The sequence below is a fragment of the Triticum dicoccoides genome, chromosome 3B, assembly GCF_002162155.2.
Source record: "Triticum dicoccoides isolate Atlit2015 ecotype Zavitan chromosome 3B, WEW_v2.0, whole genome shotgun sequence".
Classification (NCBI taxonomy): Eukaryota; Viridiplantae; Streptophyta; class Magnoliopsida; order Poales; family Poaceae; genus Triticum; species Triticum dicoccoides.
This window is the reverse complement of record NC_041385.1, coordinates 752,182,211-752,254,299: the sequence shown is the minus strand read 5'-3', so window position 1 is coordinate 752,254,299 and position 72,089 is coordinate 752,182,211.

Here is a 72,089-nt window from a genome sequence, read left to right as displayed (position 1 = left end):
TCTCAAAAACTGAGGGAAATACTTACGCTACTATTGTTGCATCACCCTTTCCTCTTCAAGGAAAACCAACGCAAGCTCAGACCTAGCAATCGCGGTCGGCACGCTACCTCTACATCTACCTTCGGGATTAGTTTTAGACCTGAATAATTGTTATTTGGTGCCAACATTGAGCATGAACATTATATTTGGATCTTGTTTGATGCGAGGCGGTTATTCATTTAAATCTGAGAATAATGGTTGTTCTATTTATATGAGTAATATCTTTTATGGTCATGCACCCTTGAAGAGTGGTCTATTTATATTGAATCTCGATAGTAGTGATACACATATTCATAATATTGAAGCCAAAAGGTGCAGAGTTGATAATGATAGTGCAACTTATTTGTGGCACTGCCGTTTAGGTCATATTGGTGTAAAGCGCATGAAGAAACTTCATTCTCATCGACTTTTGGAATCACTTGATTATGAATCACTTGGTATTTGTGAACCATGCCGCATGGGCAAGATGACTAAAACACCGTTGTCGGTGTCAAAACCGGCGGATCTCGGGTAGGGGGTCCCGAACTGTGCGTCTAGGCGGATGGTAACAGGAGACGAGGGACACGATGTTTTTACCCAGGTTCGGGCCCTCTCGATGGAGGTAAAACCCTACTCCTGCTTGATTAATATTGATGATATGGATAGTACAAGAGTGGATCTACCATGAGATCAAAGAGGCTAAACCCTAGAAGCTAGCCTATGGTATGATTGTCGTTCGTCCTACGGACTAAAACCCTCCGGTTTATATAGACACCGGAGAGGGCTAGGGTTACACAGAGTCGGTTACAATGGGAGGAGATCTATACATCCGTATCGCCAAGCTTGCCTTTCACGCCAAGGAAAGTCCCATCCGGACACGGGACGAAGTCTTCAATCTTTTATCTTCATAGTCCAGGAGTCCATCCAAAGGTCATAGTCCGGCTATCCGGACACCCCCTAATCCGGGACTCCCTTAGTAGCCCCTGAACCAGGCTTCAATGACGATGAGTCCGACGTGCAAATTTGTCTTCGGCATTGCAAGGTGGGTTCTTCTCTAAATTCTATATACCTGTCGAATAGTGTCCGACTTCTGGTGCATGTTTTGCTCCTTGGCTTCTGTGCCCAATAATGGCCATCTTCCACGTGTCAAACGAATGCGAAAAGCCAGGGTGTTTTTTATTTACCCCCCTAGCTGCGTGAATGAGCGGCCCATAAAAAGAAACGGCGATTTAGATCCAAATCACACCATCTTCCCTCCGCGAGTATTCATCGGAGCGCATTCGACAGAGATCCATTCCATCATGGCCAGTCGACGCAGCTCCTCCTCTCCCCCCCCCCCAGCCCTCAGCCTGGAGATTGGGAGAGATGCTCCGTCCCGCACAGCGAGCTAGTGGCGCTCCAAGCCAAGGGGTTACTCCCCCCAGCCTACATGGTCCCGGTTCGAGCCGGGCTCGCCACCTATAATGGTGGAGAGCAAGCGGAGAGCGTCCCCAATCCCTCCAAAGGAGAGCAGGTATGCCTTGTCCCTTATTTGATAAGAGGGCTCGCATTTCCAATTCATCTGTTTCTTCGGGGGCTCCTGGAGTTCTACGGCCTCCAGTTGCACAACCTTACGCTTGCCTCCATATTGCATATTGCGGGCTTCGTAGCCCTTTGCGAGCTGTTTTTGGGCATCGAGGCTCATTTCGCGCTGTGGAAGAAGCTGTTCTGCCTTGTGCTCCGTTCTCAGGAGGGGTCGATATATCAAGTGGGCGGAGCCGAGCTATGGCGCATCGCCGGGACCGGATATCTGTCCGGAACCCCGAAGAAGGTGTCCCAAGACTGGCCTTCAGAATGGTTTTATATAGAAGATGTTCCCCTACCGGACCCTATTCGGATCGGCCTCCCCGAGTTCGATAATACTCCTTTGAAGAAGCGCCTAAGCTGGCGTCCACGGAGCCCTCAGAAGGAAAATGATAGGGACGGCCTTTACCTGATGAGCCGGATAAGGTTGTTAGCTCATTCCGGACTGACCATGATCGAGGTAATGGCCACATGCATTATGCGGGGGGTGCAGCCACTTCAGTATAGAGGCCACCCCATGTGGGATTTCAACGGGGAGGACGACGCCACCCGGTGCTGCCATAAGGGGCCGGAATCAGCTGCCGCTCTAATAAAGATCTTGTCTGCTTTGTACAAGGGAGAAGAGGAGGAATTCCTCCAAGCTGGGTAAGCGGACACTTTCAATCGCCCATATGTTTTATATCCCCATAGTTAAGTATTCAGCCTAGCAATCTTAACGCAGGAGCTACACCAGGCTATAAAGGAGATAAACAACCCTCCTCCACAACCCGAGGACCCGGAACGGTCCTTCGACCCGGACTCCCAAGAGGACCCGGACTTATCTGTGGAGCTGATCGATGGGGTGTTTCATCAATTGAGCAAGGACAACGCCTTAGTGGCCATTATGGCCGATTATCCCGGACTACTTCCCACCTCACACGTAACCGAGACCGAAGTCCCAGTACCTTTAAGATGATCCATCCGTGCTTATTTTTGATCTCCGAATACCAATGACGTTTTTACAGGGGAAGTCCTTGAGGCGGAGGGCCGAGCCTGCGGTGGCTAACCAACAAGGGGCATCAAGGCCCAGCAGGCTAAAAAGAAGTGCGGTCCAGATTGAGACACCGACGCAATGGTATGGTGTGCCAATGTATTCCCAGGTTTTATGCCCTCAAGGTATACTAACGCTTGTGCTCTCTTCAGGAAAAAGAGCGCTCGCCAGACTACATCCGGAGAGGTTGCCAAACGCGCCTCCACTGGCCAAGCTCCAAGGCCGGGTCCGGAAGCGGAGGCGAGCACGAGGCACGCACCGGGCGCTCCTCCGACAGAGGATGCGGACGGGCTGTCTGCCACCAATTCCGAGGTGGAGAGTGCCATGAACCACAGGCGTCGCCGGACATGTCACATCCCCAGTTCAGGCCTTGCTTGTTTTTGCTTTAGCATCCATGCATCATGTTTAAATTTTTTATGAAACTTGAAATGGGGGCTGATAAACCCTAGCAGCTAATGAATTCAACTAGGGTCAAAATAAAATCTTTTTCAATAAACCCAAAATGCCCTTTGGAAATGTTCATGATTTCTGGTAAAGGTGAAAACCTCTGCCAAAAATGATGCACATATTTTTAGGCCATTCTGGATTTTTGAATTAAATCATTACTTATTTGCATTTGGGCATTTAAATACTATAAAATATTTTAAATGCTCAAATAATCCTAAACTGAAATGTTTACTGTAGGATATATTTCTAACAGTGGTCATGAGCAGTTGCATGATTTTTGGGATTGATTTAGTATTTTTAATAAAGCCACAAAGCTGCAGAAAAATAGAAAATAGGAAAAGAGAGATAGAGAGAGAAGTACCTGGCGCTCACCTCGTAGCCTACCTGGCCAGCCCAGCCCACTGGCCCAGTGCCAGTCATCGCCTACCTCTGCCAGTAGGCAGAGGAGGGACACCGCGACGCCGCTGAGCTCGCCACGCCACCTCCCTGCCTGCCTGGCTCCTCCCCGGTGCTCCTAGACGATGCCACGGAGACGCCACGCACCCCTTGGGCCCTCTCACTCTCTCCCGAATGCTCTCCCCTCCTCTGCTCTCTCTCCCTCTCGCAACCGAGCGCTGCCGTCGACGAGGTTCACCACCACCGTGCCCACGGCCGTCACATATCTCCCCTGAGCTGTCCAGAAGAACCGCCTAGGTCCCCTCGTCCTCTCCACCGACTTGTACGATGCTGGAGGCCCTAGAACGCCGCCATCGCCGTCGTCTTCACCTCCGGCCGCCCGAGATCGTCGCCGCCGTTCTGCCCGCGCTGGACCATCCCCGAGCTCGCCGTCTGCACCGTTGCAACCGCCGTAAGCCTATCCCTCGAACCCCCCTCTCCGTTGTTCCGTTTTCACGCTGTAGCTCCTACTTCACTGACGACCGAAGCCGCCGTCCGCCATGGCCGGTGAGATCCTCGCTCCTGAGCACCTCCGCCCGGTCCAGTGGCACCAGCGTGCTCCTGGAGCTCCCAGCAATCCACCCTGCCGCTTAGCTCGCCCGTCAGCCAAGCGCAGCGCCTCGCCCGTGCTTAGCCAAACTCCAGCCGCCGCCGCGAGCTTAGTTCCGGCTATCTCCGGCCACCCTAGCTCCATCTGTCGCCACCTCTGGATGCGCGACACCTTAAGCTCCCCGTAGACGCAAACCACGCGCAAAACCGAGCCCCGTAGCAGTTTTCCGGCGAGTTTCCGCCGCGGTTTGAGGTCGCCGCCGGCAAGGCGCCGGCGACTACCGACGTGGCCTTGATTAGGGCCTAATCACACCGCTAACCAACCCTCTGGGCCACTGATGCATGGGCCCCACTCCCTAATTAATCCTAGTTTTGTTTCTGTTTAGGTTAGTTTAAAAACCCAGCGGGACCCACATGCCTGAGTTGACTGCGCTGACGTGGCCGTTGACTGGGCCCACACTTCAGCGAGCCTAACGAGCACCGTGACACTGACCAGTGGGACCCCCTGGTCAGGTTTGACCAGGGGCAGCCCTGTTGACTCTGCTGACGTCACAATGACGCAATGCTGACGCAGTAAATGTTTCTGGATTTAAAATAATTCAAGAAATTCCAGAAAATGATCTAAACTTCTAAAATTCATAGAAATTCAACCATAACTCCAAATTAAATAATTTATATATGAAAAATGATCAGAAAAATCCAATATATCCATCTGTACCATTTTCATGCATGTTAGAACAACGTATAGCTGCTGCTTAGCAAAAATCATATAAATGGCATTTGAATTTCACATATGGAGTTTGGATTTGAACTTAGGGTTCAAACCAACTTCATTTAACTTTGTTGCTAGCTGCATTAGCTCAAAACACCAGCATGTTGCCATGTCATGATCATGCATCATAATGTGCATTGCATTGATTGTGTTTCCTCTCTGTTGCCGGTAATTGTTCCCTCTCGATAGACGTGGTTCCAACGATGAGTTCGATGACACCGATGAAGAACTATACTATCTTCAGAAGTGCCAGGCAAGCAAAACCCCCTTGTTCATTCTGATACAATCCCACTCTCTCGCTCCTGCTCTCTTTTACTGCATTAGGACAACAATGATTCATCTGTTACTTGCTGCGGTAGCTGAACCCCTTTAGCCTTTGCATGACCTGTCATTGCCACAGTAAATAGATGAAACCCACTAGCATGAGTAGGAGTTGTTTGAGCCCTGTTGTGCCTACTCATTCATGCTTGTTTGTCATGCCTGCTACTGCTTAGAGTTGAGTCAGGTCTGATTCATCGGGAATGAATCGGAGGTGTGTGAACATGTCCTACTGTTGAGAGCTAAGTGTGTGAACATGATTTGGTAAAGGTAGCGGTGAGAGGCCATGTAGGAGTACATGGTGGGTTGTCTCATTGCAGCCGTCCTCAAAAACTAAGTTCTTTGTTTGTGATCCATGAACAGCTACTACCACACATTGGGATCCTTAATTGACTCTCTCGACTTATTAATCAACTTGATCTCTGTCCAGGAGTTGCAACTAGTTTCTGGTGTTTGTAGGTAGTGTTAGTAGTCTACCAAGTGGCACCCGGTACAGGTGGGCTTGGGACAGACTAGGCACTGTGGCACGCTGTACCAAGTGGCACCCGGATGGTGGGCTTGGGAACCCTGCTCACATCGTTTGGGGCCGTGAGCGACACCCGGCCGGATCTCCTTGCGGATGGAACCCGAATACGCGATAAACCTAGACGAGAGACTTGTGTGGTTAGTCAGGTCGTGGCCAACACCCTCGCTGGGCTTCCGCTTGAAGGTTGCCGAGTACATGTTGTGTAAATGGCGGTAAGTGGTGAGAGCGTGTGTGAAGAAGTACACCCCTGCAGGGTTAATATGATCTATTCGAATAGCCGTGTCCGCGGAAAAGGACTTCTAGGTTGCCTGTACAGTTCATAGACAAGTGAAAGTGGATACTCTAAAATACGCAAGATAAGCGTGAGTGCTATGGATGGCGCCCTCGTAGGGAGACGGGAGCGGATCCATAGAGGTGTATTGATATGGTGAATATGTGGAGTCGTATGCGCCACCTCAAAAGAGTTACTTGTAGTCGTAGTTCAGGATAGCCACCGAGTCAAAGCTGGCTTGCTGCAGTTAAACCCCACCATCCCCTTTTTTGATAATGATGCATATGTAGTTAGTTCTGATGTAAGTCTTGCTGGGTACATTTGTACTCACGTTGCTTAATTTATGTTTTTGCAGAGAGACTTCAGTCTCGCTAGTAGTACCGCGTGGACTTCGACGTTTAGCTTGTTACCTCAGCTACGATCTTGTGCCCTCGGCAGGATCTGATAGACAGTCAGGCTTCTCAGCCTTTTTCATTTGTAGATGTCTGTACTCAGACATGTTAAGCTTCCGTTTGTGCTTTGACTTGTATGCTCTGAATGTTGGGTCAAGAGACCATGTTTGTAATATCTCGCTCCTTGGAGCCTATTGAATAAATACTTGAGTTGTAGATTCATGTTGTGATGCCATGTTGTATTTGCACATATCGAGCATATTGTGTGTATGTTATTGAAATGCTTGGTATGTGTGGGATCTGACTATCTAGTTGTTTATCCTTAGTAGCCTCTCTTACCGGGAAATGTCTCCTAGTGTTTCCACTGAGCCATGGTAGCTTGCTACTGCTCCGGAACACTTAGGCTGGCCGGCATGTGTCCTTCTTCGTTCCTATGTCTGTCCCTTCGGGGAAATGTCACGCGATGAATACCGGAGTCCTGTTAGCCCACTACAGCCCAGTTCACCGGAGTCCTGCTAGCCCAGTGCTACAGCCTGGATTCACTCGCTGATGACCGACACGTTCGATGCTGGGTCATGGATGCCTGTCCCTGTAAGTTTGTGCCACTTTGGGTTTACGACTAGCCATGTCAGCCCGGGCTCCTTATCATATGGATGCTAGCGACACTATCATATACGTGTGCCAAAAGGCGCAAATGGTCCCGGGCAAAAGTAAGGCGACACCCGTGGGGATACCGTGTGTGAGGCCGAAAAGTGATATGAGGTGTTACATGCTAGATCGATGTGGCATTGAATCGGGGTCCTGACAGCTTGGTATCAGAGCCTGACTGCCTATAGGTTTACCAAGCCAAACTGGTCGAAGTTGAGTCTAGAAATTCTTTAGTTATATAAGGGAATTGATTGTGGGTTGGAATGTAAGGCTCTTTTTACTCCTTATACCTCATGCCCTTCTGATCTGAGTCATCTTATCTTTCCTGCGGGGTTAAGGAACTAGGCTATCTTTTCTTTCTATTAGGATCACGTGTTACTAATCCGTAGAATTATAGGATTAATGGATTTAAGCCTCTGTTCAGTTCCTACTACTTCCGTATGATAACTGTTGATCCCGAAACCTTGATATTGTGCTTCTGAGTGGCTATGCCACCATTTTTGTAGCATGTCTCAAACATTTTGAGCATTTACAGCCGTTATGCTGTCCGAATCATCCTAGGTTTCTAAATAATCTGACGCAATTGCAAAATCCTTCCCTCTGTTTTCGATGACCCTTCTGGCCAGGTTAACCACACCAAACACTGAGTTGAGGTATTCTATTACCTCGACATATATGTTGGAGTTATTATTATGACCCTAGGTGTCCTAGGGGGATCATCTAGTAATCTAGCCATGATTTGTGTCCCAGTGTGATGATTCTAGCCTTTATTCTCGAAAGCATCCCGTGATGCCACCTAGTAGTAGGTATTCTACTCCTTGGGTTTTGAACCCGAGATTCACCCTACTTACCTCGTGTTGATAGTGTTTGCTAGTTCCTTTAGGATATTAGTAACCTTGCGATAGTCCTCGAGGTCCGTGGTATATCATTCTTCCAATACCATGAACCATTATGGTAGAAGTTCTTTGAACCAAAAGATCGCAACCAGAATGCTCTTGATGAGTCCTCCATTCATAGTTGTGAATCTGCCAGTCCTTCCTCTTCAGCATGGGTTATCCGGAAGAAATATGCTGAATTTGTTCGGCATACTAATCCATGCATCCACAACTCAGAAAAACATATGCTCCTTTGGGTTGTCCCTCTTTAGTTGTTTTCTGGGCCTTGTCTATCAATTGATAGTCAGGAGTGATTATGCATTCGTCAATGCCTATTACTCTTGTGGTCCGTCGAGCCATTCTATTCCGGAATGACTAGGAGAAACAAACTCCAGTACCTCATCCATGTCTAGGATTGGGTCAAAGCAGTTGTATTCCGCAGATCAAAATGCCAATCCAGCTTGTGCTCTGCTCTACCTTGAAGTATTACCTTCTTTATGTCAAGAGTATCATGGGAATTGCACACCCTCTTATGAATTCTTGATGCAGTGATATTTCTCGCCATCATTATTCACTCCTCGGTCCCCGTGTTGTTGCAACCGGAATCCCGACATGTGAACTATGATGTGTGAAATCAATCCTGCTAGAAACCTTGTTGCTTGGTAGTTAAAGGACAATAATTTCATTCTTAGTGTGTTGGTTCTTGAATCATCATTCTAAGATAGATCGTGCTACCTAGTCCTTATTTCCGGTGCACCTTTTGATCAATGAGTTGGGGCTATGCCAATCCCTTGCTTATTTGATCATCTCGTCTTGCCCTAAAAAGCAAGATTGTTCTCGAGCTTAGAAGCATACCGGTGGTTCGTGATTTTCCGATTATCTTCTCGGAAGTATCACCAGGTTGTCACCTGACTGCTATGTTGAGCTCATGACCAAGTTGGTTTTCGAAACCACCCTTTCTCCAAGAATCCGTGTTGGATACCCCTGAGCTAGTTGGTTAAGCTAAACGACAACTTGGAGAGTTGGAAGATAAAAGCTTACCTAACTTAGTTCATTTCAAAGGGATATCCCGGTGTTGGTGTGTTTTGAAGAAAGATGATATCTTCATTGGTTGATCCTCGTGATCAATTGTTGGATCTATTATCTTACCCAAACCTTTGATTTGAGTATGGGCTATCGTCAAATCAAATCAGAACCAACGATATTCGTAATGTTGTCTTACTCGTGGTTGTTCCTCAAGCATACACCATTATATCTTTCGGGTCTGACCAATGCTATCACCTTGTTCACATAATTGTGGAATTCCACTAATATGGAAACCTGGATGAATTGTTGTTGATCCCATCAGCAGCATTTTGTCTCCTCCATGATTCATGTTGAACATCAACCTAGTGTTGGAAACTTTGTAAACAATGCCTTCGTGTTCCGTTCATGAAGCTTGTGCTTGGATGGAAGAAGAGACTTCCTCTAATTCACGTGCACTTGATGTAAGTTGCCGCCGTAGATCTGAGAAAGATTATTTTTGCTTTTAGGGAATCGTTCCAAGTTGGTCATGCACATGTGTGAAGTACTCTATGGTTTGGTAGGTTGGCCGCCTCCATTCTATATGGGTTTCCTAGCACACCAAGCCACTGATTGAGTTGTTCAAAGATAAAGGAGTCTGTCCAAGGTGAACTCTTTGGATTTCCACGCGTGGAGACTTCGATGTCATTGATGATGGTTCCCTATCAGAACTCGGTAGTGTTTTATTGTAAGACTGCCATGTGATCATGTTTTGTCTGGGACAACGTTTTCACATGTTTGTAGCAGAACCAGCTCATGTTTTGGAGCTTACTATCGTAGTTCATTTCCCGAGAATCTCGCAACGTCATCTCGTCGATTTGTGTTGCAAACTTTCAAAAAAAATTCCTAGACTCGAATAGTCTGGAATATCCTGACACCAACCAGATCTGAATCTCAGGCAGATATGATGGTTGGAACATTTCCCAAGAACTATTATATTGGACTCTCTGTAACCCAGTAAAGTGGATGTCGTGGCCAACACACCCAGCCGGAAGACCTATAATTGTAGTATCTTGACTGAAGAAGTTGGCCACCTTCCCATAAGGATTTTGTAGGATTTACTTTCGTAGTTATTCCTTATGATTTTTGTGTTCCCGAAGTCCGACCTTTACTTGATGTCCTAGATATCAACCCAGTTTAATAAATGGGTTGCGCTGGCACATCAAGGAGAACATTAGAAGCGGAGTGCTAAATGTCTCTTGGTCGATCATCCAGATTCTGTTTCCTTGGCCTTGCTAAGGTGAAATCTGAGAAGGTTATCTTCCTTTGCATCTGCATCTCTTCTACCGGTATTCATCATGGTAGTACGTTGTGTTGCCAGGATCCTTGTCCCGGATATTGGTAAAACCTTGATGAATATGGAAATGCTCAAGTTCTTGAGAGCACGCACAAGCGCTAGGTGTTATCATCGGCACTAACTGGGCTTGCTCTCAGTTTCCTCGGTTATGCTATAACTCCTCAAACAGTGGACTCACTCTCTACTATTGAGCTTCTCCCCAGTTACTAAAATCATCCCTTGTGTTGTTTTCAACAAGGTAATCCACATCATCCATTCCAATCCGGGTATGCCATTCTACCGAACCCCTCCAAACGATCGCTCGAGAATTGCCTTAGGCTGGTATAAAGAGTTTCAATGATATTTGAATCAAAGGTAATTCTTTTTGCCACTTAAGGGGATATTTCTACGAGCCACCTTTCCCTAAGGTGCCCCGTTATGGTATCATGGCAATTATTTCATCGCAATCTTGAAACCATTCACCATCTCCTCAAGCGTGGAATTGTTACCTACCAAATCGAACCTTCGTCATCCGTTCCACTCCATTCCTCTAGATGTATGCTTCGTACCTTAGCTCGAGAGATGTTGCTATGACTCACTCTGTGAGTTGATCCTAAGTTGATTGATCTTCGAGAAGATCGATTCTTCTGGAGTTGTCCCTTTCCTCTCGTTGTCATGTTAGATGGAGATCTCAGGGCAAGACGTCGAGACAAAGATGGTGATCAAATCAACATTCTTATGAAGGGCAACCTGGATCGTGAAGATTGTGTTAGGTTGCATTCCCCTTCATCTTACCCTACGCTTGAATCTTGGGTCGAGATTCTTGTTTAGTGGGGGTGAGTTGTCACATCCCCAGTTCAGGCCTTGCTTGTTTTTGCTTTAGCATCCATGCATCATGTTTAAATTTTTTTTATGAAACTTGAAATGGGGGCTGATAAACCCTAGAAGCTAATGAATTCAACTAGGGTCAAAATAAAATCTTTTTCAATAAACCCAAAATGCCCTCTGGAAATGTTCATGATTTCTGGTAAAGGTGAAAACCTCTGCCAAAAATGATGCACATATTTTTAGGCCATTCTGGATTTTTGAATTAAATCATTACTTATTTGCATTTGGGCATTTAAATACTATAAAATATTTTAAATGCTCAAATAATCCCAAACTGAAATGTTTACTGTAGGATATATTTCTAATAGTGGTCATGAGCAGTTGCATGATTTTTGGGATTGATTTAGTATTTTTAATAAAGCCACAAAGCTGCAGAAAAATAGAAAACGGGAAAAGAGAAATAGAGAGAGAAGTACCTGGCGCTCACCTCGCAGCCTACCTTGCCAGCCCAGCCCACTGGCCCGGTGCCAGTCATCGCCTACCTCTGCCAGTAGGCAGAGGAGGGACACCGCGACGCCGCTGAGCTCGCCACGCCACCTCCCTGCCTGCCTGGCTCCTCCCCGGTGCTCCTAGACGATGCCACGGAGACGCCACGCACCCCCCGGGCCCTCTCACTCTCTCCCGAATGCTCTCCCCTCCTTTGCTCTCTCTCCCTCTCGCAACCGAGCGCTGCCGTCGATGCCGTTCACCACCACCGCGCCCACCAGCGTCGCATATCTCCCCTGAGCTGTCCAGAAGAACCGCCTCGGTCCCCTCGTCCTCTCCACCGAGCTGTACGACGTCGGAGGCCCTGGAACGCCGCCATCGCCGTCGTCTTCACCTCCGGCCGCCTGAGATCGTCGCCGCTGTTCTGCCCGCGCTGGACCTTCCCCGAGCTCGCCGTCTGCACCGCTGCAACCGCCGTAAGCCTCTCCCTCGAACCCCCCTCTCCGTTGTTCCGTTTTCACGCCGTAGCTCCTACTTCACTGACGACCGAAGCCGTCGTCCGCCATGGCCGGTGAGGTCCTCGCTCCTGAGCACCTCCGCCCGGTCCAGTGGCACCAGCGTGCTCCTGGAGCTCCCAGCAATCCGCCCCGCCGCTTAGCTCGCCCGTCAGCCAAGCGCACCGCCTCGCCCGTGCTAAGCCGAACTCCGGCCGCCGCCGCGAGCTCCGTTCCGGCTATCTCCGGCCACCCTAGCTCCATCCGTCGCCACCTCTAGATGCGAGACACCTTCAGCTCCCCGTAGACGCAAACCACGCGCAAAACCGAGCCCCGTAGCAGTTTTCAGGGGAGTTTCCGCCGCGCTTTGAGGTCGCCGCCGGCAAGGCGCCGGCGACTGCCGACGTGGCCGTGATTAGGGCCTAATCACACCGCTAACCAACCCCCTGGGCCATTGACGCATGGGCCCCACTCCCTAATTAATCCTAGTTTTGTTTCTGTTTAGGTTAGTTTAAAAACCCAGCGGGACCCACATGCCTGAGTTGACCGTGCTGACGTGGCCGTTGACTGGGCCCACACGTCAGCGACCCTAACGAGCACCGTGACACTGACCAGTGGGACCCCCTGGTCAGGTTTGACCAGGGGCAGCCCTGTTGACTCTGCTGACGTCACAATAACGCAATGCTGACACAGTAATTGTTTCTGGATTTAAAATAATTCAAGAAATTCCAGAAAATGATCTAAACTTCTAAAATTCATAGAAATTCAACCGTAACTCCAAATTAAATAATTTATATATGAAAAATGATCAGAAAAATCCAATCTATCCATCTGTACCATTTTCATGCATGTTAGAACAACTTATAGCTGCTGTTTAGCAAAAATCATATAAATGGCATTTGAATTTCACATATGGAGTTTGGATTTGAACATAGGGTTCAAACCAACTTCATTTAACTTTGTTGCTAGCTGCATTAGCTCAAAACACCAGCATGTTGCCATGTCATGATCATGCATCATAATGTGCATTGCATTGATTGTGTTTCCTCTCTGTTGCCGGTAATTGTTCCCTCTCGATAGACGTGGTTCCGATGATGAGTTCGATGACATCGATGAAGAACTATACTATCTTCAGAAGTGCCAGGCAAGCAAAACCCCCTTGTTCATTATGATACAATCCCACTCTCTCGCTCCTGCGCTCTTTTACTACATTAGGACAACAATGATTCATCTGTTACTTGCTGCGGTAGCTGAACCCCTTTATCCTTTGCATGACCTGTCATTGCCACAGTAAATAGATGAAACTCACTAGCATGAGTAGGAGTTGTTTGAGCCCTGTTGTGCCTACTCATTCATGCTTATTTGTCATGCCTGCTACTGCTTAGAGTTGAGTCAGGTATGATTCATCGGGAATGAATCGAAGGTGTGTGAACATGTCCTACTGTTGAGAGCTAAGTGTGTGAACATGATTTGGTAAAGGTAGCGGTGAGAGGCCATGTAGGAGTACATGGTCGGTTGTCTCATTGCAGCCGTCCTCAGGAACTGAGTTCTTTGTTTGTGATCCATGAACAGCTACTACCACACATTGGGATCCTTAATTGACTCTCTCGACTTATTAATCAACTTGATCTCTATCCAGGAGTTGCAACTACTTTCTAGTGTTTGTAGGTAGTGTTAGTAGTCTACCAAGTGGCACCCGGTACAGGTGGGCTTGGGACAGACTAGGCACAGTGGCACGGTGTACCAAGTGGCACCCGGATGGTGGGCTTGGGAACCCTGCTCACATCGTTTGGGGCCGTGAGTGACACCCCGGCCGAATCTCCTTGCGGATGGAACCCGAATAGGCGATAAACCTGGACGAGAGACTTGTGTGGTTAGTCAGGTCGTGGCCGACACCCTCGATGGGCTTCCACTTGAAGGTTGCCGAGTACATGTCGTGTAAACGGCGGTAAGTGGTGAGAGCGTGTGTGAAGAAGTACACCCCTGCAGGGTTAATATGATCTATTCGAATAGCCGTGTCCGCGGAAAAGGACTTCTGGGTTGCCTGTACAGTTCATAGACAAGTGAAACTGGATACTCTAAAATACGCAAGATAAGCGTGAGTGCTATGGATGGCACCCTCGTAGGGAGACGGCAGCGGGTCCATGGTGGTGTATTGATATGGTGAATATGTGGACTCGTGTGCGCCACCTCAAAAGAGTTACTTGCAGTCGTAGTTCAGGATAGCCACCGAGTCAAAGCTGGCTTCCTGCAGTTAAACCCCACCATCCCCTTTGTTGATAATGATGCATATGTAGTTAGTTCTGATGTAAGTCTTGCTGGGTACATTTGTACTCACGTTGCTTAATTTATGTTTTTGCAGAGAGACTTCAGTCTCTCTAGTAGTATCGCGTGGACTTCGACGTTTAGCTTGTTACCTCAGCTATGATCTTGTGCCCTCGGCAGGATCTGATAGACAGTCAGGCTTCTCAGCCTTTTTCATTTGTAGATGTCTGTACTCAGACATGTTAAGCTTCCGTTTGTGCTTTGACTTGTATGCTCTGAATGTTGGGTCAAGAGACCATGTTTGTAATATCTCGCTCCTTGGAGCCTATTGAATAAATACTTGAGTTGTAGAGTCATGTTGTGATGCCATGTTGTATTTGCACATATCGAGCATACTGTGTGTATGTTATTGAAATGCTTGGTATGTGTGGGATCTGACTATCTAGTTGTTTATCCTTAGTAGCCTCTCTTACCGGGAAATGTCTCCTAGTGTTTCCACTGAGCCATGGTAGCTTGCTACTGCTCCGGAACACTTAGGCTGGCCGGCATGTGTCCTTCTTCGTTCCTGTGTCTGTCCCTTCGGGGAAATGTCACGCGATGAATACCAGAGTCCTGTTAGCCCGCTACAGCCCGGTTCACCAGAGTCCTGCTAGCCCAGTGCTACAGCCTGGATTCACTCGTTGATGACCAACACGTTCGATGGTGGGTCATGGATGCATGTCCCTGTAAGTTTGTGCCACTTTGGGTTTACGACTAGCCATGTCAGCCCAGGCTCCTTATCATATGGATGCTAGCGACACTATCATATACGTGTGCCAAAAGGCGCAAACGGTCCCGGGCAAAGGTAAGGCGACACCCGTGGGGATACCGTGCGTGAGGCCGCAAAGTGATATGAGGTGTTACATGCTAGATCGATGTGGCATTGAGTCGGGGTCCTGACAGGACAGTTCTTCATGACGCTTGTTTCTCCCATGAGGCATTGGATGCCTTCAATACGGGAGATGCGTACCTCCGTGCCGCTCAAAATGGTCTAACCAGAGCCACAAAGCAGTATGTAAAAGACATACGGGTGAGAAAATTTGATGGTTATATATGTTAGTAGCCCCCGAGACTTGAAACAGTGAGAATAACTGATTTAAGGATCATTTGTTATGCAGGATCTTACAGAAAAGAATACCCAACTATCCTGGGAGCTGGAAGAGTGCAAGGCCCAACTTGAGGCCGCACTAGCCGCGGCGGAGGAGGCCAAGGAGACCCCCGCTGGTAATATGTGCTTCAAAAGATGAGTATGTTCAAAAGTGCGGCATGCGTGAATATCTGACAATAACATTGCAGATGGCGCCAGAGTGGATCTGGACAAACAACAACTCTTGCACCGGTTAAAGGCCGGCGAGAGCGTGTTGATGAGGGTGAGGCAAGAGAAGAATAAGCTCCAAGATGCCAATACCCAGCTGGGTGAGGAAATAAAGGATGTTCGTGCTCAGCTGTCGGACTCCGTGAAGGAGAATCAGCGGCTTCGACGCGACATCTTTAGTAAGTGCTTGAGCGAACTTCGAAAAAAGAGTTCAGCGAGGAAGTCGATTGACAGAGTTATGTCTGTAGGTATGCTGACAGGTCGACCTGCAGAGGAAATGCCCGGTTCTATGGGTGACCTTCTTCCCGAGCTCTCACAACTGCATGAATATGTTCGGCAGGTGATGCAAGGCGTCGCCCAGGCCTTGTGGCCATCCGTCTCCATGCCCGAAGGCCTTGGAGAGCTTGCAGAGAAGCTAAAGGGAGCGCGGTGGCACTTCTGATTATGGAAGATATCGGCCTGCCGTCAAGGCGCCAAGGAGGCATGGGCCATGGTGAAGATGCGGTACACGAAGGCTGACCCAAACCACATGGCCGAGGTCGGACCTGTGGGGCCCGATGGGAAGGAGATCCATGTCAGTTTAGTGTACGGCCAGGTAGAGTTGGCCACCAAGTATTCCCAACAGGACTGTAAATTAGACAGCCTGTTGGATGGTATTGAAGAAGAATATACCCAGTCAAATTGACTATGTAATTTAAGATGACATGTAAAATGCCTTCTAGCCGGATTGTAGATCGTTTGTCATTGCGGACCTTTTCGCTTCAACCTCTGGACCCAATAGTCCGGAGTGTGTCCGAATACCCTCTCGGTTATGTAAGAACCAGGGCATGCGTGGAGACCAGGCGTAGGGGTCATTAGTGCTTTAACAAACAAGTGCCCAACTAGTTATGTTATATTACGTGGTTAGTAAGAAACATCTTCCAGGGAGAATAGTTCCGTTAGGGGTTCCTTTCCCTGGGAGGCATGCACTAAAATGCATGTCCGGACTGCGAAAAAAGCAGAAAAGCATCTGGGGGCGGATAAATAAACGAGTGAGAAATCATCTTTTAGTTCACCGACCGAATATTCCCTTAAGAACGCTAGCTTTGGGCTTCACCCAGTCTGAGGTACACATCTGGCTGACCCAGCAGTAACAATCACAGAGGTGCTCCCTTTACCGCCTAGCCGAACAATCAGGAATGTAGGGGTAAGCACAGGAGCCAGGCAACCCAGCTTGGCCAAAACTTAAGTCATATCGATGCATATAATGGTGAATAAAAGGTACATGCGGAAGTATGACACATGTGTCAGGTATGAGGCCCGTATAAACAAGCTTCTGTTAAAGAAGCCCCCAGGTATAATGAGCGCGGATAGCGCATCAATTGTGTGCGAACAATGCGCAAACGAGCCCTTAAAGGCTGTAAGAGAAGAAGAGGGAGAAGGAGAGAAATATAAGAAAACTAATGTGTAAAAAAATAGACAGAGGAAGGAGACGAACACAGAGTCCGGCGCTAGGCGTAGAATCTTCATAGACGGGCTGTGTTCCATGGGTTCGGCTCCAGTCGGTTATCCGATGCATTTCACAGGCGGTACGCTCCACCAGTCAGGACTTGGTCAATTATATAGGGACCTTCCCATTTGGGCTTGAGTTTGTCCTTTTTCTTGTCCGGCAGGCGCAGAACTAACTCGCCAACATTGTAAGTTTTGGCCCGTACTTCTCTGCTTTGATATCTTCGAGCTTGCTGTTGATAGAATGCGGAACAGGCTTTTGCCACGTCACGCTCCTCCTCCAAGGCATCCAAACTGTCCTGCCGATCGAGTTCGGCTTCTCTTTCTTCGTACATGCGCACGCGAGGTGAGTCATGAATTATGTCGCAGGGCAAAACTGCCTCTGCGTCGTATACCATAAAGAATGGTGTAAATCCGGTGGTGCGATTCGGCATGGTCCGCAGCCCCCAGAGTACGGAGTCGAGCTCCTCTACCTAGTGCGTGTTAGATTCCTTGAGGGACCGCACTAATCTAGGTTTGATGCCGCTCATGATTAGACCATTTTCTCGCTCGACTTGACCGTTAGTTTGTGGGTGATAGACTGAAGCGTAGTCGAGCTTCATGCCCATATTTTTGCACTAGAGTTTGACATCGTCGGTCATAAAGTTTGTGCCGTTATCAGTGATGATGCTGTGGGGGACGCCATAATGGTGTACGACCCCTGATATGAAGTCTATCACCAGTCCGGATTCGGCCATCTTAACAGGCTTGGCCTCTATCCATTTGGTGAATTTGTCCACAATGACCAGTAAGTATTTTTGCTTGTGGGTTCCTCCTTTAAGGGGTCCAACCATGTCAAGCCCCTAGACCGCGAAGGGCCAGGTGATGGGTGATACGTCTCCATCGTATCTATATTTTTTGATTGTTCCATGCCAATATTATTCACTTTCATATACTTTTTGGCATCTTTTTATATTATTTTTGGGACTAACATATTGATCCAGTGCCCAGTGCCAGTTCCTGTCAGTTGCATTTGTTTCACAGAAACCCAATATAAAATAGAGTCCAAACGGGATAAAAACGGACGGAGATTTTTTTTGGAATATTTATGATTTTTGGGAAGTGGAATCAACGCGAAACGGTGTCTGGGGTGGCCACGAGGTAGGGGGCGCGCCCTCCCCCCAGGCGCGCCCTGACCCTCGTGGTCCACCCATAAGGCGGTTGACGCTCTTATTTTGGCGCAAGAAAGCTAATTTTATGATAAAGATCTGGGCGAAAGATTCACCCCAATCGGAGTTATGGATCTCCAGATATAAAGGAAACGGTGAAAGGGTAGAATCAGGAAACGCAGAGAACGCAGAAACAGAGAGATAGATCCAATCTCGGAGGGGCTCTCGCCCCTCCCACGCCAAGGGAGCCAAGTAACAGATGGGAAACCCTTCTCCCATCTAGGGAGGAGGTCAAGGAAGAAGAAGAAGAAGGGGGCCTCTCTCCCCCTTGCTTCTGGTGGCGCCGGAGCGCTGCCGGGGGCCATCATCATCACCGCGATCTTCACCAACACCGCCGTCATCTTCACCAACATCTCCATCACCTTCCCCCTTCTATATCCAGCGGTCCACTCTCCCTCAACCCGTTGTACCCTCTACTTGAACATGGTGCTTTATGCTTCATATTACTATCCAATGATGTGTTGCTATCCTATGATGTCTGAGTAGATTTCTATTGTCCTATCGGTAATTGATGAATTGCTATGATTGGTTTGAGTTGCATGTTTTATTATTGGTGATGTCCTATGGTGCTCTCCGTGTCGCGCAAGCGTGAGGGATTCCCACTGTAGGGTTGGCAATATTTTTATGATTTGCTTATGGTGGGTGGCGTGAGTGACAGAAGCACAGACCCGAGTAAGTAGGTTGTTTATGTATGGGATAAAAGGGGACTTGATGCCTTAATGCTATGGTTGGGTTTTACCTTAATGAATCTTTAGTAGTTGCGGATGCTTGCTAGAGTTCCAATCATAAGTGCATATGATCCAAGTAGAGAAAAGTATGTTAGCTTATGCCTCTCCCTCAAATAGAATTGCAATAGTGATTATCGGTCTAGTAACATAGTCAATTTCTTAGGGACAATTTCACAACTCCTACCACCACTTTTCCACACTCGCTATATTTACTTTCTTGCATCTTTATCTAAACAGCCCCTAGTTTATGTTTACATGCTCTTTATTATCTTGCAAACCTATCTTATCACACCTACAAAGTACTTCTAGTTTCATACTTGTTTCCGGTAAAGCGAACATCAAGCGTGCGTAGAGTTGTATCGGTGGTCGATAGAACTTTAGGGAATATTTGTTCTACCTTTAGCTCCTCGTTGGGTATGACACTCTTACTTATCGAAAACTGTTGTAATCCCCTATACTTGTGGGTTATCAAGACCTTTTTCCGACGCCGTTGCCGGGGAGTCATAGCGTGGGGTGAATATTCTCGTGTGTGCTTGTTTGCTTTATCACTAAGTAATTTTTATTTGCTGTTCTTAGTTGTTCTCTATCTTTAGTTATGGATATGGAACACAAAATACCAAAAAAATTAGATGTACTTGCTACTCATGAGGATGGGTAACTCCTAAAACCCTCGATTCTCATCATGAGAAAAATATTTTGTACTACTTTGATAATCCTGAGAAAACCCCATTCAACTTTATAATGGGAGTAACGTTGGATCAACGTGAATACTTTAGGGATTATCGCTCGACACAAAAAGGGAAACTATTAAGGGATCAATTTATTATGTTGCGCTGGTATGCCTGGAATCTATGCTTGAGATATGATATTACTTGTTGCTCTAGGATGGAGGCTCCACACCTCCCCTTTTCATGCAAATTTAACGATAATGAAACCTTAGCTTCCTATGCTAATGGTATATATGATTACTATGATGTGGAACAAATAGAAGAATTTGTTGCTTTTAAGGCTGCGTATGATATTGAAGCTTTGTTTGAAAAGTATGAAGCTTTTGATGATGATGGTTATAGACTGGAAAATCTTGCTATACTTCGATATTGCTATGAAAATTATGAATACAATTACTATATTAATGCTTTTATGAAGAAAGTCAACGATGTCCAAGAAGAGACTAATATTTTGCAGGAAGCTATGCAAGAAGAAATTGATGAAATGGTGAGCTCATTGGATGAAAAAGATGACGAGGAGAGCGAAGAACAAAAGGACAAAGAGCGGATTAGCTACCCGTGCCCACCTTCTAATGAGAGTAACCCTCCAACTCATACATTATTTAATTCCTGTTCGTTCTTACCGAAGGATGATTGCTATGATGATTGCTATGATCCCTTGAATTTGTTTGAAATATCCCTTTTTGATGATGCTTGCTATGCTTGTGGCCGAGATGCCAATATGAATTATGCTTATGGAGATGAACTTGCTATAGTTCCTTATGTTAAACATGAAATTGTTGCTATTGCACCCACGCATGATAGTCCTATTATCTTTTTGAATTCTCCCTACTACACTTTATCGGAGAAGTTTATGCTTATTAAGGATTGTATTGATGGGTTGCCTTTTACCATTGCACATGATGATTTTGATGAATGTAATATACATGTGCTTGTTGCTCCTACTTGCAATTATTATGAGAGAGGAACTATTTCTCCACCTCTCTATGTTTCCCATACTATGAAATTGCAAGAAACTGTTTATACTATGCATTGGCCTTTACTATGTGTGCACGAATTGTTCTTTTATGACATGCCGATGCATAGGAAGAGAGTTAGACTTCGTCATTACATGATATATGTTACTTTGTGCTCATTACTAAATTACAAATCATTGTTAATTAAAATTGGCTTTGATATACCTTGGGATCCAGGTGGATTCATTACTTGAGCACTAAATGCCTAGCTTAATGGCTTTAAAGAAAGCGCTGCCAGGGAGACAACCCGGAAGTTTAAGAGAGTCATTTATTTCTATAGTGCTTTTATATAGTTTAAAAACACAAAAATAAAGAGGGGAACCTAAAAACTTTTCAAAAAGGAAAGTGAAAGTGAGAAAGACAAGCATTGTTGAAGTGGGAGAGCTCCTTGAACTTTGTTCATGCTCGAAACTTTGTGAATCCTGATTACAGAAATTTTTCATCAAAAATAATTATCCCCTTGTACAATTCCATTGTATTTAAAAATAATGTGCTAAGGTTTGCCTTTAGGATGTTTACAATGCTTGTTGGTTTGTATGGTGCAGAACAGAAACTTTGGCTGTACTGCGCAATTTTAAATTTTTAACTGGAACGTCAATTGGTTCTGATTCCTTTTGCACTGTCTTTATATAAAACTTTTTTATTTTTCCTAATTTTTGTAGAATTTGTGGGGTACCAGAAGTATGGCGGATGTTCATATTGCTACAGACTATTCTGTTTTTGACAGATTCTGTTTTTGATGCATAGTTTGCTTGTTTTGATGAATCTATCAATTTATATCAGTGGATTAAGCCATGAAAAAGTTATATTACAGTAGACATAATGCAAAAACAAAATATGAATTGGTTTGCAACAGTACTTAGAGTGGTGATTTGCTTTATTATACTAACAGATCTTACCGAGTTTTCTGTTGAAGTTTTGTGTGGATGTAGTGTCTAATCGAGGATGTTTCGATGTGAGAAGAAGGAAGAGAGGCAAGAGCTCAAGCTTGGGGATGCCCGAGGCACCCCAAGTAAATATTCAAGGAGACTCAAGCGTCTAAGCTTGGGGATGCTGGGGAGGCATCCCCTCTTTCTTCAACAAATATCGGTATGTTTTCGGATTCGTTTCATTCATGTGATATGTAAAAATCTTGGAGCGTCTTTTGCATTTAGTTTTCATTTTTCTTTTATGCACCATGCTGGTATGAGATAATCCTTGGTTGATTTATAGAATTCTCATTGCACTTCACTTAAATCTTCTGAGTATGGCTTCATAGAATGCTTCACGTGCTTCACTTATATCATTTGAAGTTTGGATTGCCTGTTTCTCTTCACATAGAAAACCGCCATTTGTAGAATGCTCTTTTGCTTCACTTATATTTGTTAGACCGTGGACATATCTTTTCTAGAAATAATTAAACTCTCTTGCTTCTCTTATATCCATTTAGAGAGATGACATGAATTGGTCATTCACATGGTTAGTCATAAAATCCTACATAAACTTGTAGATCGCTGAATATGATATGTTTGATTCCTTGCAATAGTTTTGCGATATAAAGGTGGTGATATTAGAGTCATGCTAGTGGGTGGTTGTGGATTGTAGAGACACTTGTGTTGAGGTTTGTGATTCCCGTAGCATGCACGTATGGTGAACCGCTTTGTGATGAAGTCAGAGCACAATTTTATTTATTGATTGTTTTCCTTATGAGTGGCAGTCGGGGACGAGCGATGGTCTTTTCCTACCAATCTATCCCCCTAGGAGCATGCGTCTAGTGCTTTGGTTTTTGATGACTTCTAAATTTTTGCAATAAGTATATGAGTTCTTTATGACTAATGTTGAGTCCATGGATTATACGCACTCTCACCCTTCCATCATTGCTAGCCTCTTCGGTACCGTGCATTGCCCTTTCTCACCTTGAGAGTTGGTGCAAACTTCGCCGGTGCATCCAAACCCCGTGATACGATACGCTCTATCACACATAAGCCTCATTATATCTTCCTCAAAACAGCCACCATACCTACCTATCATGGCATTTCCATAGCCATTCCGAGATATATTGCCATGCAACTTCCATCATCATCATATACATGACTTGAGCATTCATTGTCATATTGCTTTGCATGATCGTAAGATAGCTAGCATGATGTTTTCATGGCTTGTCCATTTTTTGATGTCATTGCTATGCTAGATCATTGCACATCCCGGTACACCGCCGGAGGCATTCATATAGAGTCATATCTTTGTTCCAGATATTGAGTTGTAAGTAAATAAAAGTGTGATGATCATCATTATTAGAGCATTGCCCCAGTGAGGAAATGATGATGGAGACTATGATTCCCCCACATCGGGATGAGACTCCGGACTTTATGAAAAATAAAAGAGGCCAAAGAAGCCCAAATAAAAAAGAGGCCAAAGAAGCCCACCAAAAAAAATAAAAAATAATAAAAAAAAAATAAAAAAATATATGAGAGAAAAAGAGAGAAGGGGCAATGTTACTATCCTTTTACCACACTTGTGCTTCATAGTAGCACCATGTTCTTCGTATAGAGAGCCTCCTATGCTTTCACTTTCATATACTAGTGGGAATTTTCATTATAGAACTTGGCTTGTATATTCCGATGATGGGCTTCCTCAAATGCCCGAGGTCTTCATGAGCAAGCAAGTTGGATGCACACCCACTTAGTTTCAGTTTGAGCTTCCATACACTTATAGCTCTAGTGCATCCGTTGCATGGAAATCCCTACTCACTCACATTGATATCTATTGATGGGCATCTCCATAGCCCGTTGATATGCCTAGTCGATGTGATACTTTCTCCTTTTTTGCCTTCTCCACATAACCCCCACCATCATATTCTATTCCACCTATAGTGCTATATCCATGGCTCACGCTCATGTATTGCATGAAAGTTGAAAAAGTTTGAGATTATTAAAGTATGAAACAATTGCTTGGCTCGTCATCGGGGTTGTGCATGATTAAATGTTTTGTGTGATGAAGATAGAGCTTAGCCAGACTATATGATTTTGTAGGGATAACTTTCTTTGGCCATGTTGTTTTGAAAATACATTATTGCTTTATTGGTACGCTCGAAGTATTATTGTTTTTATGTCAAATGATAGACTATTGCTTTGAATCACTCGTATCTTAATATTCATGCCATGATTAGACATATGATCAAGATTATGCTAGGTAGTATTCCACATCAAAAATTATTCTTTTTTATCATTTACCTACTTGAGGACGAGCATGAATTAAGCTTGGGGATGCTGATACGTCTCCGTCGTATCTATAATTTTTGATTGTTCCATGCCAATATTATTCACTTACATATACTTTTTGCCAACTTCTTATATTATTTTTGGGACTAACATATTGATCCCGTGCCCAGTGCCAGTTCCTGTCAGTTGCATGTTTTTTGTTTCGCAGAAACCCAATATCAAACGGAGTCCAAACAGGATAAAAATGGACGGAGATTTTTTTTGGAATATTTATGATTTTTGGGAAGTGGAATCAACGCGAAACGGTGTCCGGGGTGATCACGAGGTAGGGTGGTGCGCCCTCCCCCCCAGGAGCGCCCCTGACCCTCGTGGTCCACCCGTAAGGCGGTTCAGACTCTTCTTCTGGCGCAAGAAAGCTAATTTTATGAAAAAGATCTGGGCGAAAGATTCACCCCAATCGGAGTTACGGATCTCCAGATATAAAGGAAACGGTGAAGGGGTAGAATTAGGAAACGCAGAGAACGCAGAAACAGAGAGATAGATCCAATCACGGAGGGGCTCTCACCCCTCCCACGCCAAGGGAGCCAAGGAACAGAGGGGAAACCCTTCTCCCATCTAGGGAGGAGGTCAAGGAAGAAGAAGAAGAAGGGGGCCTCTCTCCCCCTTGCTTCTGGTGGCGCCGGAGCGCTGCCGGGGGCCATCATCATCACCGCGATCTTCACCAACACCGCCGTCATCTTCACCAACATATCCATCACCTTCCCCCTTCTATATACAGTGGTCTACTCTCCCGCAACCCGCTGTACCCTCTACTTGAACATGGTGCTTTATGCTTCATATTATTATCCAATGATGTGTTGCCATCCTATGATCTCTGAGTAGATTTCTATTGTCCTATCGGTGATTGATGAACTGCTATGATTGGTTTGAGTTGCATGTTTTATTATTGGTGTTGTCCTATGGTGCTCTCCGTGTCGCGCAAGCGTGAGGGATTCCCGCTGTAGGGTTGGCAATATGTTTATGATTTGCCTATGGTGGGTGGCATGAGTGACAGAAGCACAGACCCGAGTAAGTAGGTTGTTTACGTATGGGATAAAAGGGGACTTGATGCCTTAATGCTATGGTTGGGTTTTACCTTAATGAATCTTTAGTAGTTGCGGATGCTTGCTAGAGTTCCAATCATAAGTGCATATGATCCAAGTAGAGAAAAGTATGTTAGCTTATGCCTCTCCCTCAAATAGAATTGCAATAGTGATTATCGGTCTAGTAACATAGTCAATCGCTTAGGGACAATTTCACAACTCCTACCACCACTTTTCCACACTCGCTATATTTACTTTCTTGCATCTTTATCTAAACAGCCCCTAGTTTATGTTTACATGCTCTTTATTATCTTGCAAACCTATCTTATCACACCTACAAAGTACTTCTAGTTTCATACTTGTTTCCGGTAAAGCGAACGTCAAGCGTGCGTAGAGTTGTATCGGTGGTCGATAGAACTTTAGGGAATATTTGTTCTACCTTTAGCTCCTCGTTGGGTTCGACACTCTTACTTATCGAAAACTGTTGCGATCCCCTATACTTGTGGGTTATCAATGGGTATAGTTTGGAGGGCGGTGGGTGGCATATGGCTTTGGTTAGCAAATAGTTGGCAACCGATGCATCGTTGGACTAAGTCCTGAGCATCTGCCCGGTCCATTGGCCAATAAAATCCTGTACGGAAGGCCTTGCTTACAAGGGGCCGGGCTGCGGCGTGGTGCCCGCCGAGTCCGGCATGAATTTCAGCCAGAAGATTCCGCTCTTCCTCCTCGAAGATACGCCTTTGAAGGACTCCGGTGGTGCTTTTCTTATAAAGCTCTCCTTCATGGACTTTATAGGCTTTAGATCGCCGCACTATGCAGCGTGCCTCGTTTTGGTCCTCGGGAAGTTCCTGCCTAGTTAGGTAGGCTAGGAATGGTTCTGTTCACGGGGAAATGACTGCCATTATTACGTGGGCTGAGGATGTTACTTCGTTGGCAGAGCCTCCCGTTGTGTCAGAATGTTCGGTGTCGGGCGGTGCGACTGGGTCCGGGCTGTTATTTCCGGATTCCCCTTCCCATTGTACGGATGGCTTGAATAGCCTCTCCAAGAAAATGTTGGGGGGGACTGAATCGCGCTTTGCGCCGATGCGTGCCAAGACTTCTGCTGCCTGATTGTTCTCCCGGGCTATATGGTGAAATTCGAGCCCCTCGAACCGAGCTGACATTTTTAGGACGGCGTTGCGAGAAGCTGCCATTTTCGGATCCTTGGCATCAAAGTCTCCATTTATTTGGGATATCGCAAGGTTCGAATCCCCATGCACCTCTAGGCATTGGATGCCCATGGAGACTGCCATCCGGAGACCATGTAGAAGGGCCTCGTATTCGGCTGCGTTGTTAGAGTCCGTATACATTATCTGGAGTACATATTGAACTGTATCTCCTGTTGGGGACATCAGAACGACGCCAGCCCCTAGACCCGCTAACATTTTGGAGCCGTCGACGTGCATGATCCAGTTGGAATATGTGCCGTACTCTTTAGGGAGTTCGGCTTCAGTCCATTCGGCGACGAAGTCGGCCAAAACTTGCGACTTGATAGCCCCCCGTGGCTTATAGGTTATGTCGAACGGGAGGAGCTCAATCGCCCATTTGGCAATCCGGCCCATCGTGTCGCGGTTCTTTATAATATCATTAAGAGGTACTTCGGAGGCTACTGTTATCGAACACTCTTGAAAGTAGTGTCGCAGCTTCCGGGATGCCATAAACACCGCGTACGCTATCTTTTGATAATGCAGGTACCGTGACTTGCATGGAGTGAGGACAGTGGACACGTAGTAAACGGGTTTTTGAAGGGGGGATTTGTGTCCGTCCGTTTCTCGTTCGACGACGAGCACTGCGCTTACAACTTGATGAGTTGTTGCAATCTATAATAGCATTGGTTCACCGATGTTAGGCATGACCAGGACCGGGTTTGTTGCCAATATGGCTTTTATTTCTTCGAGTCCAGCCGTGGCAGCGTCCGTCCACTCGAAGTGTTCGGTGCACCGGAGGAGGCGATAAAGGGTAATGCCTTTTCTCCCAAGCGGGAGATGCAGCGGCTTAGAGCCGCCACGCATCCAGTCAATTTTTGTATTTGTTTGAGGTCCTTTGGAATATCCAATTGTGACAGAGCTCGGATCTTGGCTGGGTTTGCTTCAATTCCTCTACCGGATACAATGAAGCCCAAGAGCTTTCCGGCTGGTATGCCGAAAACGCATTTTTCCGGGTTAAACTTGATGTCATATGCTCAGAGGTTATCGAATGTGAGCCTCAAGTCGTCTACTAGAGTTTCGACATGCTTGGTTTTGACGACCACGTCATCTATGTATGCCTCCACTGTTTTGCCGATCTGGTTTGCCAGACATGTCTAAATCATGCGCTGATATGTTGCGCTGGCGTTTTTGAGCCCGAAGGGCATTGTGTTGAAGCAGAATGGGCCGTATGGGGTGATGAATGCAATTGCGGCTTGGTCTGGCTCTGCCATCTTAATTTGATGGTAGCCGGAGTATGCGTCGAGGAAACACAGTGAATCATGTCCTGCGGTAGCATCGATAATTTGGTCGATGTGGGGGAGGGGGAAGGGATCCTTTGGGCAAGCCTTGTTGTGGTCCTTGAAATCGACGCATAGGCGCCAGGATTTGTCCTTCTTTGGTACCATCACCAAGTTTGCTAGCCAGTCCGGATGTTTTATGTCTCTGATGAATCCGGCCTCCAGTAGTTTGGCTAGCTCCTCTCCCATGGCTTGTCTCTTAGGCTCGGAGAAACGCCGAAGAGCCTGCTTGACGGGCTTGAATCCTTTTAGGATGTTTAGGCTGTGCTTGGCCAGCCTACGTTGGATTCCTGGCATGTCTGAAGGGTGCCAGGCAAAAATGTCCCAATTTTCGTGTAGGAATTCTCGTAGTGCGGCGTCTACATCAGGGTTTAATTTTGCCCCGATGGAGGCCGTTTTTGTAGGGTCCGTTGGATGGACTTGGAATTTGACTATTTCGTTCGCCGGTTTAAAGGAGGTGGACTTGGATCTTTTATCGAGTATCATGTCGTCCCTGTTCACCGTGGAGCGCAGCGCAGTCAGTTCTTTGGCCGCTAGGGCTTCAGATAGTGCCTCGAGGGCCAGTGCGGCTGTCTTGTTTTCGGTGCGGAGTGCTATGTCCGGGTCACTAGCAAGAGTGATGATTCCGTTGGGTCCAGGCATTTTGAGCTTCATGTACCCGTAATGGGGTATAGCTTAAAAATTGTGCATGCCTCTCGCCCTAATAGAGCGTGGTATCCGCTGCTGAACGGGGCCACTTGAAATGTGACCTCCTCGGACCTGTAATTATCCGGCGTGCCGAACACCACATCCAGTGTGATTTTTCCTGTACAGCACACTTCCCGACTGGGGATTATTCCTCTAAAGGTGGTGTTGCTTCGCTCAATGCGGCTCCAATGTATTTCCATTTTTCGAAGGGTTTCCTCATAAATGAGGTTCAATCCGCTGCCACCGTCCATGAGTACCTTCGTAAGGCGAAAGTCGTCCACTATCGGACTGAGGACCAATGCGGCTGGTGCTCGGGCTGTTCGGAATTTAGGTTCATCACTGGCATTAAAGGTAATAGCCGTGTAACTCCATCGGTTTATTGTTGCTACTTGGTAGACTTCAGTAAGGCTGCGGAGTGTTCGTTTCCGCATATTATTTGATGCGAAAGTCTCGAAGACTGTTGATACCGTACTGGTCTCCCTGGGGCTGGTGCTCTGCGGATTCTGGAGTTAAAAGCTCCTCGCCACTTCTGGCCACCTGCCGAAGTATCCAACATGCTCTAAGGCTATGAGTTGGTGTGGCGCCCTCTGTACTATGAATTTTACAGGGTTCATTGAGCCATCCCTCCAGTACGGCTCCATACCCTACAGAGGGTTTTTCCTTTTTGGTGTTTAGCCCAGGTGCTTGGCGATAATGCGCCCTTTTATTTCAGGCTGGAGTTGTATTCAGGGCCGGATTGTCCCAGAATTTTATTTCAGTTTTCCAGACGTTTTCCATCGCACAGTACTTTTGTACTATAGATGCCAAGTCGGCGAAGCGTGTAATTTCATGGCGACTTATGGCGTTGAGGATTCCGTTGTCCGTGCAATTATTGCAGAAGAATGAAATTGCATCCTCCTCGCGGCAGTCCTCTATCCTGTTCATAACCAGGAGGAATCTGGCCCAGTAATGGTGTACTGTTTCTGTGGGCTGTTGCCGAATTTGGGATAGATCCCTTATATTTGGGTGGGCGGGTGGAGTTAAATCCGGAACCTCGCCCAATCTGAGACTCAGGGGTCAAGGAGTTTCCGAACTCGGAAGCTTGGGTTCTTGGATGTTGTCCAGTGAATCTAGCCTGCCGCCTGACTTTAGGTTCAGGGCTTGAGTGACATCCTCCCCTCCGCGGGTATCCGGCTTGGAGGGATCGGGAATCCGGACATAACTAGTCCTTAAGATGGGTGAAGATTTGCCGCATTGTTCCTCCACCACTGCGACGTAGTGGGTGACCTAGGGAGAGTTAATCTCTCTTGGATCGGGCTTAAGCCCAATCTGATCGTAGTCTGTAGCGACTCCCAGGGCGGCGATGCGATCCAAGAGCTCGTTTAAGGAAGAGAGCTCCATCGGATCTAACTGCTCGGCGAGTTCCGAGTTGACGTGGAGATTGCTTTCGATGACCCGAGAAGTCATCGTCGGCGCGGCGGCCGAACAGGCGGTCATAAGAAAACCGCCTAGCCAGAGAGTTTGACCGGTAGCCAAAGCTCCTTTAGCAACAGCGCCGTCCTTAAAGACGGGATGAGGCATCCTTCCTGATGGCGACGGCACAGCGGAACTCTCAATGAAAGCGCCAATGTTAGAGTCAAAACTGGCGGATCTCGTGTAGGGGGTCCCGAACTGTGTGTCTAGGCGGATGGTAACAGGAGACAAGGGACACAATGTTTTTACCCAGGTTCGGGCCCTCTCGATGGAGGTAAAACCCTACTCCTGCTTGATTAATATTGATGATATGGGTAGTACAAGAGTGGATCCACCACGAGATCAGAGAGGCTAAACCCTAGAAGCTAGCCTATGGTATGATTGTCGTTCGTCCTACGGACTAAAACCCTCCGGTTTATATAGACACCGGAGAGGGCTAGGGTTACACAGAGTCGGTTACAATGGGAGGAGATCTATACATCTGTATCGCCAAGCTTGCCTTCCACGCCAAGGAAAGTCCCATCCGGACACGGGACGAAGTCTTCAATCTTGTATCTTCATAGTCCAGGAGTCCGGCCAAAGGTCATAGTCCGGCTATCCGGACACCCTCTAATCCGGGACTCCCTCAACCGTTCTCCGAAACAATTGAGCGAGCAACAAATTTATTGGAAATCATACATACTGATGTATGTGGTCCGATGAATGCTGAGCTCACGGCGGGTATCATTATTTTCTCACCTTCACAGATGATTTGATAAGATATGGGTATATATACTTGATGAAACATAAGTCTGAAACATTTGAAAAGTTCAAAAATATTCAGAGTGAAGTGGAAAATCATCGTAACAAGAAAATAAAGTTTCTACGATCTGGTCGTGGAGGGGAATATTTGAGTTACGAGTTTGGTCTTCATTTGAAACAATGCGGAATAGTTTCGCAACTCACGCCACCCGGAACACCACAGCGTAATGGTATGTCCGAACATCATAATCGTACTTTACTAGATATGGTGCGATCTATGATGTCTCTTACTGATTTACCGCTATCGTTTTTGGGTTATGCTTTAGAGACGGCTGCATTCACGTTAAATAGGTCACCATCTAAATCCGTTGAGACGACACCTTATGAACTATGGTTTGGAAGAAACCAAAGTTGTCGTTTCTTAAAGTTTGGGGCTGTGATGCTTATGTGAAAAAGCTTCAACCTGATAAGCTCGAACCCAAATCAGAGAAATGTGTCTTCATAGGATACCCAAAGGAGACTGTTGGGTACACCTTCTATCACAGATCCGAAGGCAAGACATTTGTTGCTAAGAATAGATCCTTTCTAGATAAGGAGTTTCTCTCGAAAGAAGTGACTGGGGGGAAAGTATAACTTGATGTGGTAACTGTACCTGCTCCCTTATCGGAAAGTAGTTCATCACAGAAATCTGTTCATGTGACTCCTACACCAATTAGTGAGGAAGCTAATGATGATGATCATGTAACTTCAGATCAAGTTACTACCGAACCTCGTAGGTCAACCAGAGTAAGATCCACACCAAAGTGGTACGGTAATCCTATTCTGGAAGTCATGTTACTTGACCATGACGAACCTACAAACTATGAGGAAGCGATGATGAGCCCAGATTCCATGAGATGGCTTGAGGCCATGAAATCTGAGATGGGATCCATGTATGAGAACAAAGTATGGACTTTGGTTGACTTGCCCGGTGATCAGCAAGCCATCGAGAATAAATGGATCTTCAAGAAGAAGACTGACGCTGACGGTAATGTTACTGTCTACAAAGCTCGATTTGTTGCGAATGGTTTTCGAAAAGTTCAAGGAGTTGACTACGATGAGACCTTCTCACCCATAGCGATGCTTAAGTCCGTCTGAATCATGTTAGCAATTGCCACATTTTATGATTATGAAATTTGGCAAATGGATATAAAGACCGCATTCCTGAATGGATTTCTGGAAGAAGAGTTGTATATGATGAAACCTGAAGGTTTTATCGATCCAAAGGATGCTAACAAAATGTGCAAGCTCCAGCGATCCATTTATGGACTGGTGCAAGAATCTCAGAGTTGGAATAAATGTTTTGATAGTGTGATCAAAGCATATGGTTTTATACAGACTTTTGGAGAAGCCTGTATTTACAAGAAAGTGAGTGGGAGCTCTGTAGCATTTCTAATATTATATGTGGATGACATATTGTTAATTGGAAATGATATAGAATTTCTAGATAGCATAAAAGGATACTTGAATAAAAAATTTCCAATGAAAGACCTCAGTGAAGCTGCTTATATATTAGGCATCAAGATCTATAGAGATAGATCAAGACGCTTAATTGGACTTTCACAAAGCACATACCTTGATAAAGTTTTGAAGAAGTTCAAAATGGATCAAGCAAAGAAAGGGTTCTTATCTGTGTTACAAGGTGTGAAGTTGAGTCAGACTCAATGCCCGACCACTGCAAAAGATAGAGAGAAAATGAAAGGTGTTCCCTATGCTTCAGTCGTAGGCTCTATCACGTATGCAATGCTGTGTACCAGACCTGATGTGTGCCTTGCTATTAGTTTAGCAGGGAGGTACCAAAGTAATCCAGGAGTGGATCACTAGACAGCGGTCAAGAACATCCTGAAATACCTGAAAAGGACTAAGGATATGTTTCTCGTTTATGGAGGTGACAAAGAGCTCGCCATAAATGGTTACGTCGATGCAAGCTTTGACACTGATCCGGATGACTCTGATTCACAAACCGGATACGTGTTTATATTGAATAGTGGAGCTGTCAGTTGGTGTAGTTCTAAGCAAAGCGTCGTGGCGGGATCTACGTGTGAAGCGGAGTACATAGCTGCTTTGGAAGCAGCAAATGAAGGAGTCTGGATGAAGGAGTTCATATCCGATCTAGGTGTCATACCTAGTGCATCGGGTCCAATGAAAATCTTTTGTGACAATACTAGTGGAATTTGATACGTCCATTTTGCATCATGATTTTATACCAATATTTATTGCATTATGGCTTGTTATTTCACGTTATGTCACAATACTTATGGCTATTCTCTCTTATTTTACAAGGTTTACATGAAGAGGGAGAATGCCGGTAGCTGGAATTCTGGGCTGGAAAAGGAGCAAATATTGGAGGCCTATTCTGCGCAACTCCAAAAGTCCTAAAACTCCACGGAATATCTTAAAATAAATAAAGAAAAATCATCGCCAAAGATGAAGGCCAGGGGGGCCACACCCTGCTCATGAGGAAGGGGGGCGCCCCCCCCCCCCCCGGGGCGCGCCCCCCTACCTCGTGGGCCCCCTGGTGGCTCTCCGACGCCCATCTTCTCATATATGAAGTCTTTCGATGAGAAAAAAATAGAAGGCAACCTTTCGGGATGAGACTCCGCCGCCACGGGCGGAACCTTGGCGGAACCAATCTAGGGCTGCGGCAGAGCTGTTCTGCCGGGGACACTTCCCTCCGGGAGGGGGAAATCATCACCATCGCCATCACCAACGCTCCTCTCATCGGGAGAGGGCAATCTCCATCAACATCTTCACCAGCACCATCTCATCTCCAAACCCTAGTTCATCTCTTGTATCCAATTCTTGTCTCCAAGTCCGGGATTGGTGCTAGTAGGTTGCTAGTAGTGTTGATTACTCCTTGTAGTTGATGCTAGTTGGTTTATTTGGTGGAAGATCATATGTTCAGATCCTTTATGCACATTATTACCCCTCTGATTATGAACATGAATATGCTTTGTGAGTAGTTACGTTTGTTCCTGAGGACAAGGGACAAGTCTTGCTATTAGTAGTCATGTGAATTTGGTATTCGTTCGATATTTTGATAAGATGTATGTTGTCTAGCCTCTAGTGGTGTTATGTGAACATCGACTACATAACACTTCACCATTATTTGGGCCTAGAGGAAGGCATTGGGAAGTAATAAGTAGATGATGGGTTGCTAGAGTGACAGAAGCTTAAACCCTAGTTTATGCGTTGCTTCGTAAGGGGCTGATTTGGATCCATATGTTTCATGCTATGGTTAGGTTTACCTTAATACTTTTGTTGTAGTTCTGGATGCTTGCAATAGAGGTTAAACATAAGTGGGATGCTTGTCCAAGTAAGGGCAGTACCCAAGCACCGGTCCACCCACATATCAAATTATCAAAGTACCGAACGTGAATCATATGAACGTGATGAAAACTATATAGCTTGACGATATTCCCATGTGTCCTCGGGAGCGTTTTTCCTATTATAAGAGTTTTTCCAGACTTGTCCTTTGCTACAAAAAGGATTGGGACACCTTGCTGCACCTTATTTACTTTTGTTACTTGTTGCTCGTTACAATTTATCTTATCTCAAAACTATCTGTTACCACTTATTTCAGTACTTGCAGAGAATACCTTGCTAAAAACTGCTTATCATTTCCTTCTACTCCTAGTTCGGTTCGACACTCTTACTTATCGAAAGGACTATGATAGATCCCCTATCTTGTGGGTCATCAAGACTCTTTTCTAGCGCCGTTGCCGGGGAGTGAAAAGCGCCTTTGGTAGGTGGAATTTGGTAAGGAAAAATTTATTTAGTGTGCTGAAATTTTCTGTCACTTGTTACTATGGAAAGTAATTCTCTGAGGGGCCTGTTCGGGGTATCTTCACCCCGTCCAATAGAGCAAAGAGTTGCTCCTCAACCCACTCAACCTACTGAACCTATTGAAAATGAAACTCCTTTTGAGATTCCTTCGGGTATGATGGAAAAACTGCTAGCTAACACTTTTACAGGAGATGGAACAAAGCATCCTGATGAACATCTACGCTATGTGGATGACGTTTGTGGACTATTTAAGCTTGCAGGTATACCCAGTGATGTTGTTAAGAAGAAGGCCTTCCCTTTATCTTTGAAGGGAGACGCATTGGTATGGTACACGCTATGTGATGATATGAGATCATGGAACTATTAAAGATTGAAATTGGAATTTCATAAAAAGTATTACCCTATGCATCTTGTTCATCGTGATCGCAATTATATATATAATTTTTGGCCTCGCGAAGGAGAAAGCATCGCTCAAGCTTGGGGGAGGCTTAAATCAATGTTATATACATGCCCCAATCATGAGCTCCCAAGAGAAGTAATTGTCCAAAGTTTTTATGCTCGGCTTTCTAATTACAATCGCACCATGCTCGATACTTCTTGTGCGGGCTCTTTTATGATGAAGACTATCGAATTTAAATGGAATTTATTGGATAGAATTAAACGCAACTCTGAATATTGGGACCTCGACGAAGGTAAGGAGTCAGGTGTGACACCTAAGTTTGATTGTGTTAAATCTTTTATGTATACCGATATTTTCCGTAAGTTTAGCACTAAATATGGACTTGACTCTGAGATAGTAGCTTCTTTCTGTGAATCCTTTGCTACTTATGTTGATCTCCCCAAGGAGAAGTGGTTTAAATATCATCCTCACATAGAAGTAAAAGTAGCTGCACCTATTAAAGTTGAATAAAAGACTGTCACTTATAATGATCCTATTGTTCCCACTTCTTATGTTGAGAAACCGCCTTTCCCTGTTAGAATGAAGGATCATGCTAAAGCTTCAACTGTTGTTTGCAAAAGCAATATTAGAACTTATACACCTCCTGAGCAAGTCAAAGTAGAACCCAATATTTATATTGTTAAAGATCTCTTGTCTGATAATATTGATGGGCATGTTATTCAATTCCAGGGTGAAACTGCTAGAATTGCTAAACCTTGTGCTAGAGATAAACATAGACCTGTGGTAGGCGCGCCTGTTATTTCTGTTAAAATAAGAGATCATTGTTATCATGGCTTATGTGATATGGGTGCTAGTGCTAGTGTAATACCCATTGACTTATACAAAGAAATTATGCATGATATTGCACCTGCTGAGTTAGAAGATATTGATGTTACAATTAAACTTGCCAATAGAGATACTATTTCACCAGTGGGAATTGTTAGAGATGTTGAAGTATTGTGTGGAAAAACCAAATATCCCGCTGATTTTCTTGTTCTTGGTTCTCCACAAGATAGTTTTTGTCCCATTATATTTGGTAGACCCTTCTTGAATACTGTTAATGCTAAGATAGACTGCGAAAAGAATGTTGTTACTATTGGCTTGGATGATATGGTTCATGAGTTTAATTTCTCTAAATTTAGTAAACAACATCGTGAGGAAGAATCGCCTAGTAAGGATGAAATTATTGGTCTTGCTTCTATTGCTGTACCTCCTAGTGATCCTTTAGAACAATACTTGCTAGACCATGAAAATGATATGTTCATGAATGAAAGAAGGGAAATAGATGAAGTATTCTTTAAACAGGAACCAATTCTGCAACACAATTTGCCTGTTGAAATCCTAGGGGATCCTCCTCCACCCAAGGGTGATCCCGTGTTTGAGCTTAAACTGTTGCCTGATAATCTTAAATATGCTTATCTTGATGAAAAGAAAATATATCCTGTTATTTTTAGTGCTAACCTTTCAGAGCATGAAGAAGAAAGATTATTGAAAATTTTGAAGAAGCACTGTGCCGCTATTGGATATACACTTGATGATCTTAAGGGCATTAGTCCCACTCTGTGTCAACATAAAATAAATTTGGAAGAGGATGCCAAACCAGTTTGTGATCCTCAACGACGTTTGAATCCTAAAATGAAAGAAGTGGTAAGAAAAGAAATACTCAAGCTTCTGGAGGCAGGTATAATTTATCCCATTGCTGATAGTCAGTGGGTAAGTCCTATCCATTATGTCCCTAAGAAGGGAGGTATTACTGTTGTCCCTAATGACAAAGATGAATTGATTCCGCAAAAAATTATCACAGGTTATATGATGGTAATTGATTTCCGCAAATTAAATAAGGCTACTAAGAAAGATCATTACCCCTTACCTTTTATTGATCAAATGCTAGAGAGATTATGCAAACATACACATTATTGCTTTCTAGATGGTTATTCTGGTTTCTCTCAAATACTTGTGTCGGCTAAAGGTCAATCAAAGACTACTTTTACATGCCCTTTTGGTACTTTTGTTATAGACGTATGCCTTTCGGTTTATGTAATGCACCTGCTACCTTTCAAAGATGCATGATGGCTATATTCTCTGACTTCTGTGAAAAAATTTGTGAGGTTTTCATGGACGATTTTTCCGTCTATGGTTCCTCTTTTGATGACTGCTTGAGCAATCTTGCTCGAGTTTTGCAGAGATGTGAAGAAACTAATCTTGTCTTGAATTGGGAAAGGTGCCACTTTATGGTTAATGAAGGTATTGTCTTGGGGCACAAAGTTTCTGAAAGAGGTATTAAAGTTGATAAAGCCAAGGTTGATGCTATTGAAAAGATGCCATGTCCCAAGTACATCAAAGGTATAAGAAGTTTCCTTGGTCATGCTGGACTTTATAGGAGGTTCATTAAGGACTTCTCAAAAAATTCTCGGCCTCTGACTAATTTATTACAAAAAGATGTACCATTTGTCTTTGATGATGATTGTGTAGAAGCATTTGAAATACTTAAATTATGCTACTACCAAAAAGGAACTTTTAGTAGTTGTGTTTGCATGCGATAAGTTTAGACCTTATATTGTTGATTCTAAAGTAACTATTCACACTGATCATGCTGCTATTAAATATCTTATGGAAAAGAAAGATGCAAAACCTAGACTTATTAGATGGGTTCTCTTGCTGCAAGAATTTGATTTGCATATTGTTGATAGAAAGGGAGATGAGAACCCCGTTGCAGATAACTTATCTAGGTTAGAGAATGTTCTTGATGACCCACTACCTATTGATGATAGCTTCCTTGATGAGCAATTAAATGTCATAAGCACTTCTCATAGCACTCCTTGGTATGCTGATTATGCTAATTATATTGTCGCTAAATTTATACCACCTAGCTTCACATACCAACAAAAGAAAAAGTTTTTCTATGATTTGTGACATTACTTTTGGGATGACCCACATCTTTATAAAGAAGGAGTAGATGGTGTTATTAGACATTGTGTACCTGAGCATGAACAGGAACAGATCCTACGCAAGTGTCACTCTGAAGCTTATGGAGGACACCACGCTGGAGATAGAACTGCACATAAGGTATTGCAATCTGGTTTTTATTGGCCTACTCTCTTCAAGGATGCCCGTAAGTTTGTTTTGTCTTGCGATGAATGTCAAAGAATTGGTAATATTAGTAGACGTCAAGAAATGCCTATGAATTATTCACTTGTTATTGAACCATTTGATGTTTGGGGCTTCGATTATATGGGACCTTTTCCTGCCTCTAATGGACACATATTTTAGTTGTTGTTGATTACGTTACTAAGTGGGTAGAAGCTATTCCAACTAGTAGTGTTGATCATAACACTTCTATTAAAATGCTTAAGGAAGTTATTTTTCCGAGGTTTGGAGTCACTAGATATCTTATGACTGATGGTGGTTCACATTTTATTCATGGTGCTTTCCGTAAAATGCTTGCTAAATATGACGTTAATCATAGGATTGCATCTCCATATCACCCGCAGTCTAGTGGTCAAGTAGAATTGAGCAATAGAGAGCTCAAATTAATTTTGCAAAAGACTGTTAATAGGTCTAGAAAGAATTGGTCCAAGAAATTGGATGATGCATTATGGGCCTATAGAACTGCATATAAGAATCCTATGGGTATGTCTCCGTATAAAATGGTTTATGGAAAAGCATGTCACCTACCTCTCGAACTAGAACATAAGGCATATTGGCTATTAAAGAGCTCAACTATGATTTCAAACTTGCCGGTGAGAAGAGGTTATTTGATATTAGCTCACTTGATGAATGGAGAACCCAAGCTTATGAAAATGCCAAGTTGTTTAAAGAAAAAGTTAAAAGATGGCATGACAAAAGGATACAGAAGCGTGAGTTTAATGTAGGTGATTATGTATTGCTATACAACTCTCGTTTAAGATTTTTTGCAGGAAAACTTCTCTCTAAATGGGAAGGTCCCTACGTTATCGAGGAGGTCTATCGTTCTGGTGCCATAAAAATCAACAACTTTGAAGGCACAAATCCGAAGGTGGTAAACGGTCAAAGGATCAAACACTATATCTCAGGTAATCCTATAAATGTTGAAACCAATATTATTGAAACCGTAACCCCGGAGGAATACATAAGGGACACTTTCCAGCCCGTCCTAGACTCCGAAAAGGAATAGGTATGGGTTACGGTAAGTAAACCGACTCCAAAACAATTTTTAAGGCAATTTTCTCTGTTTTGGAATATTTAGAAAAATAGAAAAATAAGTGGCAGTCCGGGAAGGACACGAGGCCTACACGAGGGTGGAGGGCGCGCCCTACCCCCCTGGGCGCCCCCCCCCCCTACCTCGTGAGCACCTCGTGTGCTCTCCGGACTCCGTTTTCTTGCACGATACATATTTTGGTCGGTAAAAATTCATTATATATACTCCCGAAGGTTTTGACTCTCGTATCACGCAAATATCCTCTATTTTCGTTTCGAGCTGTTTCCGTTGCAGATTTAGAGCACCATGACTCCTCCCTCCTCCAACAACGAAGACAAGGATGCTTGGCTATTGAAGATAGAGTTTAAAAGAGAGGAACCAGAAGAGATCAACAGGGATGAAAGGATCAAGAAGGCCATGGAGGTTCACGCTCCGGTGGTGAAAGAAGAAGACATCCCTCAACCTTTACCTAACCTTTTCACTCCAACAGAGATTGAAGCTTTCAAGATGATTGAGTTAGCCTGCATACAGAACAAGTATCTTACACAGGAGAATATTTTGTTGAAGGATCATATTGCTGGGCTCAAGGGCATTATCCACAAGTTGGAGGAACTTTTACGCTCGATGTGCGATTATCCACCGTCATCATCACCACCTCCATCACCTCCAAGGATATAATCATATGGGTATGGGCACTCCCCTTGGCAACGACCAAGCTTGGGGGAGGTGCCCTGGTATCGTATCACCATCACAACTCCTATCTTTACCGTTTTTCTTAGTTCGATCCTTTTAGTAGTATCTTGATTTAGTAGAATAAAGTCATGGCATGATCTAGTTTTGAGTTTTGCTTTATGATCCTTCTTTGTAATTGAGTCCGTGAGCTATATAATAAAGATTAGTGTTGAGTCAAGGGCTTGATTATTTTGCCATGATCTTGGGTGAATAGAAGAAAAAGAATAAAAAGAATCAAAGAGTTCATATTGATCTTATTGAAAGTAATGACTTCACATAGAAAGAGTATGATGATTAAAGGTTGTTGGGAGTTGGCAAATATAGCTTTGGTCATCATTGCAATTAATAGGAAGTAATAAGGAAAGAGAGGTTTCACATATAGATATATTATCATTGACATCTTTTATGATTGGGAGCACTCACTAAAATATGACATGCTAAAGAGTTGAGGTTGGACAAGGAAGATAACATAATGAGTTATGTTTTCTTATATCTGAGATAAACTATGTTGTCATGGATCCTCTAACGTGTTGACCTTGCCTTTCCCCCTCATGCCAGCCAAATTCTCAGCACCAAGTAGAAATACTACTTGTGCTTCCAAATACCCTTAAACCAGTTTTGCCATGAGAGTCCACCATATCTACCTATGGATTGAGTAAGATCCTTCCAGTAAGTTGTCATCGGTGCAAGCAATAAAAATTGCTCTCTAAATATGCATGACTTATTAGTGTGGAGAAATAAACTTTGTACGAACTTGTTGTGGACGTAATAAAAGCGACGGACTGCATAATAAAGGTCCACATACAAGGGGCAATATAAAGTGAAGTTCTTTTGCATTAAGATTTTGTGCATGAACCCTAAATGCACATGACAACCTCTGCTTCCCTCTGCGAAGGGCCTGTCTTTCATTATTATCCTCTACCTTATGCAAGAGTCACGGTGATCTTCACCTTTCCTTTTTCATTTTATCCTTTGGCAAGCTCAGCATGTTGGAAAGAACATGATATATATATCTAATTGGATGTAGGGGAGCATGGATTATTATTGTTGACATTACCCTTGAGGTAAAAGGTTGTGGGGCAAAACTATAAGCCCCTATCTTTCTTTGTGTCCGATTAAAACTTCGTAACCACAAGTATCGCGTGAGTGTTAGCAATTATGAAGGACTAAGTGATACTTGAGTATGTGGACTTGCTTTTAAGCTCTGACATAGACTCTTTTCGATGTTATGATAAATTGCAATTGCTTCAGTGACTGAGGTTATAATTTGTTGGTGCTCAATAATGTTTCTGATTCATGCTTTTGGCTTTGTGAAAAGATCATCACTTGAACATAACTAATCATATGACAAAATCTATATATGTTGCTATTATGGAAATAATCATGATGCCTTCATGCCCGTATTTTATTTTTATCGACGCCTCTACCTCTAAACATGAGGACATATGTATTGTTATCGGCTTTTCGCCAGAGGACAAGCGAGGTCTAAGCTTGGGGGAGTTGATACGTCCATTTTGCATCATGCTTTTATACCAATATTTATTGCATTATGGCTTGTTATTTCACGTTATGTCACAATACTTATGGCTATTCTCTCTTATTTTACAAGGTTTACATGAAGAGGGAGAATGCCGGCAGCTGGAATTCTGGGCTGGAAAAGGAGCAAATATTGGAGGCCTATTCTGCGCAACTAAAAAAGTACTGAAACTCCAGGAATATCTTAAAATAAATAAAGAAAAATCGTCGCCAAAGATGAAGGCCAGGGGGCCCACACCCTGCTCATGAGGGTGGGGGCGCCCCACCCCCCTAGGGCACGCCCCCCTACCTCGTGGGCCCCCTGGTGGCTCTCCGACGCCCATCTTCTCCTATATGAAGTCTTTCGATGAGAAAAAATAGAAGGCAACCTTTCGGGACGAGACTCCGCCGCCACGAGGCGGAACCTTGGCGGAACCAATCTAGGGCTCCTGCAGAGCTGTTCTGCCGGGGACACTTCCCTCCGGGAGGGGGAAATCATCACCATCATCATCACCAACGCTCCTCTCATCGGGAGAGGGCAATCTCCATCAACATCTTCACCAGCACCATCTCATCTCCAAACCCTAGTTCATCTCTTGTATCCAATTCTTGTCTCCAAGTCCGGGATTGGTACTAGTAGGTTGCTAGTAGTGTTGATTACTCCTTGTAGTTGATGCTAGTTGGTTTATTTGGTGGAAGATCATATGTTCAGATCCTTTATGCACATTATTACCCCTCTGATTATGAACATGAATATGCTTTGTGAGTAGTTATGTTTGTTCCTGGGGACAAGGGAGAAGTCTTGCTATTAGTAGTCATGTGAATTTGGTATTCGTTCGATATTTTGATAAGATGTATGTTGTCTAGCCTCTAGTGGTGTTATATGAACGTCGACTACATAACACTTCACCATTATTTGGGCCTAGAGGAAGGCATTGGGATGTAATAAGTAGATGATGGGTTGCTAGAGTAACAGAAGCTTAAACCCTAGTTTATGCGTTGCTTCGTAAGGGGCTGATTTGGATCCATATGTTTCATGCTATGGTTAGGTTTACCTTAATACTTTTGTTGTAGTTGCGGATGCTTGCAATAGAGGTTAATCATAAGTGGGATGCTTGTCCAAGTAAGGGCAGTACCCAAGCACCGGTCCACCCACATATCAAATTATCAAAGTACCGAACGCGAATCATATGAGCGTGATGAAAACTATATAGCTTGACGATATTCCCATGTGTCCTCGGGAGCGTTTTTCCTATTATAAGAGCTTGTCCAGGCTTGTCCTTTGCTACAAAAAGGATTGGGCCACCTTGCTGCACCTTATTTACTTTTGTTACTTGTTGCTCGTTACAATTTATCTTATCACAAAACTATCTGTTACCACTTATTTCAGTACTTGCAGAGAATACCTTGCTGAAAACTACTTATCATTTCCTTCTACTCTTCGTTGGGTTCGACACTCTTACTTATCGAAAGGACTACGATAGATCCCCTACACTTGTGGGTCATCACAATTGCCTTGGCAAAGGAATCCAGACTTCACAAGAGAACCAAGCACATCAAGAGACACTTCAATTCCATCCGCGATCAAGTCAAGGAGGGAGACATAGAGATTTGCAAGATACATACGGATCTGAATGTTGCAGACCCATTGACTAAGCCTCTCTCACGAGAAAAACATGATCAGCAGCAAGACTCCATGGGTGTTAGAATCATTACTGTGTAATCTAGATTAGTCACTCTAGTGCAAGTGGCGGACTAAAGGAAATATGCCCCAGAGGCAATAATAAAGTTGTTATTTATATTTCCTTATATCATGATAAATGTTTATTATTCATGATAGAATTGTATTAACCGGAAACTTAGTACATGTGTGAATACATAGACAAACAGAGTGTCACTAGTATGCCTCTACTTGACTAGCTAGTTGAATCAAAGATGGTTAAGTTTCCTAGCCATAGACATGAGTTTTCATTTGATTAACGGGATCACATCATTAGAGAATGATGTGATTGACTTGACCCATTCCGTTAGCTTAGCACTTGATCATTTAGTAAATTGCTATTGCTTTCTTCATGACTTATACATGTTCCTATGACTATGAGATTATGCAACTCCCGAATACCAGAGGAACACTTTGTGTGCTATCAAACGTCACAACGTAATTGGGTGATTATAAAGATGCTCTACAGGTATCTCCGATGGTGTTTGTTGAGTTGGCATAGATCGAGATTAGGATTTGTCACTCCGATTGTCGAAGAGGTATCTCTGGGCCCTCTCGGTAATGCACATCACTATAAGCCTTGCAAGCAATGTAACTAATGAGTTAGTTGTGGGATGATACATTACGGAACAAGTAAATACACTTTCCGGTAACGAGATTGAACTAGGTATTGAGATGCCGACGATCGAATCTTGGGCAAGTAACATACCGTTGACAAAGGGAACAACAGATGTTGTTATGCGGTTTGACCGACAAAGATCTTCGTAGAATATGTAGGAACCAATATGAGCATCCAGGTTCCGCTATTGGTTATTGACCGGAGATGAGTCTCGGTCATGTCTACATAGTTCTCGAACCCGTAGGGTCCGCACGCTTAATGTTCGGTGACGATCGGTATTATGAGTTTATGTGTTTTGATGTACCGAATGTAGTTCGGAGTCCCGGATATGATCACGGACATGACGAGGAGTCTCGAAATGGTTGAGACATAAAGATCGATATATTGGACGACTATATTTTGACATCGGAATGGTTTCGGGTGAGTTCGAGAATATATCGGAGTACCGGGAGGTTACCGGAACCCCCCGGGAGGTATATGGGCCTTATTGGGCCATAGTGGGAGAGAGGAGAAGGGAGCAAAGGAGGGGGCGCCCCCCCCCCAAGCCCAATCCGAATTGGGAGGCCCCCCCCCCTTCCTTCCTCCTTCCTCCCCCTTCCTTCTCTCCTAATCCAACTAGGGAAGGGGGGAATCCTACTCCCCCCGGTGGGAGTAGGACTCTCCTTGGGCCGCGCCTAGGAGGTCGGCCTCCTCCCCCTCCTCCACTCCCTTATATACGGAGGGGGGGCACCCCATAGACACACAAGTTGATCATTGGTCTCTTAGCCGTGTACGGTGCCCCCTCCACCATAATCCACCTCGATCATATCGTTGCAGTTCTAGGCGAAGCCCTACGCCGGTAGCTTCATCATCACCGTCATCACGTCATCGTGCTGACGAAGCTCTCCCTTGAAGCTCTACTGGATCGTGAGTTCGTGGGACGTCACCGAGCCAAACGTGTGCAGATCGCGGAGGTGCCATACATTCGGTACTAGGATTGGTCGATCGTGAAGATGCACGACTACATCAACCGCATTGTCATAACGCTTCCGCTTACGGTCTACGAGGGTACGTGGACAACACTCTCCCCTCTCGTTGCTATGCATCACCATGATCTTGCATGTGCGTAGGATTTTTTTTTTGAAATTACTACGTTCCCCAATAGGGTATTCATATTACCTTTGTAGATTACAGCAACTTGATGACGATCTCTTCGTAGCAAGAACGGGCTGGAGACCGTTCAAAGCTTCATCCCCGGCGGAGTCGCCAAAAAGTGTGTTCTCACACGAACACGTCACTGTGTACCTCCAACACCGAGGGTGATGCACCGCAGCTCACGTCGAAGGAGACCAGATCGAAAGCGCGGTACGCAAGCAATCCGGCGGGTGCTTTTCAGGACCCGAAACCCCGCACGCCCGGGAGGGACCCCGTCAGGGCGCGCGGCGGCTATGGGCTGCTCTAGGTCGACCTGATCGCCCCTAGGGCCTCGAGGTTCGCCGCCCTTCAACAAGAAGAACAGACGAAGAACGAGGAAGAAGAAGAACTAGGGTTAAGGAGAAAAGATAAAAGATAAAAAGTCGTAGATGATTTGATCGATTGTGTGTTGTTCAATCGGCCATCACCCCTTAGGTATATAAGAGGCGGCTAGACTTCCTGTGCAAGGAAAAGGCTTGGATCCACGTCCAAAACCCTAGTCAAATTCGGAATCCGAACTTTCCAAAACTGTTTGGTTTACAACCTGGCTGCACATTGCGAGCCATGTTTGAGGCAGTAAACGACTTCGGATGGAAACAAGCCCAAAAGCAATCTTGACCGTTTCGACGAGACAAACAACTTTCATGTTGAAAGTTTTTTATCAAAGGCCATGTTGAGGGAGTTTTCGGCTGTTTTCCGAAGTCTGCGGCAGAAAAATCCAAAACCCGGACAAACATCCTCGGAGTGTCCGGCCATCCTCGGAGAAATCCAAAACCCGGATGATCATCCCGGAGTGTCCGGCCATCCTGATGAAGCCGTGCATTTTGGGCTGTAACTTTTGCATATGAACTCTGATTGAGACGTTTCTTATATCAAAATCAACCGCTTCAACGAGACGCACAATTTTCATGTTGAAACTTTTTCCATCTGAGGCCATCTTAATTGGGTTTCAAGCCATTCCTTAATCTGGTGTCAACATGAGCATCTCTGAACTTGTCATAACTTTTGCATCCGAACTCCGTTTTAGGCCATTTTCATATCCATCTTGATCTTCTCGAAGAGAGCCATCCCATGGTGACTTTCAACAATATGTTTGAATTAATCTTGACATAGCTTCAAGCTACTCTTTATGATCATGCCACTTTTGAGCGTCAACACAACTAATACTCAACTTTCTAGGACTTGATACATCATGGTCTTCTTGTGCTTTGTTGTTAGGTTGGTGTAGAATCCGTCAGCACTAACCAAAGAGGCTCTAGCTTCGAACCTTGCTCTTTTAGTAGTTGGATTGTTGCACGCGTGGAATTGATCGTAGGTACTTCTTCTAAAGATCGCAAGATCCGAATTTTATTGCCCTATGTCGAGACCTGCATTTTGGTTATAGTATATAATATAAGAGTTGAACATAAATGGGCATAAGATACTATTATGCACTTTTACAAAGTAGGTGCTGAACATGTACTATGCCCGCGATGTACAGTCAATGGTCTATGATGCTCAGCATGCATGAATGTAGAGTTTTGATAATGTACACTATTTGTTTGCTTTGATACATAATTTAGCTGCAGTGGCATTGTATATTTGTATTGATAAATGACGAGACTGCTCCAGTCACATATGTGCAATGGCCATGGCACAGGTAGACAGGCAAAGAAGCCGCCCGCCGAGGAGGCGGCTCCCGCTGCAGCGCCGGAGAGGTGATCCGTCCATCAGATGACGAGGTTCCTCAGTTACACCTGCAGCTTAAAAGTTGTTCCTTTCTGTTTTTGCAGATCTTAAATTCAGTGTAGTACAGAACACCCACAAAATCATCACAATGATGCATTGCTCTAATGTATCATCTGTTCATGAACTGACTGCCAAATGGGAAGAAATGTGATGTTCAATTGCCATTGATAATGATCCAGACTTGAGTTTGCACCACCCTTGTGTTACTGAATAGTTTGTCCTTTTTCACTTGTTATTATGCACTAGAGATTTGCAAGGATGCATTGCATTGTTTTTATACTGATTTGATGCACTCTGACTTTGGAATGTGAACAAACGGAAAGATGTGGTAGCACCCGGAGTCCCGACCCTCGGTCATCCTGTGCGTCGAGCATCGCCAAGATTTGTGCTCTGTTCTGACAAACCACAATGAATTTGCAGTTGAAGCATGCATGTCCAGGCCATTTCATGATTTTAATAGAGGTGCTCAGCTCCGACAGCGGTACCGGCTGGTTTCTGTTGACAAGACAAGTCACATCTCTTTTCATCTCTCCCCCACGTCATGTCTCACATGCAGATTCTGCATGCACCTTTGAGCATGCACTAGCGAAACTCTCTCACGGTGTAACAAAGTATCTCCCACTTGCAGACAAAAGTATTTTTTTACCAAGAAATAACCTCTCCCTCTCACACAGGTTCTCTTTCCCACTTGAGTAAAAAACGTTCTTTCTTTCACTTCTCTGAAAAAGACGAGTTCTCTCTCACAGTCACATCCTATCTCTCTCTTTAGATTTTGAAAGAAACATTTTTCTTTCTGTAAATATCCCATGCAGCTTCTCTCTTGGATTTCGATCTGTCTTTCTCTCAGCGCCAGCAGCTGCAGTGGCCGGGTGAGGCTCGTTGTACAAGAAATCCCTGCTCCCATAATTACTATTCACACAGACCTGCTAATGCAACTGGCGGTCAAGACAGGACACAGATCTCAAAGTTTAGTATTCTTGGTGAACGCTCAGATAAGCGGGAGTCTAGACCCCCGGGTCCTGAAAATACATTCTCACAACCTGCGAACAAATGGGATTTTCAATTGGCATTGATGATTCAGACTTTAGTTTGCTAATACTGTAACTGACATAACTTTGAGTGTTACTCGGCTATACCAAGTGGATTGAGATTTTTGTTATCCTGATGTCATGAAAGCAAACTCTGTTCAAGGTTCCTTCTTTATCTTAGGCTCAATATAGTGCTCATAATCTCAATTGAATAGAAAGCTTATGGTTGGAGTGTATTTTAGTTGACCAACATGGCAACAGAGATATCCAGTCTCATGCTTTATTCTTCATGTAATAATTAAGTTTGTTTGTAGCTAACTTAGTCCACTCTGACGCTCATGCTTGATACAAAGGTATGAACATGACGTACACTGACCATGGAAAACGTTTGGACCTCATTTAGAAAGTACATGTCATTGAGGTAGCTGAAAAATAATTTGTTGGCCAAGAACCATCGAACCTATGGTGCACTTCTGAACTGTTATTGCTCATCTAAAAAAGAAGAGAAAGCAACATACCTTTATCACAAGATGGACGAGCTCGGCATCAATCAACAATCTGATGTCCCTTTACATGAAGTAAGGCCAATCAAAAGAAACTTAATGGCCTTGATATAGAAGGTCACATAAATATCTAGATTGATCATTAGTGGTCCTGGGGCTGTTTGGTAGAGTTCACTCCATAATACTCAATTTCCTCCTGCTTGTATCATCACCATCGTGTAATGTAGCATAGTACTCCCTCCGTAAAAAAATGTAAGAGCATTTAATTCACTATTTTACTGACCTAAACGCTCTTATATATTTTTATAGAGGGATTTTGGTGACCTAAACGCTCTTATATTTTTTTACAGAGGGAGTACTATGCACAAAGACACGTCAGCAGTAAGCTCAGCACCTAAATTACATGAATGTTGGCTCAGGGTTTTTTACTTCTTAAAAAGGTGATTTTGTTTCTCCTGGTGCATTGTTATTTGTACGGATAATTATTCTATAATTTCTGACCTTATGCAGGTTAACAGAAATGTCACGCATAATTGGTATCGAACTACAAAATATTTATGTCTCCGTTGCAACTCACGACCTTTGCTAGTTAGTAACAAAACACTTTGCTGAGCTAGGAGAGATTACCAAGGAACTGAACCAAGCTATCGAGGACAAGAAGCTCCTCGAGTAAATGAGGAAAGAAGCCAGCACTGACTCTGAAAGGAAAAGCCTGAACAAGGAAATTCTTGAGCTCACAAAAGCCCTCACTGTCATGAGGAAAAATAAGATTGAATGGCACTCACGGCTGAAATTGGATGTTTCTGAGATGTGTGATCGAAGGAATGATGAGATCAAACGTCAGGCAGATCTTGCTCGACGAAGATTAAAGGAAGAAAAGCGCCAGAAAGGCATTGGCAAAAGCTAGCAAACCAAAGGCAATCTCAGATCACCGTGTTCAGAGTACAGAAATTGATGCTCCCATTGATTCAAGTGCTCCTCTACAGCAGATACCACCATCCCCTTGTCACGAGGAAGATACCATGCAACAAGTTGAGCTTGCGGTAGTCATCATTCCTACAACTGCTGCTCAAAAATCTGATGTGATGGATGTCTTTTTGAACAAGACTGGCAAAGAAAATGTCGTGCCCAAGCAGCAAGCCCCAGAAGAGAAAATTGATAAAGAGATTGAGATGGAGAAGGCAGTTTCATCCCCGCTGAAAGAAATGCAAGTTGAGCGCTTCAGATCCAACGAGGATGACAAGATTGAGGGGGAGCAAATTGCTACCCAAGGAAATACCACCCCCGGTCACTTCATCTGGTGCCCCCACCCAGATGGAAATTGATCCTGCTCCTGCTTCTACTGCTTCGCAACTAGAAGAGGAAGAAAAGAAAGCTGAAGAGCCCATGGCTCACGAACAAGTCGTACCACCAGTTGGGCCCCAAGAAATCGAAAAAGAAGATGTTAAGACCCAAGTGTCCGAAGAGGTTGTCGTGCCTCCCACCATTGAGAGTTCACCGAAAGAAAAGGCCCTAGTGCCCGAGAGCTAGAAAGCCGTTGAAGGAGTTCCAGCGAAAGAAATTGAAGGCCAGACTAGTGCTCAAATGCCATCAGGACCAGAGAAGATGAAAATTCCTCTTGCTCCACTAAAGCCAATCAATGAAAATGTGCTAGCATCTGATGATGTTCAGCTGATGGAAATTAGCGATGAACAAAATCGAAAGAATCCCCAGGAGTCATTTCCTCTATATCCGGTTGAGTATGGCCCAAATGGTCCTGCATTCAATCAAGAGCTTCAGTTTTCGAAGCTAGCTTTCTTTGGGGTCAGCCCATACGAAGGAGAACGAACCTCACTATCACCCAGGTTTTGGACTGAAAAGCTGATACGTCTCCAACGTATCTATAATTTATGAAGTATTCATGCTGTTATATTATCATTCTTGGATGTTCTACAATCATTTTATAGCAACTTTATATCATTTTTGGACTAACATATTGACCCAGTGCCCAATGCCAGTTGCTGTTTTTTGCTTGTTTTTTACATTGCAGGAAATCAATATCAAACGGAGTCCAAACACCGTGAAACTTTTTGTGGATTTTTTATGGACCAGAAGACATCCAGTGGACCAGAGAAGCACCTGGGAGTGCCCTTGTTGGGGATCGTAGTAATTTCAAAAAAAATCCTACGCACATGCAAGATCATGGTGATGCATAGCAACGAGAGGGGAGAGTGTTGTCTACGTACCCTCGTAGACCGTAAGCACAAGCGTTTATCAACGTGGTTGATGTAGTCGTACACCTCCATGATTCATCCCAATCAAGTACCGAACGTATGGCACCTCCGTGTTTAGCACACCTTCAGCTCGATGACGTCCTCGCCTTCTTGATCCAGCAAGAGGGGCAAAGTAGTAGATGAGTTCCGGCAGCACGACGACATGGTGACGGTGTTGGTGAAGAACAATCTCCGTAGGGCTTCCCCTAAGCACTACGAAAACTATGACGGAGAATAAACTAGAGGGTACGGGGTTGCCGGCACACGGCTTGGTGTTTCTTGATGTGTCTTGGGTGCTAGCCCTACCCCTCTATTTATATGTTGAGCCTTGGGGTCGAAACTTGGAGTAAAAGCCTCTGTCGGCATATCCGTATCGCCAAGCTTGCCTTACACACCAAGGAAAGTCCCATCCGGACACGGGACGAAGTCTTCAATCTTGTATCTTCATAGTCCAGGAGTCCGGCCAAAGGTCATAGTCCGGCCATCCGGACACCCCCCAATCCGGGACTCCCTCAGTAGCCCCTGAACCAGGCTTCAATGACGACGAGTCCGGCGCGCAGATTGTCTTCGGCATTGCAAGGCGGGTTCCTCCTCCGAATACTTCATAGAAGATTTTGAACACAAGGATAGTGTCCGGCTCTGCAAAATAAGTTCCACATACCACCGTAGAGAGAATAATATTTGTACAAATCTAATATGCTGACGTATTCCGTAGCGTGACATCATGCCATGGCCAAGCCTTTATTCGAGTCGTTTTACTGTCCCACCTCAGCGCGTTTAGCGAGGGGGTTTCCTTGGCACGTCTTGTCGAAGCAGAGATCGTGTCCCCTTATTCCGGGATTCTCATCAATACGGGCGTGGGTAACCCAGCCGTGCCATTAATCACAGTGCTTGGGAGATAAGCGAGTTTTACCAGGCTGGTGGGGGCACATAGTTTCGTCCGCCCATATAAGGGGATAAGGATCCACCTTTTCCATCTACGCCTTCTTCCTCCTTTTCTTATCCATCTCCGCGCACTCGAGCTCCAGCGCCCAAGTCCGCACTTCCCACCTCAACCTCCTCCAGCCATGTCTGGAGCGGGAGGCAGGTGGATGGCCTCCTCCGTCACGGAGGGGCACATCAAAAAGTTAAGGAAAGCCGGATACTTGTCCAACCACATCACGCACCGGCTCCCAAATGAGGGGCAGCTCATCCCCACCCCCAGGCCCCATGAGAGGGTGGTGTTCCTCCCCCATTTCCTCCGCGGACTGGGCTTCCCACTCCAACCATTTGTTCGGGGGCTCATGTTCTACTATGGCCTGGATTTCCACGATCTGGCCCCGAACTTCATCCTCAACATCTCGGCGTTTATCGTCGTGTGCGAGGTCTTCCTCCGCACCAAACCCCACTTCGGCTTATGGCTGAAGACCTTCAATGTCAAGCCGAAGGTAGTGGGTGGCCGGCAAGCGAAGTGCGGAGGCGCCATGGTGGGCAAGATGCCCAACGTCATATGGCTCGAGGGCTCCTTTGTGGAAACCATCAAAGGGTGGCAATCGGGGTGGTTCTACATCACCGAGCCGCGTGACCCTGAATGGGCAGCGGCCCCCGAATTCCAATCTGGCATCCCCACGCGGCTCACCTCCTGAAAAGAGACGGGCCTGTTGTGGGGTAATTCGGAAGAGGTGACCGAACTCCAAACCTGCGTCCAAAACCTGGTGGACAAGAAGGTCAAACTTGTCAACGTAGTCCAGGTCATGTTCTTCCGCCAGATCCTCCCGTGTCAACGACGGCCTTTTAACTTGTGGGAGTTCGACCCAGCCCAGCACCAAACTTTGTCCAGGCTCTTTGACACAACGCATGAAGACGCCTGGAAGGTGCTATTCAAGGGCTCCGAGGTTTCCCCTCCCATTACCGAGGATCGCGGATTCTGCGCGAAGCGCCAAGCCAGTGCAGTAAGCTTGTTCTACCCTTTACAGGATACTTGTTTTTCATAGTTTGACTCTATGCGGGATCTAAGCTCCCGCTCCTTTGGCAGGACTGGAAGAAAACGTCCGGACAGATTGACTGTCCGGCTCCTTTTCCCGAAGGCCCAGCGGATGCACGCTTGGCGAAGCTGCTGGTCCCGGCACCTCACGTGGTGCCGAAGAAGAAGGCCAAGAAGAAGGCCACGAGAACTCGAAAGAGTTCCCGGCGCCTGGTGGTGTCGGATTCATCGCCCGACGACCCCAAAGCGCACTCCTCCTCCGAAGACGAGGAGGAGGAAGAAGAAGCCTCTCCCCCTCCAACGGGGGGAGGAAAGAAAAGGAAGGCCGCCCCAACTGGGGAGGACGGAGGGTCCAAGAAGGGAAATACCCTTCTTCCGGACTACTCCACCAGCGCCGATGACGGCGGAGAGGAGTGGCCATCCAGGGCCAAGCCCCTGGCGAAATCGTAAGTATCCGGATACCAGAATAACTCATGGCGTTCCTTTATTGCACAGTATCTTCTGACGCCGAATATAATCATGCAGTCCGCCCCAGGCCCGGCTCGACGCTTCGTCGAGCGGCTCCCTGGACTCATCGGATGTGAATAGTCTTTCACTCCCGACTGCTACCTCCCCTCGCCCTACGGACGAGGCCGAGGTGGAGTCCCAAAAGAGGCCAAGCCAGGAGGAGGTGGTCCTGGAGGCGCCGCGAGGCGACCTCCCGGACTCCAGGCGCAAAGGGGATAAAACCCCAAAGGGCTCTAAGTCCGGCCCTGGGCCGGACACCGCACCGAAACCTTCAGTGGTTCCGGAGTCCGGCAGGCGGCCCTGTAGTAAGAAGGGCAAGCCTACGACGCCGGTGACCTCCGTCCAACCGGAGGCACCGGATAATTTGCTGGAGGTGCTTAACGGCGCCTCCATCGACGAGGAGCACCACACTATTATGAGTGCGGTGATCCAGAAGGTTCAGTCCACCAAGAGCGGGCTGACGGAAGCCTATGCTAGCCTTCTAACAGGCTTTGAGGTATGCATTTAAGATATGTAAAAATATTACCGCATAGACAGTAGCCCCTGATGCTCAGTTTGGTGTTTGGAAAGAAAAGCCGGACTGAGGATCTAAAAAGATATACGCAGGAGTCTAACATAAATATGTCAATATGGGAATGTAGGCTGCGCTGCTGGCCTCTACCGCACTGACTGCGGAGGTCGATGCATTGAAGCAGAGCCTCGAGCGGTCCGAGAACGAGCTCGGCCTTGCCAAGAAGCAGCTCGAGGACAAGGAAGGCAAGTAGTACCTTATGTAAATATATAAAAATATTTGGTTGCAAATAATGACAGGACCAACGTGAGTGTTACAGGGGCCACAACCGAGGTGGCGACCCTGAAGGAAGCGTTGTCCAAGGCCGAAGACAATGCGGCCGTGGAGCGCACCGAGCGAGAAAAGCAAGAGGCGCGGGTGGCGAAGGTGCAGCAAGAGCTCCACGCTCTTGAGAAGAAACACGAGAGTTTGGAGCTTGACTCAAAGATTCGAGAGTCCGAGCTTTCCTTGGCACTTGAAAGCGCCAAATCTGCCAAGGCCGAAGCCTAAAAAGCCCTCCAGGAAATTGAGGCGATGAAAAAGATAGCGGTGGGTAAGGCATTCTTTATGCAAAGCAAGCACGTGAAAGTGAATTACTTGTTACTTACCCGAGTCCGGAGCTCTCCAGGAGCATTCGCAGATCTGCCCCGCAGTGTGTCCGACGCTGCCGCATTCCATCGAGCCGAGGAAGGGAGCTCGACGGAGAAGGTGTTCTGGTCCCAGTATGCTGAGGCCGGACACCCGGTGCCCTTGAGCGACCAGCTGAAGCAGTTGGTCGAACTCCATAAGGCAGCCGAACAGGCCATGAAGGGCCTTATAGGCCGGCTATGGCCTGGGGAGGCCATGCCTGGGAGTTACTTTGGGCTGGTGAGGCGGCTGGTGGATGCCTGTCCATGGCTTGAAATCATCAAGCGCTCCGTGTGCATCGAAGGCGCCCGTAGGGCCCTTGCCCGTGTTAAAGTGCACTGGGGCAAGATGGATGCTGAGAAGCTGGTGACAGATGGGCCACCGGAGGGGAAGGAGCATCGCAAGCCCGAATTGTATTATGAGGGCGTCCTAAAGGGTGCCTGCCTTATGGCGAATGAGTGCTCCAAGGATGTAATTTTTTAGTAAACTCGCTCGTGTTATCATGTGCGCTGAAAACTTGTTCATATGCGCTAAGCAATGCTTTTTGAATTTAAAATATTACCTTCTGTGCGGCCATTTATTAAATCTGAGAGATGCGAGTCATCGGCTTCTACCCCCATGCCACGAGTGCTGGGGTGTTCAGGATAAACCTGAGCGCTCTTGTTCCCATTCTTGGGTCCTTCGAGGGAGGCGCTCAGCACAACAAACAAGGCAATCGGACTATAATGCTTTATCACTCTCACTTAGCCATAGAATTCTATAATTTTAAATTTCAGCGAAGCCCCTAGTATTCGGAAGACCGAGTTCGGGGCGCTATCCACGCCTAGGCCGGACAAAGCCAGCTCCTCTCTCTAAGCGGCATAAGTCTTTAGGGACTCAAAAACCTCTCGAACTATCATGACGGTCAGTTTTAGCTTTCTCTACTGAGGTGCTTAACCCATCTCAACTGGGGCACAATCGCAGTAGTTCTCCCAGCGCTACCTTAGCCGATATAGCGGAACGTAAGGTACCAAAACATGGGAGCCGGGAAAACCCAACTATTGACCCAAGACATGATTCGGAGCCGATGCATATAATGCTATAAGTTCGGGGTGCCGCACTCGTGAGAGTTTTCGGACTTCTCACACCATTTTCTGGGATACTTGAGCCCCTGGTGTATCGGCCGTACCAAAGTGTACGGTTGCATAATGTCATAACTGAACATATTTACATAAAAAGTGAATAGACAAGAGCTATGTATTGTTTATTAAAAGGCTGCTATGAAAGCAGAACGATACAAATAGTGTGATAAGCAAGAGATGGGATTATTTGACATGTCCCCCTCTAGAGGCAAGCTGTGAGACTTTAAGTAAGACAGGTATTTAGCTCGTTATAGAGACCACCTGGACATTCGACGTGGCTTGCTATCTCCCTGGCTGTTGCATCGTGTGTTCGGCGATTGTACTGCCGGACAGGCCTTCCGGAGAGTGGAGTCCTGAAAGTAAGAAAAGAGAAATGACAAAATCGGGAGCCCCTAGTGCGGTTGAGCTGCATTTTGGGCATGCAGTGGTTGTGCCCCTCCCCTTATGCCCATGGTATTTCCAGAGCGTAATTATGTATGTGTGGTACTGGTTTCGCAATCTCGCGAGGGCTAGGGTTGGGGCCACACTGCTATGCTTGCTCGGAACGTGCCAGGCGGTCTTGTTGTAGGTTACTCCGGGCGCACTTGACGGTGTCCGGACGTTTGACAGCCGGACTAGAGAATTGCCTTGAGAGGCTACTTTGTACTTCCGCCGCGAGGGCCGCCGTATGCTCCTCCGTTCAGAGAGAGCGTTCGGTGTTTCCATTGACCATAATGACTCCTCGAGGGCCTGGCATCTTGAGCTTGAGGTATGTGTAGTGTGGCACCGCATTGAACTTTGCAAATGCGGTTCGTCCGAGCAGGGCATGATAGCCACTGCGGAATGGGACTATGTCGAAGATTAACTCCTCGCTTCGGAAATTATCCGGGGATCCGAAGACCACTTCGAGTGTAACTGAGCCTGTACAGTTGGCCTCTACACCTGGTATGACACCTTTAAAGGTCGTCTTTGTGGGTTTAATCCTTGAGGGATCTATGCCCATTTTTCGCACTGTATCCTGATAAAGCAGGTTCAGGCTACTGCCGCCATCCATGAGGACTCTAGTGAGGTGAAATCCGTCAATGATTGGGTCTAGAACCAATGCGGCGAATCCGCCATGACGGATGCTAGTGGGGTTGTCCCTTCGATCAAAAGTGATCGGGCAGGAGGACCATGGGTTGAACTTTGGGGGGACTGGCTCCAACGCATATACGTCCCTGAGTGCACGCTTCCGCTCCCTTTTGGGGATGTGGGTTGCGTATATCATGTTCACCGTCCGCACTTGTGGGGGAAAACCCTTCTGTCCCCTATTGTTCGGCGGCCGGGGCTCCTCCTCGTCATCGCTATGCAGCCCCTTGTCCCTGTTTTCGACACTTAACTTCCCTGCCTGCTTGAACACCCAACAATCCCTGTTGGTGTGATTGGCTGGTTGTTCGGGGGTGTCGTGTATCTGGCACGAGCGATCGAGTATTCAGTCCAAACTGGACGGGCCCGGAGTATTTCTTTTGAATGGCTTTTTCCGCTGACCGGGTTTAGAGCCTCTGAATCCAGCATTAACTGTTGTGTCCTCTGTGTTGTCGCCGTTAATGCGGCGCTTGTGCTTGTTGCGACACGACCTGCCATTGTTGTCCTTGGTATCCGAATTACCAGGGCTCTTGTTCATGTTATTACTACGAGCTAGCCAACTATCTTCTCCCGCGCAAAAGCGGTTCATGAGTGTTGTGAGGGCTGTCATGGAATTCTGCTTTTCCTGTCCTAGGTGCCGGGCAAGCCATTCATCACGGATGTTATGTTTGAAGGCTGCAAGGGCCTCTGCATCCGGACAGTCGACTATTTAATTTTTCTTGATTAGGAACTGTGTCCAAAATTGTCTGGTTGATTCCTCTGGCTGCTGAATTATGTGGCTTAGGTCATCGGTGTCTGGTGGTCGCACATGGGTGCCCTGGAAATTGTCGAGGAATGCGGATTCCAGGTCCTCCCAGCAACCAATTGGCTCTGCTGGCAAGCTGTTAAGCCAATGCCGAGCTGGTCCTTTAAGCTTGAGTGGGAGGTATTTGATAGCGTGTAGATCATCGCCGCGGGCCATGTGGATATGAAGGAGATAATCCTCGATCCATACCACAGGATCTGTTGTGCCATTGTATGATTCGATGTTTACGGGTTTAAAACCCTCGGGGATTTGATGATCCATTACTTCGTCTGTGAAGCATAGTGGGCGTGCGGCGCCTCTGTACTGGGCTATATCACGACGTAGCTCATATGAGCTTTGCCTGCTGTGTTCGGCCTGGCCGTATTTGCCATATCCGGCGTGACGGTTATCGTCACGTGTCGTGGGGCGCCCACGCGATCCATAGATCGATCTTGTTTGCCTTACCTTGTCCTCCAATATGTCTCGCAGATCTGGCGCATTTCCCCGTGCCTTAATATTTTTTGAGCAACGCCGGGGTGTGGCTTGAGTGGATGGCCGAGAGGCCTCTCTGCCGCGGCCACGAGGTGGCCAGTCGGCCGCATCGTGCACTGGTGATGCAGGTTTAAGTGCTTCCTCCTCTAATCGGGGTAGCAGCCTGCGCTTTGGGTAGCTCTTGGAGGGGCGTTCGAGTCTGCACTCTTCGGCCGCAAGGACTTCAGTCCATCTGTCGGCTAGCAAATCTTGGTCAGCTCTAAGTTGCTGCTGTTTTTTCTTGAGGCTGCTTGCCGTGGCCATAAGCCTGCGTTGGAAACGCTCTTGTTCGACGGGATCCTCAGGTACGACAAATTCGTCGTCGTCGAGGCTTGCCTCGTCTTCGGAGGGAGGCATGTAATTATCGTCCTCCACCTCTTTGTCTGCCGCTCTCTCACGAGGGATGGCTTCTCCATCCTCCTGTGCTGAATCCTGCTGGAGGGGGTTGTCTTTGGCACTGTCCGGGGTGTTATTATCGAATTTCTTTGTCGTCCGCATCCCAACCTTGCTGACGATAGTTCGTCCAGGGCTCTCCTGATAAAGAGAGAGACTTTAGTGAATTCAGGATGTCGCCGAAGGGCGAGTGCTGAAAGATGTCCGCGGCGGTAAACTCCATGATCGGCGCCCAATCGGGTTCGATCGGCAGGGGCGCAAAAGGTTTGGAGTCCGCAAAGGAGTCCGGCACCTTGGAGTCACGGACTTCGCAAAGGACAAGGCTGGTATCGGCTAGATCGCCGTAGAGATTGCAGCCCCCGAGGCAGTGTCCAACCATCCATCCTCGATTGGCGCGGTCGGCTCCGAGCTAAAGGTCAGAGCGGACACTGGGGCGGCCTCCGGGGCATTGTTCGGCGGCAGAGCTAGATCATGCCCATCGCAACAGTGCGGCGCGCTTGGCTGTGGCTCGAACCCGTCGAAGATCAAGTCTCCGCGGACGTCGGCCGTGTAGTTCAAACTTCCGAATCTGACCTGATGGCCAGGGGTGTAGCTTTCGATCTGCTCTAGATGGCCAAGCGAATTGGCCCGCAGTGCAAAGTCACCGAATACGAAGATCTGTCCGGGGAGAAAAGTCTCACCCTGGACTGCATCATTGTTGATGATCGGAGGAGCCATCGGGCCTAAAGGTGACGACACAGATGAACTCTCAATGAAAGCACCAATGTCGGTGTCAAAACCAGCGGATCTCGGGTAGGGGGTCCCGAACTATGCGTCTAGGCGGATGGTAACAGGAGACAAGGGACACGATGTTTTTATCCAGGTTCGGGCCCTCTCGATGGAGGTAAAACCCTACTCCTACTTGATTAATATTGATGATATGGGTAGTACAAGAGTAGATCTACCATGAGATCAGAGAGGCTAAACCCTGGAAGCTAGCCTATGGTATGATTGTTGTTCGTCCTACGGACTAAAACCCTCCGATTTATATAGACACCGGAGAGGGCTAGGGTTACACAGAGTCGGTTACAATGGGAGGAGATCTACATATCCGTATCGCCAAGCTTGCCTTCCACGCCAAGGAAAGTCCCATCCAGACACGGGACGAAGTCTTCAATCTTGTATCTTCATAGTCCAGGAGTCCGGCCAAAGGTCATAGTCAGGCCATCCGGACACCCCCTAATCCGGGACTCCCTCAGCCTCCACAAAGTCGGTTTCACCCGAAAGGCAAGAGTCCTTCTCGGACTCCAGGGCCAGATGCCAGGGATCCCGGCGTCTGGACCCAGACGCCAAGGACCCTGGCGTCTGGCCCCTGGACTCCGCAAAACTTCCTTTTGCGCTTTCCAAAAACCTTGTGGGCTTTCCCCTTTGGCCCAAATAAAGTGTTCTTGTACCCAAACATTTTGGGAAACATCCGGAACCCCTTCCGGTGAATTCCGGAACCTTTCCGAAGACCAAACACTATTATCCCATATATCAATCTTTATCTCCGGACCATTCTGGAGTTCCTCGTCATGTCCGTGATCTCATCCGGGACTCCGAACAATATTCGGTTGCCAACATACATAACTGATATAATACTATGTTGTCAACGAACGTTAAGCGTGCTGACCCTACGGGTTCAAGAACTATGTAGACATGACCGAGACACCTCTCTAGTCAATAACCAATAGCGAAACCTGGATGCCCATCTTGGCTCCTACATATTCTATGAAGATCTTTATCGGTCGAACTGCATAACAATATACGTTGTTCCCTTTGTCATCGGTATGTTACTTGCCCGAGATCCGATCGTCGGTATCACTATACCTAGTTCAATCTCGTTACCGGCAAGTCTCTTTACTCGTTCTGTAATGCATCATCCCGTAACTAACTCATTAGTTACATTGCTTGCAAGGCTTATAGTGATGTGCATTACCAAGAGGGCCCAGAGATACCTCTCTAACAATCGGAGTGACAAATCCTAATCTCGATCTATGCCAACTCAACAAACACCATTGGAGACACCTGTAGAGCATCTTTATAATCACCCAGTTACGTTGTGACATTTGATAGCACACAAAGTGTTCCTCCGGTATTTGGGAGTTGCATAATCTCATAGTCATAGGAACATGTATAAGTCATGAAGAAAGCAATAGCAATTTACTAAATGATCAAGTGCTAAGGTAATGGAATGGGTCAAGTCAATCACATCATTATCTAATTATGTGATCCCGTTAATCAAATGACAACTCATGTCTATGGCTAGGAAACATAACCATCTTTGATTCAACGAGCTAGTCAAGTAGAGGCATACTAGTGACACTCTGTTTGTCTATGTATTCACACATGTACTAAGTTTCTGGTTAATACAATTCTAGCATGAATAATAAACATTTATCATGATATAAGGAAATACAAATAACAACTTTATTATTGCCTCTAGGGCATATTTCCTTCATCCCCGAGGGGGGCACAACCCACCAGGGCGTGCGTGGGAGCCCAGGCGCGCCCAGGTGGGTTGTGCCCACCTCGATGGCCTCCCGCGCCCCCTCTTTGCCCTATAAATCACCAAATGTTCCAAAAACCCTGGGGGTAACTCTAGATAAGAAGTTCCGTCGCCGCAAGCCTCTGTAGCCATGAGAAACCAATCTATAACCCGTTTCGGCACCCTACCGGAGGGGAAGATCGTCACCGGTGGCCATCTTCATCATCCCAGCGGCCACCATGATGAGGAGGGAGTAGTCCACTCTCGGGGCTGAGGGTTTGTACCAGTAGCTATGTGTTTAATCTCTCTCTTTCGTGTTCTTGATGGCACGATCTTTATTTATCGGGGGCTTTATTAATGTAGTTGGATCATATGGTGTTTTCCCCTCTCTATCTTGTTGTGATGAATTGAGTTTTCCCTTTGAGATTTCGTTTTATTGGATTGAATACTTTTATGGAGTTGAGAGCACTTGATATATGTCTTGCATATGAATACTCATGGTGACAATGGGGTATCATATTGATTCACTTGATATGTGTTTTGGCACTCAACTCACGGATTCCCGAGGTGACATTGGGGTAATCTATGCATAAGGGTTGATGCACGTTCTCGTCTTTGTTTCTCCGATAGAAATCTTGGGGCACTCTTTGAAGTTCTTTGTGTTGGATTGAGTATTATGAATCTGAAATTATTTGGTGTTATTTTAGTATGAACTCTTGGATAGATCGATCGAAAAGAATAGCTTTGAGGTGGTTTTGTACCCTACAAACGATTTCTTCTTATGTTCTCCACTAGATAGGAACTCTGGAGTGATTCTTCATCGCACGTTGAGGGAAGGTTATGTGATCCAATTAGATTAGCATTTTTGAGAGATTGCACTAGCGTAAGTACGGACCCTAGTGTTGGGAAACGTAGTAATTTCAAAAAAAATCCTACGCACACGCAAGATCATGGTGATGCATAGCAACGAGAGGGAAGAGTGTTGTCCACGTACCCTCGTAGACCGAAAGCGGAAGCATTAGCACAACGCGGTTGATGTAGTCGTACGTCTTCACGATCCGACCGATCAAGTACCCAACGCACAGCACCTCCGAGTTCAGCACATGTTCATCTCAATGACGTCCCTTGAACTCCGATCCAGCCGAGCATTGAGGGAGAGTTCCATCAGCACGACGGTGTGGTGACCATGATGATGCTCTACCGACGCAGGGCTTTGCCTAAGCACCACTATGATATTATAGAGGTGGAATATGGTGGAGGGGGGCACCGCACACGGCTAATAGATCTCAAGGATCAATTGTTGTGTCTAGAGGTACCCCCCGCCCCCGTATATAAAGGAGCAAGGGGGAGGGGGCGGCCGGCCCGGAGGAGGCACGCCAGGGAGGAGTCTTAGTCCCAGCGGGAGTAGGACTCCCTCCTTTCCTTGTCCAAGTAGGAGAGAGGGAAGGAAGAGAGAGAGGAGAGGAAGGAAAGGGGGGCGCCGCCCCCCTCCTTGTCCTATTCGGACTAGAGGGGGCGGGGGCACGTGGCCTACCCTGGCCGCCCCTCCTCTGCTCCACTTTGGGCCCATGTGGCCCATTAATCCCCTGGGGGGGTTCCGGTAACCCTCGGTACTCCGATATACATCCGATAACTCCCGGAACCATTCCGGTGTTTGAATATAGTCGTACAATATATCAATCTTCATGTCTCGAACATTTTGAGACTCCTCGTCATGTCCGTGATCACATCCGGGACTCCGAACTATCTTTGGTACATCAAAACATATAAACTCATAATATAACCGTCATCTAACTTTAAGCGCGCGGACCCTACGGGTTCGAGAACTATGTAGACATGACCGAGACACATCTCCGGTCAATAACCAATAGCGGAACCTGGATGCTCATATTGTCTCCCACATATTCTACGAAGATCTTTATCAGTCAAACCGCAAAACAACATACGTTGTTCCCTTTGTCATCGGTATGTTACTTGCCCGAGATTCGATCATCGGTATCTCAATACCTAGTTCAATCTCGTTACCGGGAAGTCTCTTTACTTGTTACGTAATGCATCATTCCATAACTAACTCATTAGATACATTGCTTGCAAGGCTTATAGTGATGTGCATTACCGAGAGGGCCAAGAGATACCTCTCCGACAATTGGAGTGACAAATCCTAATCTCGAAATACGCCAACTCAACATGTACCTTTGGAGACACCTGCAGAGCTCCTTTATAATCACCTAGTTACGTTGTGATGTTTGGTAGCACACAAAGTGTTCCTCCGGTAAACGGAAGTTGCATAATCTCATAGTTGTAGGAACATGTATAAGTCATGAAGAAAGCAATAGCAACATACTAAACGATCAAGTGCTAAGCTAAGGAATGGGTCAAGTCAATCACATCATTCTCCTAATGATGTGATCCCGTTAATCAAATGACAACTCATGTCTATGGTTAGGAAACTCAACCATCTTTGATCAACGAGGTAGTCAAGTAGAGGCATACTAGTGACACTATGTTTGTCTATGTATTCACACATGTATTATGTTTCCGGTTAATACAATTCTAGCATGAATAATAAACATTTATCATGATATAAGGAAATAAATAATAACTTTATTGTTGCCTCTAGGGCATATTTCCTTCAGTCTCCCACTTGCACTAGAGTCAATAATCTAGATTACACAGTAATGATTCTAACACCCATGGAGCCTTGGTGCTGATCATGTTTTGCTCATGGAAGAGGCTTAGTCAAAGGGTCTGCAACATTCAGATCCGTATGTATCTTGCAAATATTTATGTCTCCCACCTGAACTTGGTCCCGGATGGAATTGAAGCGTCTCTTGATGTGCTTGGTCCTCTTGTGAAATCTGGATTCCTTTGCCAAGGCAATTGCACCAGTATTGTCATAGAAGATTTTCATTGGACCCGATGCACTAGGTATGACACCTAATCGGATATGAACTCCTTCATCCAGACTCCTTCATTTGCTGCTTCTGAAGCAGCTATGTACTCCGCTTCACATGTAGATCCCGCCACAATGCTTTGTTTAGAACTGCACCAACTGACAGCTGCACTGCCATGTAGAAAGTCTCATCGTAGTCAACCCCTTGAACTTGTCGAAAACCTTTCGCAACAAGTCGAGCTTTGTAGACAGTAACATTACCATCAGCGTCAGTCTTCTTCTTGAAGATGCATTTATTCTCAATGGCTTGCCGATCATCGGGCAAGTCAACCAAAGTCCATACTTTGTTCTCATACATGGATCCCATCGCAGATTTCATGGCCTCAAGCCATTTTGCGGAATCTGGGCTCATCATCGCTTCCTCATAGTTTGTAGGTTCGCCATGGTCAAGTAACATGACCTCCAGAATAGTATTATCGTACCACTCTGGTGTGGATCTTACTCTGGTTGACCTATGAGATTCGGTAGTAACTTGATCTGAAGTTTCATGATCAATATCATTAGCTTCCTCACTAATTGGTGTGGTTCTCACAGGAACCGGTTTTTGTGTTGAACTACTTTCCAATAAGGGAGCAGGTACAGTTACCTCATCAAGTTCTACTTTCCTCCCACTCACTTCTTTCGAGAGAAACTCCTTCTCTAGAAAGGATCCAAATTTAGCAACAAAAGTCTTGCCTTCAGATTTGTGATAGAAGGTGTACCCAATAGTCTCCTTTGGGTATCCTATGAAGACACATTTCTCCGATTTGGGTTCGAGCTTATCTGGTTGAATTTTCTTCACATAAGCATCGCAGCCCCAAACTTTAAGAAACGACAACTTTGGTTCCTTGCCAAACCATAGTTCATAAGGCATCGTCTCAACGGATTTTGATGGTGCCCTATTTAACGTGAATGCAGCCGTCTCTAAAGCATAACCCCAAAACGATAGCAATAAATCAGTAAGAGACATCATAGATCGCAGCATATCTAGTAAAGTACGATTACGACATTCAGACACACCATTACGTTGTGGTGTTTCGGGTGGCGTGAGTTGCGAAACTATTCCGCATTGCTTCAAATGTAAACCAAACTCGTAACTCAAATATTCTCCTCCATGATCAGATCGTAGAAACTTTATTTTTTTGTTATGATAATTTTCCACTTCACTCTGAAATTCTTTAAACTTTTCAAATGTTTCAGACTTATGTTTCATTAAGTAGATATACCCATATCTGCTCAAATCATCTGTGAAGGTGAGAAAATAACGATACCCGCCGTGAGCCTCAATGTTCATTGGACCACATACATCAGTATGTATGATTTCCAACAAATCTGTTGCTCGCTCCATAGTTCCGGAGAATGGTGCTTTAGTCATCTTGCCCATGAGGCATGGTTCGCAAGTACCAAGTGATTCATAATCAAGTGATTCCAGAAGTCCATCAGTATGGAGTTTCTTCATGCGCTTTACACCAATATGACCCAAATGGCAGTGCCACAAATAAGTTGCACTATCATTATCAACTCTGCATCTTTTGGCTTCAACATTATGAATATGTGTATCACTACTATCAAGATTCAATAAAAATAGACCACTCTTCAAGGGTGCATGCCATAAAAGATATTACTCATATAAATAAAACAATCATTATTCTCTGATTTTAAATGAATAACCGTCTCGCATCAAACAAGATCCAGATATAATGTTCATGCTCAACGCTGGCACCAAATAACAATTATTCAGGTTCAAAACTAATCCCGAAGGTAGATGTAGAGGTAGCGTGCCGACTGCGATCACATCGACTTTGGAACCATTTCCCACGCGCATTGTTACCTCGTCCTTAGTCAATCTTTTCTTAATCCTTAGTCCCTGTTTTGAGTTGCAAATATTAGCAACAGAACCAGTATCAAATACCCAGGTGCTATTGCGAGCATTAGTAAGGTACACATCAATAACATGTATATCACATATACCTTTGTTCACCTTGCCATCCTTCTTATCCACCAAATACTTGGGGCAGCTCCGCTTCCAGTGACCAGTCTGCTTGCAGTAGAAGCACTCAGTCTCAGGCTTAGGTCCAGACTTGGGTTTCTTCTCTTGAGCAGCAACTTGTTTGTCGTTCTTCTTGATGTTCCCTTTCTTCTTCCCTTTACCCTTTTTCTTGAAACTGGTGGTCTTGTTGACCATCAACACTTGATGCTCCTTTTTGATTTCTACCTCCGCAGCTTTTAGCATTGCCAAGAGCTCGGGAATAGTCTTGTTCATTCCTTGCATATTATAGTTCATCACGAAGCTCTTGTAGCTTGGTGGCAGTGATTGAAGAATTCTGTCAATGACACTATCATCAGGAAGATTAACTCCCAGTCGAATCAAGTGATTGCAATACCCAAACATTTTGAGTATGTGTTCACCGACAGAACTATTCTCCTCCATCTTGCAGCTATAGAACTTATTGGAGACTTCATATCTCTCAACCCGGGCATTTGCTTAAAATATTAACTTCAACTCCTAGAACATCCCATATGCTCCATGACGTTCAAAACATCGTTCAAGTCTCAGTTCTAAGCTGTAAAGCATGGCACACTAAACTATCGAGTAGTCATCAGCTTTGCTCTGCCAGACGTTCTTAACATCGTCAGTTGCATCTGCAGCAGGCCTGGCACCCAACGGTGCTTCCAGGACATAATTCTTCTGTGCATCAATGAGGATAATCCTCAAGTTACGGACCCAGTCCGTGTAATTGCTACCATCATCTTTCAACTTAGCTTTCTCAAGAAACGCATTAAAATTCAACGGAACAACAGCACGAGCCATCTATCTACAACAAACATAGACAAGCAAAATACTATCAGGTACTAAGTTCATGATAAATTTAAGTTCAATTAATCATATTACTTAAGAATTCCCACTTAGATAGACATCCCTCTAATCATCTAAGCAATCACGTGATCCAAATCAACTAAACCATGTCTGATCATCACGTGAGATGGAGTAGTTTTCAATGGTGAACATCACTATGTTGATCATATCTACTATATGATTCACGCTCGACCTTTCGGTCTCAGTGTTCCGAGGCCATATGTGTATATGCTAGGCTTGTCAAGTTTAACCTGAGTATTCTGCGTGTGCAACTGTTTTGCACCCGTTGTATTTGAACGTAGAGCCTATCACACCCGATCATCACGTGGTGTCTCGGCACGAACAACTTTCACAACGGTGCATACTGAGGGAGAACACTTATACCTTGAAATTTAGTGAGAGATCATCTTATAATGCTACCGTCAATCAAAGCAAAATAAGATGCATAAAGGATAAACATCACATGCAATCAATATAAGTGATATGATATGGCCATCATCATATTGTGCTTGTGATCTCCATCTCCGAAGCACCGTTATGATCACCATCGTCACCGGCGCGACACCCTGATCTCCATCGTAGCATCGTTGTTGTTTCACCACCTATTGCTTCTACAACTATCGCTACCGCTTAGTAATAAAGTAAAGCAACTACAGGGCGGTTGCATTGCATACAATAAAGCGACAACCATATGGCTCCTGCCAGTTGCCGATAACTCGGTTACAAAACATGATCATCTCATACAATAAAATATAGCATCATGTCTTCACCATATCACATCACAACATGCCATGCAAAAACAAGTTAGACGTCCTCTACTTTGTTGTTGCAAGTTTTACGTGGCTGCTACGGGCTGAGCAAGAACCGTTCTTACCTACGCATCAAAACCACAACGATAATTCGTCAAGTTAGTGTTGTTTTAACCTTCTCAAGGACCGAGCGTAGCCACACTCGGTTCAACTAAAGTTGGAGAAACTGACACCCGCCAGCCACCTATGTGCAAAGCACGTCGGTAGAACCAGTCTCGCGTAAGCGTATGCGTAATGTCGGTCCGGGCCGCTTCATCCAACAATACCGCCGAACCAAAGTATGACATGCTAGTAAGCAGTATGACTTGTATCGCCCACAACTCACTTGTGTTCTACTCGTGCATATAACATCTACGCATAAAACCAAGCTCGGATGCCACTGTTGGGAAACGTAGTAATTTCAAAAAAAATCCAACGCACACGCAAGATCATGGTGATGCATAGCAACGAGAGGGGAGAGTGTTGTCCACGTACCCTCGTAGACCGAAAGAGGAAGCGTTAGCACAACACGGTTGATGTAGTCGTACCTTTTCACGATCCGACCGATCAAGTACCGAACGCACGGCACCTTCGAGTTCAGCACATGTTCAGCTCGATGACGTCCCTCGAACTCCAATCCAACCGAGCTTTGAGGGAGAGTTCCATCAGCACGACGGCGTGGTGACGATGATGATGCTCTACCGACGCAGGGCTTTGCCTAAGCACCGCTACGATATTATCGAGGTGGAATATGGTGGAGGGGGGCACCGCACACGGCTAATAGATCTCAAGGATCAATTATTGTGTCTAGAGGTGCCCCCCGCCCCCGTATATAAAGGAGCAAGGGGGAGGGGGCGGCCGGCCAGGAGGAGGCGCGCCAGGGAGGAGTCCTACTCCCACCGGGAGTAGGACTCCCTCCTTTCCTTGTCCAAGTAGGAGAGAGGGAAGGAAGGGAGAGAGGAGAGGAAGGAAAGGCCCCCCCTCCTTGTCCTATTCGGACAAGAGGGGAAGGGGGGCGCGAACTGCCCTGGCCGCCCCTCCTCTGCTCCACTTTGGGCCCATGTGGCCAATTAATCCCCCGAGGGGTTCCGGTAACCCCCGGTACTCCGGTATACATCCGATAACCCCCGGAACCATTCCGGTGTCCGAATATAGTCGTCCAATATGTCAATCTTCATGTCTCGACCATTTCGAGACTCCTCGTCATGTCCGTGATAACATCCGGGACTCCGAACTGTCTTCGGTACATCAAAACATATAAACCCATAATATAACCGTCATCTAACTTTAAGAGTGCGGACCCTACGGGTTCGAGAACTATGTAGACATGACCGAGACACGTCTCCGGTCAATAACCAATAGTGGAACCTGGATGCTCATATTGGCTCCCACATATTCTATGAAGATCTTTATCGATCAAACCGCATAACAACATATGTTGTTCCCTTTGTCATTGGTATGTTACTTGCCCGAGATTCGATCATCGGTATCTCAATACCTAGTTCAATCTCGTTACCGGCAAGTCTCTTTACTCATTACGTAATGCATCATTCCGTAACTAACTCATTAGCTACATTGCTTGCAAGTCTTATAGTGATGTGCATTACAGAGAGGGCCCAGAGATACCTCTCCGACAATCGGAGTGACAAATCCTAATCTCGAAATATGCCAACTCAACATGTACCTTTGGAGACACCTGTAGAGCTCCTTTATAATCACCCAGTTACGTTATGACGTTTGGTAGCACACAAAGTGTTCCTCGGTAAATGGGATTTGCATAATCTCATAGTTGTAGGAACATGTATAAGTCATGAAGAAAGCAATAGCAACATACTAAACGATCAAGTGCTAAGCTAATGGAATGGGTCAAGTCAATCACAGCATTCTCCTAATGATGTGATCCCGTTAATCAAATGACAACGCATGTCTATGGTTAGGAAACTCAACCATCTTTGATCAACGAGCTAGTCAAGTAGAGGCATACTAGTGACACTATGTTTGTCTATGTATTCACACATGTATTATGTTTCCGGTTAATACAATTCTAGCATGAGTAATAAACATTTATCATGATATAAGGAAATAAATAATAATTTTATTATTGCCTCTAGGGCATATTTCCTTCACCTAGGCCTCATTTTCAAGTATTGCAATATCGTTTGTGCTCCGTTTTATCAATTGCTACCTTGCTGTTTTTTATTGTTCCTATCAAAAAATTCAATATCTACTATCATTGCTATGCTTTTATTACCATATCTTCGCCAAACTAGTGCACCTATACAAATTACCATTGTATTTGGTGTGTTGGGGACACAACCGACTTTTTATTATTTGGTTGCAGGGTTGTTTGAGAGAGACCATCTTCGTCCTACGCCTCCCACGTATTGATAAACCTTAGGTCATCCACTTGAGGGAAAATTGCTACTGTCCTACAAAACTCTACGCTTGGAGGCCCAACACAAGTCTACAAGAACAAGTTGAGTAGTAGACATCAAGCTCTTTTCTGGCACCGTTGCCGGGGAGGTGAGTGCATGAAGGTGCATCTTTAGATCTTGCAATTGAATCATTTAGTTTCTTGTTTTATCACTAGTTTGGTTTATAAAAATAAAACTACAAAAAAATGGAATTGAGGTTGCATCATATTATTGATCATCTTTATAATATCTTTCTTGAAAATGATGGATCGGAAAATTGTGCTCAATTGTTAGAAGAAGAAGTCAATAAAATGTTTGGCACAAAATATTTGAATGATGAGCATGAGTACAATGTTGTTAGTATGAATTCTTTGAATATCCAAGATGTTAATGATGATTGCACAAGTCATGACAAAAATGTTTCGTATAAGCATGTCAATTTTTTTGGAGTGCATAAAGTTTGTGAAGACGTGCCTTATAGGGAAGATAGATTTTGTAAGAAGCATAAACATGATAGAACCAATTCTTTGCTCATAGTGATAGATGAATTTGCTACAAAATTGTGTTCTCTTTGTCCTATTACTTGTGAACTTTGCAATAAGGATGGTCATGTTAACTTCCAATGGATGATTTTTCATGATCGAATCATATCCAAATATTGCAATAACCTGATCACCCTAGAACTTTATAATGAACTTTGTTTATTTTTGGGGACTGAAGAATTGACACATAAAAATAGTTGGTTTGAAGTATTCATTCTCATGGACGACATTGAAACTATTCAAAAAAAATCTATATGTTTTGCAAAAAATTGCAATGAGAATGCTTATATTGCCAACTATAGAAAGATGGGGAAACCAATAGAATATAAAAGGAATACTAATGAAAGGGTAAAGATTTCCACTTTCCCTCCTATTTTCTCTCATGATGAAATAGGTGACGAGAAGGAGCTTCCTATTCAACCAATCTCATCAATATGAAGCTCGAAATAATTAATTAAACCCACACATGAGGTGGTGAAGAAGAAGAAAAGAAGAAAGAATAAAGGTAAAAAGGTATCTCTCCCAAATAATGTTGCTCCTATTATTGTTGTGCCTCATGAAAATGAGTAAAAAATAATTGTGGAAGATGATGCACTTGATGACGATATTGCTTTTTGTCTTATGGCACAATGTCCGAGAGCACTATTGATGATGATTTTGTTATGCCTACTGCTTGTTGGGATGATTATGATTGGGAAGATAATGATACTTCTTATAATCTTGGAAATATTTTTGGCACCAACTTGGGAAATTATGATGATAGCAATTTTTATACCGTTGGTGCTATTCATACTATTAATGATGAGAGTAATTATGCTTATGATATGCCAATCCACAAGCTTGGGGATGCTTTGTTTGATGAGAATGACATGTTTGAGAATTTAATTGCTGCAATTAATGTTTGTCCCAAGCTTGGGGATGCTATGTTTAATGAAGATGATCTTTTTAGCCCCCCTACTTTGAATGATCAAATTTGCTATGATGATTGCATGCCTCCTATCTATGATGAGAACAAAGTTGCTACTTATGATGATTATTGTGATGATACTTGTGTTATAAAAAGTAGTGATGATTATATTTATAAAACTTGTCATAGTTATGATTACTCTTCTCCTGAACATTACTCTTTTGATGTGGAAAGAGTTTATAGTATTCGAGTTTCATATGATACTCCCACCATTGTGAATGAGAAGAAAGTTTCTTATGTGGAGAGTAATAAAATTTCTACGCTTGTGGATCATGAAAAGAATGATTTATGTGGGCGTTATATTGATGAATCTATTCATGATGCTACTGAAAATTATTATGAGAGAGGAACTTATGATTCATGATGCTCTCTTTATGTTCCAATTCTTATCTTTTATGTGATCAGCATTGAAATCTTTCATGCCTAGCTAAAAGGCATTAAAGAAAAGCGCTTGTTGGGATACAACCCAACACTTTTACCTACTTTTTTTGTGTTCATGTGATTATGCTACTGTAGTAATCATCTTTTATTTCTTTTATTTCAATAAAGTGTCAAGTAAAGCCCTTGGGATAGTGTGGATGGTAGTTGACTTGAATCTGTGTAAAAACAGAAACTTTTGCGCTCAGTCCAAGAATTTTAAAAATTCACTTGAACCTGATTTTGATCTAAATTTTTTACAGGCAATATATATACAAATTCTCTATGTTGTCCTAATTTTTCACAATTTTTGGAGTTACAAAAGTCTGATTGGAGTACAGATTACTTCAGACTGTTCTGTTTTTGACAGATTCTGTTTTCAATGCATAGTTTGCTTGTTTCCTAGTTTCTATGGCTTATATTGCTCAATATAAATTGCAGGAATGATAAGTTACAATAGGCATTGTGTGGAAAAAATTATGAATCTTGTCTTTGACAGTACCAAAGTGAAATGGTTTGCTCTTTATCATACTAACCTATCTCATGATGTTCCGTTAAGTTTTGTGTGATTGAAGTTTTCAAGTTTTGGGTGAGATGTTGATATGAGGAGAATAAGGACTGACAAGACCCTAAGTTTGGGGATGCCCAAGGCACCCCAAGGTAATATTCAAGGAAGATCCAAGCAACTAAGCTTGGGGATGCCTCGGAAGGCATCCCCTCTTTCGTCTCCAACATTATCGGTAACCTCACTTGGAGCTATGTTTTTATTCGTCACATGATATGTGTTTTACTTGGAGCATTAATTTATTTTGTTAGGATTTGCTTTATGTTATTTAGAATAATGGTTTCCATCTTTTATTTCAATAAAAGTGGCAATGGCAGCCTTTGCCATGCTTATTTTGCTAATCTACA